A 60,948-nucleotide genomic window follows, 5' to 3' on the forward strand; every position below is an offset into this window, starting at 1 on the left:
CTTATGTAGGACGGGTACCAACAGCTAGCTTCTCTCCTGGCAATTTAAAACCTGGACACAGAGATTTAGAGCCTGGAGGTCTCGATGGAGCTGGCTCCCGGATTCTCTTGTTCAGGTCTCTCCTTGGAGTTTATGAGCTACTCGGTACTCTTCAAATAAGTCCCTTGGCTAATCTTTGTTCCCGTAATGTACAACTGAAATGAACTTTGACTAAAATAATGAAGGACTCCATCTTAATTGCCTGGACTGCTTCCTAGAACTCAGCTTCACAGAATCCTTCTTTTACAGATGACTACTAGCTAACCCGGGGCGTCCACCGTGGAGCTAGTGGTAAAGAACCTGCCTGCCAATACAGGAGACATAAGAGATGTGGGTTCAATCCCTGGATCAGGAGGATCCCCCGGAGTAGGAAATGGCAACCTGCACCAGTATTCCTGCCTGGAAAATCCCATGGATAAAGGAATCTGGCGGACTACAGTCCATGGGGTCACAAAGAGTTGGACACAATTGAGCACAGATGGATAGATGATTGGCTAACCCAGGGCATCCTTGGAACCAAAAATCAGCATTGATGTTGGCATAAGTGATAAATGAAAGTCGCTCAGTTGTGTCCAACTCTTTGCTACTGCATGGACTAAACAGTCCATGGAATTCTCCAGGCCAGAATACTGGAGTGGGTAGCCTTTCCCTTCTCCAGGGGATCTTCCCAACCCAGAGATCGAACCCAGGTCTCCTGAATTGCGGGCGGATTCTTTACCAGCTGAGCCATAAGGGAAGCCTGATGTTGGCATACTTGGGCAATTTAATAGTCATTTTGTCCCCTCTGACTGATACACACACACGCTCCTGAAGTCTCTCCAGGTCCTCTTTCTCCAGCATCCTTGAGGATAAACTCTGTTCTGTTTTGATGTTTGCTCACAGCTCATCTCCTCTCTGCACTGCATGTTTGTACATGTACATGAAAGGGCCTTGTGCAAACACAGCAATAAATCCAAACTCTGAGAAGGAAATCTCTCTCTTCTAGGAGGAATTTACTTCCCTTGCCTTTCCTGAGTTAATCTTCTTTCTAGTTCATTTTCCCTAGTAGTTACATTTTCATCACCAAGACAGTGAGCTTCTCTTGGAGTGAGCACACTCCCTACAAGCACACACAATCTTGCATGCAAGAAAAAGCTATTGGATTCTTGATTGAGAATCACTTCACTAGAAACAGGACTTCTGTGACCTCCTACAACCCCATACACACACACACACACACACACACACACACACACACACACACACCACTAATTCTCCCCTTTCTACCAATGACTCATCCATGCCTCTGCTGTCAAAGATACTGATAAATTAAATGTGGTTCCTCCCTTCTAGGGTTTATTCTGCTGGTGGAAAAAAAAAAAAAAAAACCACCCAAAGCATCCTTAACAATTATAGGCAGTTAAATTTATGAGTCATCAGAAGCTTCCCCCATTAGAACACTTCCCCAGGACAAACATTTAAAAATTACAGTTCATCTCACACAAGCTACATTTTAAATGCTTTCCTTCACAGGGAAGCACTCTTGGACTCTGACTGAGGTTAGGAAAACAGACAAGTTTCATCAGTAGCGCACTTATCAAGAGTTTCTTAGGTGGGTTATTTCCTGGGTAGATTATCGCAGTAATTAATCTCGTCCATTTTTCATTGTCAGTTTCAGAAGGTGACATTTTTGGCCCTGTTCCCAGATTCTAGAGATGTTGTCAGTTTGGAACCTGAGGCTTCCCATATACTGACTCTGCCTTCTGATTAGAGCTTAGAAAAAAATGGTGTTTTCTGGATTGCCTTCTACAAGCTAAATCAGAGTCTGCTAGGGGTCTGCCCTGGTGGCTCAGAGGTTAAAACGTCTGCCCACAATGCGGGAAACCTGGGTTCGATCCCTGGGTCCGGAAGATCCCCTGGAGAAGGAAATGGCAACCCACTCCAGTGTTCTTGCCTGGAGAGTCCCATAGACGAAGGAGTGTGGTGGGCTCCGGGAGCCCACAGGGTCGCAAAGAGTCAGACACAACTGAGCGACGAAAGACTGGATGAATGCATTAGAGAAAGAACGGAAAAACCAGAGGCTGATCAGATGAGTCTTTTTTTTTTTTTCTTATAAAAGCCAGTGGCTCCTGATTGGCCTCAAGCCCCTAAGGTGCCTCTTCACCCAGTTAGCCTCCCCGGTAGATGCGTTTACTTTGTATGATTATTCGTTCTTGAATAGAGTCAACATGGTGTAGAGTGGGGTTTCTCAACCTCTGCTCTGCTGACATCTGGGGCCAGAAAGTCTGTTGTCAGCGCTGTCCTGTGCGTTGTGGGAGGTTTAGCTGCGTTCCTGATCTGTACCCTCTAGATGCCAGTAGCAAGTCCTAGTTGTGGCCACTAAAAATGTCCCAAGAGTGGGGAGCAAAATCACCCCTGGCTGAGAATCACTCAACAGAGGAAAGTTGCAGATTCAGGTTTAGGTTCCAATTCTAGCTCCATCCTTTACATCCTTAAAAAACAAACAAACAAAATAATATTTACTTGAGCTTCTTTTCTTTCTTTTTAAAAAAATTCACTTATTTGTCTGCACCGGGTCTTAGTTGCAGAACGCGGGGTCTTTAGAAGTGAAATGTGGGGTCTCGTTCCCTGACTAGGGATTGAACTAGGGCCCCCTGCATTGGGAGCACAGAGCCTTAGCCAGCGGTCCACCAGGGAAGTCCCTGAGCCTGTTTTCAGGTCAGCAAGTGCTTATCTCAAAAGCTGTTTTGAGAATGAAATGAAATGTGTGAAAAGCATATATTATCATTATCATTAACACTGAGCTCCCAACAGGTGTTTAGTAAGCATTTGTTCCCTCCCCATTCCAGCTTCATTTATTTAACAAATGTTTATTGAGAACGTATGCTGTATGCTAAGGATACGAGGAGAGAACAATCCCTGTCCTCCAGGAGGTAACCCACTCTGAAAGGAGATAATACTGCAGGTTTCTATGTGTACATGAAAGGGCATATGGACATATATTATAGTAGTATAATACTACACTTGACCAAGTGCAGGAATAATGTTTACCAAATCTTACAACTGTGCTCCTATTTTTCTTTCTTTTCTTACTAATTAATGTCTCTGTCTAAACTCACTTTGCATGCCTCCTAGTAGACAAAGGGGCCTGTGAGTTGGGTCTTAAAAAATGAGTGACAGTTCCTCTGAAGAACAGGAGCAGCACATGCGGCCGAGAAAGAGAGCGAGCCAGGGCAAAGGCTTCATAGTGTGGTGATTTCAGAAAACCCGGCATCATTCAGCAGGTAGAGAGAGGCTGAGCAGGAGAAATTGGCCCAAGACGGAGGAGGCCACAGAATTTAGACCTCCTCTTGCCGGTCATGCACGGAGTCCTCTAGGATGCTTTTATCGGGATGGTGACAGGATCAGTCTGCTTTGGAAAGCATGCTCTGGCAGCGGTCGGGAGGATAAACGAGAGGCGCAGTGGAGGGCGGGAGAGATGGGATCTGCGAGGACCAGTCAGGAGCCATCGATTCCGGATGAGAGATAATGAGGACCTGAACTGCAGAATCGGCAGTGACAACAGCGAGATGCCAGCAGGCTCCAGGGACATTGAAAGGTGGAGCTGACAGGATTCAGTGACTGATTAGATGGGAAGGCAGGCAGCAAGCGAAGAAGAAGGAATAGGAGGTGATTATAAGATTCTAGGTTAGAAAATTAGGTGGGTAGACGGCATTTAGAAATGACAGGCACCCAGAAACTGCTCCCTTTCTTTTCTCAGCTGCCACCATTGACACTGGGCAAAGAAGCTCACTATCCCTGGTTCCCACTTGACAGATTCATGTACAACTTAACTCAACAAACCCAGGAGAGTATGTGGCACACACAACAGCTCGGCGACATGTGTTACTGCTGTTTGGCTCTTCTTGGTCCCGGGAACACCCAAGGAAAATAACATCAGTAACTAAGAAATAATCACTGTCCCGGGGGAACTCAGTCTGGGTAGCTCAGACACACAAGTGGGAAGTTACTGCACAATGCTATCTGCACTGTATAATAGGGGCACTGAATCAGAGAACGGTTCATGAAGGTCGTTGTTAAACTGAACAGGGGCTGGTGAGAGAGACAAAGGGATGAGTAGAACGTTTTGGCCAAAGAAATGGCAGATGAAGAGGCGTGAAGAGGTGGTGTGGTTTGGTATGACTGCAGGGTGGGTTGAGGCCCAAGAGGAAGCTGGAGTCATAGGCCAGGGCCACATCATAAAAGGTCTTGTGAGCCTAAGCTAAGGATAATCCAAAGTGTACTTAATCACTGAGTGACTTAAGCAAGGGAATTTCAAAGACAGCCCCCAATATTTACTCAGTATGGAAGGAAAACAGGTAAGTAACAAACATCTCAGAACCTAGTGCTAAAAGATAAACTTGCGCAATTAATTTTTTTAAGCTTATATAAGCAAAAATTGTTTCAAATTGGGCAGATCAACCTGGAAGTGGTTAAGAGCAGTCTACCTACAGGAACTAGGGGAAAGACTTTTACAGGGAAGAAGCAGAAGCAGAGCAAGGAAATTATGTGATTGGCTATAGCTCAAGGTGTTGCGTTATTTGGAAAAAACTTACTTAGCTGTCCATAATTAGCTTTCCTTAGGTTTCGGTTTGAGAGGTTAAGGCCTTCTTAACCTTTACAGGCTTAGGTTTTAGTTTGCTCATGCAGGCTGCTAAGGTTTTAGAACCACCTTAGTTAAATAGTCTCCTTATTTAACGAGTTTAACACTAATACGCACCATGTTCTGTGCTGGCTTTGTCCAATGGGTGGATTAGTGAAGCGCTTCCAGTTACTTTATGTGTGTTTGCTCTTGCCATTGTCACACTGAATCATAATCACCTTTCCATTTGTGTCCTCTGTGAGACACTGTGAGCTCCTTGAAGCGAGGAAAGTTGTCATAACCATCCTCACACCCCCAGCCTAGCTGAGTGCATGGAACAAGACCAAAGCATGGAACAAAACAAATTCAGGAAAAATTTACTAAATGAGTGAATGCTCTATTGGACAACTTTCCCCCAAACTTCTGCCTTCTAGAGTCCACATGTAAATGATAAGAGTAACACAGAGAGAGGAATGGTAACTTCGGCTCTGGAAGATGTGGGTTCTGGTCCTATCTTATGTACTAACTCTGACCTTGGGCACATATTCTGAGCCTTGGGGTTCTCATCTGTGACAAAAGATTCAAGAAAATCCTCATATCTCAAAATAACACGTGAAAGTACTTTGTAACCCTGCTCAGATTAGTTTTTATATATATATATTATTTTCCTTACAAATTAACATGTGATCAAAAGTAAGGAAAAACAGAGCTCCAAGTTATTCTATTACAGGCCAATAAAAAATACTAATGTTAATTGTATTTCTCAACTAGCATTCATCTTCTACTGGATACTGTGCATGCAATTCTGGTTCATCCTCACACACTCCCATCCATTATACCGTCCTTCCTGGTGTTCTTTAAGCCTGCCAAGCTCTTTCCTGTCTCAGTGGCCTCCACTCAGCAAGGTACACTCTTCTTCAGGGAGCTTCACGAGTGCTAGGGCTTCGCTCCCTTCAGGTCTCTGCTCAAATGCCACCTCAAGATGCCGTCTGCAACCACTTTATCTAAAATAGCACCCCTACTTCTTACTGCCGTCACTCTTTACTTTCTTAGCTTGCTTAATTTTTCTTCGTGACAGTCGCCACAATCGTGTATTTGCTTACTCTTTGCTTCCCATGAAACTGTAAGCTCCGTGAAGACAGTCTTTGCCTCACTCACTCAGAGACGCATCTACGTTGCTTAGAACGATGTCTGGCACATAAAAGATACCTGGGGCCTTTTGTTATATGAACAGCAGTTGGTAAATAAGTGAAGTTTCTCACTGTAATCACCTGTCACCTTACGGAATTAAGGACTTGCAAAATACAGAATTAGAATCAGAACACCTACTCTTTTCACTAACAAGCCGTTTGGTCTTGGAAAGTCACATGCTTCTTAGCCTCTATTTTCTTATCTGTAAAATGGAAATAGTAGAATACTTTCTACTGCCTCATTTTAAGAATCACAAATTGTTGTGGAACTTAATGAGGTCTCCTATAGAATTTATTATATTAATGTTTGTCTTTACTGTTAACTCTTCAAGAGTATGGACCCTGTCTTACTCATCTATTATTAGACTTGGCATAGGCCTGGATCTATAAATAATCACCAAAAGGATGGAGAGCAAAGGTTAAAACTCCCTTTGTGAAATCACTGAGCTTCAAATATTCACACTACAAATTATCTTTAAATAGTCACTATGTCATTTCATCTTATATAGCAGATATAACAATTAGCAAAGTGTCTGAGCAGCTAGAAATATTCCCATTTTGTCTGGTTTTTGTTCAGGGTAATGAATATGAATGCTTGTTTTGACTAAATGAATGGTTCTCCTGGATCAGCACTGAATAAATGCTTGCGCTATTATTCTGATGATTCTCAGCTAGACAGAGGACATGTGCTTCCATCAACATAACGCCAACCCTTGAATGACCCCTCAACACAATGGAGAAAAGAAGTGCTGTGTAACTTAGGGGCTAAAGCCAAATCGCCAATGTGTAGTGTCAGCCAAGGTATGACACGAATGCACAAATACAAAACTGTCAGGTCAGAAACAGAAATCTGAAAAATCTGTGCATACATTCTCACACATAACTACTATCTTCTCAGAGAACCAGATCAAAATTAGAAGGAATATAGCTTATATTAACAGATAGATTCATTGGAACAGACTCTGATGCTGGGAGGGATTGGAGGCAGGAGGAGAAGGGGACAACAGAGGATGAGATGGCTGAATGGCATCACTGACTCGATGGACGTGAGTCTGAGTGAACCCCGGGAGTTGGTGATGGACAGGGAGGCCTGGCATGCTGCAATTCATGGGGTCACAAAGAGTCGGAAACGACTGAGCAACTGAACTGAACTGAAAACAATTATTTAATACAAATCCAGGTTCTTTTCCTATATTCTAGTAAATTGGGAGAAAAAGACAAGTCTAGATTCTAAAAAGAGTTCCTTCTTTAAAGGCTTGTAAACAGATGTGAAACCTGGGGAGGTGATGGGGAACAGCTTGTCCTAGGCAGGCATAAGCACTTTGGGTATATTAACTCATTTAATTCTTACAAACAATTCTATGAAGATTATATTATCATCCCCAATTCACAGATGGAAAACTAATTTATCTAGATAGAAGAAATCTGTCCAAAGTTACACACTGGGATTTGAACCTAAACTATATAAATCTGTGTTTTCTTTTGTTATACTTTTAGTATAGGACATGAGTTTTAACCATATGAATGCACTCTGCAGAAGGCACATTGTAGGACAAGAGGAATTTAACAATAATTTGGAAATCTTTGATTTATAAATAGAAGGCTAACATGTGGCTCAGCAAATCAACTTCTTAGACCAGGCTATGGAGGGAAAGGACATTACAAAGTCAGCAGTACCAAAGAAATTATACAATTTGGTGAGAGGGTTTGGATGTGGGAAGGGGTTATTAGATGTCTGGAACTACTAAAGTTGGGGAATGACATAAACTTTTGCCCAACTGCAAGAGAACTGCCCCTCAAGCAAATAAAAGAGTAAGGACAAATTGATTGGCAAGGCAATTGTTGCGAGTAGTGCTGAGTTTCATTTATTTTGCCAGAATCTCCACCTGTTGCATCCAGACACTTTGGAAAATCCCAAAGCCTAATATAGTGGAAAGGTTATGACATGTAGTCTGGCAAAATGTGCTTCAAATTCTAGCCCTGTAATTTATTTCTAGGCCATTTAATCTTTGAGCTTCTTCATTCATCTATAAGATGGAAGCACAAATATCAATTCTAAAGTGTTGCTGTGAAAATTAAATGAAACCACATATGGCAGCATAGGTACCCCGAATCATTTAGCCATGAAAAGCCAGAACTTATCATCAAGATATAAAATCAGTTAATCACTTGTTGGAAGAGAGAAGTAGATATCAAGAATCTACACACGGGGAATTCCTGGCGGCCTAGTGGTTAGGATTCTGGCTTTCACTGTCGTGATCCAGGTGCAATCTCTGATCAGGGAACTGAGATCCCTCAAGGCTCATGGCCCAGCCAAAAAAATCTAAACATGTAATCTTTTATTTGGAAAACTTATTAGGGATGATTACTGTCCTGCATTTTCTTAGGAGGAAGACAGAAAGATTTGCACAAAAGAATTGTTCGGTCGACTTTGATAGAAGGTAAATCCCTTAGTTCTCACTTTGCTTTCAAGAACAGGGAAAGATCCAAACTTCCTAATTATGGATTATTTATCATCTCTTTCAGGGAATCTTTGAGATCCAAGAATGTCTATTCTTTAAAATTAAACACAAAATAATTGGAGAAACTTGAAAATGGACAGGATGCAAAATTATATTAGATAACAATATAATAGTTTTACAGGAAGAGTATTTTTACGCAATGCATGCTGATGTACTTACCGGTAAAATTCAATGATGTTTTCAACTTTGTGTGGTTCAGGAAAAAATTGTATGTAAATAAAGCAAGCATGGGAAAATGTCAGTTGTTGAATTTAAATATGGTAGGCATATGAATAATATTTAAAACTGTTCATGGTAAAGCACTGGGTATGAGGAGGGGGGAAACAAACAAGAAATTGCTTTTAAGGCCTGTCCCACATGAAGGTTTCCATCTTTTCCATTTCTACTCATTGCACAGATGGTTGAGGTAAGGGTGGTACAACAGAAAACAGCTGGAGAAGTAATATATTCAGTAATATATTCAACAAGTGAATTAACTAAAAGACAAGTACTGCAAAGCTTTTGAAACCATGTTATGTCACTCAGAGTCACTCAGCAAGGTGATGAGAAGTCAGTAACTGAAGAATATGGTTTTAAGAAAGAGGTCCTTTCAAATGGACCTAATTCAGGGACTTTATCTAGGGATATTTAGGGACCACATTTTGAAGACATTAAGGCAAACACAGAAGAAAATAAGTCATGCAGTCCCTCTGTTTAGAACACACACCATCTTGAGAAGCATCCTTCATGTTAATAATTAATATTTATCTATAAATGGGTATATTGATCTTAAAGGGTGGCATAAGAACAAAAAGTATTATATAGGAAAAAATCCAAAGTGCTATTCAATTTTAAAGTGTTATAATAGGATTAATAATGAAACCAAAGGACTTCATATGAAAAGAAGACAAGAAATTTTACAAAACCAAAAAACAAAAACAAATGAAAAAAATTTAAAAGCCCAAGAGATCAAATAAGATCTTTTCTTGAGTTAATTTACTAAATGACTTGTAGCATAAGAGAACACTTTCAGCATCTTCTAAGAAATGCCTGTAGTTCTTTGGTAGAGAATTTCTTATAAGGCAGGATTTGCTGATGAAATTCCCTCCAAAATCCCAACAGAACCCCACTGATTTCTAAGAATGTTAAGGTAATTTAAAATGTGGAAAATGTTTACTCTTATGATGCATTTATAATGTGAACATTCATATGATAGAGTATTATTTAGCAATTTCAATGTAAGAGTAAGGCACAACAAAGAATGTTAAAGTAAAAAAGAAATGAATAAGTAAATACACTTGTGACTATTAAACATACCAAAAAACCAATTATATTGAGATGTTGGAAATCTATTTCTGATTCCCTTTCCCTCCCAGTTCTACCAGGAAAAAAAATTTTTTTTAATTATTATTATAAAAGGATGAAGAAAAAAAAAAGTAAGACTGCTATGGCTGGAAGGCCACTATTGAACAGTCATATACAAACGTTAATGTTGCATATGAGACTGTTACAAGAAAGGTCTCTGTCCTCAACAATTAATTCTCTCCACTACTTTCATCCAAACAGCAGCTCATGCAAAGTCACCCATTCTCCCCTTCTTCTTCTTCTTTTTTAAAATATTTATTTGGCTCCATTCTGCCAGGTCTTAGTTTTAGCACATGGGACCTTTAGTTGTGGCATGTGGGATCTAGCTCCCTGGCCAGGGATTGAACTCAGGCCCCCTGCATTTGAAGCACAGAGTCTTATCCACTGAACCACCAGAGAAGTACTCTTTCTTTTAAATGGTGGGTTGTAAAAGGTATCCATTTAAGAAGTGCTGCCAGTAATAGCATTCTTAATTATGACCTGTCTACAGACATCTTATTTTCAGACATTTTTAGGCTTGAACTGACATGAAATATACTACTTCCTCTGCAGTTTTTTTGGTTTTAGTGAAAGAACAATGTTGTCACATTACTCATCTTTTACTATCAAAATCATAAAACCAAACTCACTCATTGCTAATACATTTAGAGTGTTAGGGAGTCCCCAGTCTAGATGGGTTGGTTTTTTTTAGCTTGCTTGTTTGAAACTCACAAAGCATTTTTTTCCTAGAAAATTAAGAGTAATAAGGAAAGTGCATCTGGCTAAAGCCCATTTTCACAATCTCTCCGTCAATTTCCTGGTCTAAAAGACTAATGGCTATTAGAATGCTTCTTACACTTTTTAGGAGCCTCCTATGCAGGTCTTCATTTCTATCATAAAATTTTCATAAGTGAGGTATTTTTAAGCTGGTAAATGCCTATTAATGATTTTTTATCACCTAAAATCTCTAATCATTTTAACACTGATAATACTTGATTAACTTATATTCTGTATCAAAAGTCTTTTCTAGTGATTAGAAAATTAAAAACAGAGACAAAAGAGAGTTCTAAAATGTCATAACAGTATGTGACCTCAAACATCAAAAGCAAGATGCTATTTTAAAACGTTGGGAAGTTTAAAGATGAATGAATTTATCTTTTTAAAAATATATATTTATTTATATTTATTTGGCTGCACTGGGTCTTATTTGCAGCATGCGAGATCTTCATTCTTTTGTTGTGGCACATGGGCTTAATTGCTCCGTGGCATGTGGGATCTCAGTTCCTTAACCAGGGATCAAACCCAAGTCCCCTGCATTGCAAAGTGGATTCTTTACCACTAGACTACCAGGGAAGTCCCAAGACAGATGAATTTAAATTTAATCCTTTTTGGATAAAACCAAACAGTAAATTAATACCACTAGAATTAAGTGCTGAAAAACTAAGTTATAAAATACATGAAACATAACTATAATTTAAATTCTATGGATTCTTTATCTTCTAAGCCCCCAATTTTAATACAGAATTAACTTTCCCAACTTCAGTAGTATTACTTAAGACTTTATATCTAAAAGCTATACTTTAGGAACATTTTGAGTTTTCAGTTACCAGGAAAGCCTTAGAACAAAAAAGTGGGGGATAAAAGACAGTTTCAGACAGTACCACCGTATAACTGTAACAAATACTGGCTTAGATTTCATATCTTGACTGCGTTCCTCTATCCTTTCTACAAAAACCTTTTAGTATCTGATTATTTCATTAGCCCTTCCATTTTCAAACAAGAGGACTGCAAGGAGATCCAACCAGTCCATTCTAAAGGAGGTCAGTCCTGGGTGTTCTTTAGAAGGACTGATGCTGAAGCTGAAACTCCAATACTTTGGCCACCTCATGCGAAGAACTGACTCATTGGAAAAGACCCTGATGCTGGGAGGGATTGGGGGCAGGAGGAGAAGGGGACGACAGAGGATGAGATGGTTGGATGACATCACAGACTCAATGGACATGAGTTTGGGTGAATTTTGGTGATGTACAGGAAAGCCTGGTGTGCTGCAATTCATGGGGTCGCAAAGAGTTGGACACGACTGAGCGACTGAACTGAACTGAACTGAACCTTTACTTCCCATCACGTCCCGGATGAATGAGTCCTGAGATTTCCCAAAGGATGAAACTCAATTATTGAGCCCTCTATAAGTAAGCAAACATTCATTAAAATTTGTTGGAATAGTTTTATGCTCCAAACTGAACTTTCACTAGAGTGCTTAGGATGTTCAAAAAAAATTTCTCCAAAGCTCTCTCTGATCCATTCAGAACAATCAGAATCCAAGTCGCAGAAGGATTGGAGCATATCAGTCATATTTGGTTCTGTCTGTCAGGGGTTCCTCCTTGTAATGGGAAATTATTTGAATGAGGATGGAACAGTTGATAAGGAGGAAGAACAAACTGGCTAACCAGATAAACAGAAAGGTGTTCTTTCCTTGAAACTCAAGAACATAAGCAGGAGCCAGCCACAAGGCCTGCCCAATGAACCATAACATCAGGAGAGCCACAGCTCTTCTCCAAGGTATTCTCACTAGTGGCATCACAAGAGGCAGGAGGCAGAGGTACCAAAGAAAGTACTGGGAGGTGCAGACTTTGTTAAATGTCACAAAAATTGACGTATGAAGAAAACAGCAAAAGACAAGGTCTCTGTAATAGGCGAAAGACACTGCTGAAAGTAAGATGAACTGCGGCAGGAATGCGGCAATTCCCAAGGAAAAACTCCACTTGCTCTCTGCGGTCAAATACAGCATGTAGAAGTACGGAGAGAAGTTGTGTCGGATATCCCGCCTGGTCAGGTGATAAAGGTAGGCGTGCTCCAAAAACTCCCAACCATATCTGTAATAAAAACCGAAGCTCAGGGCAAAAAACGTGAGTCCAGCAACTGCTATGAAGAGCAGCACAGCCCGATGACACAACCTTTTCAGGAATTCGTACAAACGAGCCTGGAAAGAATATCGGGATTGACGGAGACCTTCGTCACTGTCGCGTTCCGGAAGCAAGTGGAGGGCAATGGGAAGGATATAGGTCACCGGATACATCTTCAGGTGCACTGCGAAACCATAGGATACAGCGGCACACGCGACGAGTCTTTTTTCTATTAGGTACAGGGTCATAAGCACCAGGGAGGCGACAATCGAGTCCGCATTGCCTCGGCTGGACACCGCCATAGGTAAGGGATTAAGAAGCCAAAAGACACAGTACCCGCAAGCCTGGCGGCGACCCAGCCCCTTAAGAAGCAGTAGCCGGTATAGGAGGAAGGCGGTGAGGAGGTCGAAGCTGATGAAGAGAAACTTTCCAAACAGTTCATTGAGATAGATGTTGGGAGTGAGTAGCCACCCCAACAGGGGAGTGTATCGGTATGTCGCCCTGAGATAGGGGGAGCGCCCTTCCGTGACGAAACGCGCGGCGTCCGTGAAAACCTGGTAGTCGATGTCTGTATACCTCACTAGCAGGGTCCGGTCCTGGAAGACCCCGTAGAAAATCAGGGCCACTCGGGCAAGGAAGGCCACAACAAATACCCCAGCGGGGGGAACCCGCAGATTCAGGAACTTATCTCCCCAGTGTGTCGTCGGGCTCATGATCTGACGGCACCACAGCAGCTCAGTTGCCAGCGCTCAAACTGCCCCGGAATGTTTAATCCTCGCTTTGGTTCCTCGCTTCAGAATGCCTGCACGTCTATCAGCTAGGCGGCCAATCGAAAACAACTTCCGGCAGGAAGATCCGCCCCCGTCCTGCTTCCGGCCACATACCAGGGGCTGGATTCTCAGCGGCCCCTGCGGCAGAACTACCTTCTGCACTGGCTGTCTCGCTTCCGGTCCTTCTCCGGCGAAGGCGGGATTTCCGGTCTTTGGGATAGGCGACTTCCGCTTGCCGGGCCGGCTGGCTCAGGGTGTACTTCTGCAGAGCTGGAAGTGTGTTATTTGTCGGTGGCCGTGTACTTCCCCCGCCTCTACTCCAGTTGGGGAGACTGACTCCTAGAGCGGAGCAAACTTCTAGCCACATCCCTCTGGCCTGGGCGGGAGACCCGAGAGTGAAAAAAATAGGAGTGAAGGAAAAATAAACCTGTGATGATTTCTCACGCTTTACGTCTCCTGCTCGAGGGTAATTCGGGGGCCGGGGGCGGAAATGAGGTGGGTTGTGGGCTACCAGAGAGCCGAGCTGGGATGAATTGAAAGGAGGCCCAACGTGTGTGCAATATTTGGGACATACTTATATTTTGAAAGTATTGTTTATCTAAATTTGAATTGAACTGGTCAGCCTGTATATTATCCGACAACGCTTGGTGGAGGAACGGGAAGGGAGAACGGGAAGCTTCGTAGGGTTCCTAAAATATGTCATGCCCTCGCACTTCGGAGTCATTGTATTTGCTGTTCTTTCTGTCAACGTTGCCGTCTCCTCTTCAGTCACTACGTAACCCTTCACGCTTCGGCTCACCTGTTAACTCCTGAAAGCATATCCTGGCTCTCAGCTCACTTTTTCATCAGGCACTGTGATTTAGATGCCATTCCGCTAAGGGACTTCCCTGGTGGCTCAGACGGTTAAGCGTCTGTCTACAATGTGGGAGACCCGGGTTCGATCCCTGGGTCGGGAAGATCCCCTGGAGAAGGAAATGGCAATCCACTCCATTACTATTGCCTGGAAAATCCCATGGACTGAGAAGCCTGGTAGGCTACAGTCCATGGGGTCGCAAAGAGTCGGACACGACTGAGTGCCTTCACTTTCACCTTTCTTTCTTTTCGCTGAGGATGTACAGACAGAGGCCAAGGGCCTCTAAGTTCTAGAAAATCATTCCCACAGAAGCTCCTGTGTCCAGTGCCTGCTGTCCCGTTGCTCTAAAATTCCCTTTTGGAATCACTATCCCTGTAATATACCATTTGTCAGTGATAACTGTTTTTTGGTTTCATTTTCCTAGTTTTCTGTCAGGACACTTTGAGTTCTTTGCGAATAGAGATGATCTTGTTCTTCTCTGTACCTCAGCGAATATCGCATTACCAGACTTATGGCATTCGGTTCACGTTGAATTGATTTTCCAGGTTACTCATAGCAGAACCTCTGGAGTGTCATCTTTGGGGATGCTTCCAACTCCCAGTCCTTTTGTCTTTGAAATATCCGTTATTTCAAGTTCTACCCCGTTTACTCATCCCACTCCAAAACCCTGTTCCCATGAATTTCTCACCAAGGACTCTAACCCATGATCTCTTGCCCTTCTGTGGGCACTTATTGAACTTATAGTCTGCACTTTGGAATTTCATCATTTATTTTATATTGTATTCATAACCCTTTCAATGAGATTGTAGGGTTTTTGAGGCCAGGGGTTATATCTTATCCTTATTTTTTTTTAATTACTTGTAACTTATTACAGTCTTAGGCACATGGTACATGTTCAGTAAATGCTGACTTTCTTGACTTTACAGACTGATCCTACTTCCTAGGGGAAGTCTTCTATACTAGCATAAGGAAAGTAAATGACTCCATCTCGTCTGAACATGCAGCTCCCAGGACTACCCTCCATGCATCCCTCATACAATTTACATTTATTCTTTGGATGAACTGTCTTAATCTCACACAGCCTGTATTCATATTCTGATATTACTTTGTCATTATCTGTGCCTTGCTGCTGTGCTGCTAAGTCACATCAGTCGTGTCCGACTCTGTGCGACCCCATGGACGGCAGCCCACCAGGCTCCCCTGTCCCTGGGATTCTCCAGGCAAGAACACTGGAGTGGGTTGCCATTTCCTTCTCCAATGCATGAAAGTGAAAAGTTAAAGGGAAGCCTCTCAGTCGTGTCCGAGTCTTTGCGACCCCATGGACTGCAGCCTATCAGGCTCCTCTGTCCATGGGAGTTTCCAGGCAAGAGTACTGGAGTTGGGTGCCATTGCCTTCTCCAATCTGTCCCTTAGTATAAATATATACCTTATATTAATAGTTCAGTTTTTTTGGCTGTGCTGGGTCTTCGTTGCTGCGGGAGCTTTTCTCCAGTTGTGGAGAGCAGCAGCTACTCTCTAGTTGCAGTGTGCAGGCTTCTCATTGTGATGGCTTCTCTTGTTGCAGAGCGCAGGCTCTAGGGCACATGAACTTCATTCAGTATTTGCGGGATCTTCCCAGATCAGGGATGGAACCTGTGTCTTCTGTGTTGGTAGGCAGATTGTTTGCCACTGAGCCACCAGGGAAGTCCCAATAATTACTTTTAACCTTTTTTTTTTTCCTTGCAGTTAAGTTTCTTGCATCATTCAAATGATGATGATGATGATGATTTCTAATAGCCAGCTTTGCTGACAACTTATTTGCAGTATGTCCATCGTCACGCTAAATGCTTAACCATGTAAGATAGTCCCACATTCACAAATGAAGAAAAATCAAGGCTTATGGAGGTTAAGTAATGTTGCTCAGTCACATAGTCAGCTAGTGGCAGAGCTGGAACTCAAAAGCAGATGGCCCAGAGTATTCTTAACTACTGTATGGCTAACCTGCAAATAGAATGTTGATTATGACATCTAATTTCCCCCTCTCCCTCCCTTCATCGATCTCTTGTTCGAATCTTTCTGATATTTTCTCTCACTGTGATTTATCTCTGATATTCTTTTCCTCTGCTAGTGATAGATAAGTGAGGGCTGGTCCCAGAAGGTAGAGGATATGGGAGGTAGATGTCTTGAGTATTAACTTAGTTAATCCCCCAGAGGGAGAAAGGGGTTCCTTTGGGTGGATTGGTTTAGATACTGTGGCAGAAAAGCCTCAACCAGTTTGTCCCTATAGAGCTTAACCTAGTAAACATAAAACACATCAAATTTGGGAAATTAAGGAAACAGTAAACAGCTAATCAAAAGAAACAAGTTTGGCTCAAAGCGAGATGTAGATAGTGTTTGTGGGACTTAAGAAGGGAGTAGATTAGGGAAGGTAATTCTAGGCAACATTCCTATTTCTAGGTGAGACAGAAGTATCACGGCACTGAGGACCCCATATTGAGCTTTTTGCATTGGGCATAGGAGTTATGTCTTCTCACTTCTCCCTGAAAAAGCTACATTTTTTCAAATGCTCCACTGTTCGTTACCTCTTGAACTATTACTTAAAATTCTTCCTAATTCTCCCTCTCATTGTCTGTCTCTTGCTTTCCAGTTTTTTAGAACGAGTGGCTAGGGAAAACACACAGACACGCATACCTAAGCCCCGGCATCGTTAGTGAGGACCTTGGCCTTGGTTACTGCGCTGTGTGTGCCCTCATTTGCTTTTTAGGTCCACTATGTCTATTCGTCCCTGTTCTTTCAGCATCACACAGTTTCCCTGGCCCCCTGGTTTCTCATTAGAATAGGCCAGTGGCAGGCATTAGCAGAACTTTGGCAGTGGCATGAGTTCCTCTACCTAAGGCCAAGGCTCCTGCTGAAATTATAGCCCTCTCCCTTGGCTACAACTCTCACCAGGTTTCAATGACAGTCCCTTCAGATTTAAGGCTAGTAAAGCTTCCTTAGAGAAGGGCATGGCAACACATTCCAGTATTCTTGCCTAGAGAATGCCATGGACAGAGAAGCCTGGCGGGGTACAGTCCATAGGGTCACAAAGAGACATAACTGAAGCGACTTAGCAGGCACACACACGAAGTCTTCCTACTGTTCCAAGTCCCTGGGTGCTTCACCAGCCCTGAGCCTCCCCATACCTCTGCAGATAATCTCTTCATTAAATCATGTCCAGTTAGCCCTTTGAGTGTGAGCATCTGCTTCCTGCTGATGCCTTAATTCAATCCCCTTCTTTTTTTGTCTGGATCTTGCTTATATTTCTTGCTTTGTAATTTCTTTTGAGTCTGTCCCTAGTTCTTTTTGTGCTCAGCATCCTGCACCTTAGTCCAGACTTCAACAGCTCAATTTGATAACAGTATTGATACTTGTATTACACTAGGATCTGTGGCAGTTGCCTTTCCCCTAAGGTTTTGCCAGTCTCGAACTGGTTCAGTGTCTCCTGGTTCTCAATTCTGCAGCCAGATTGTTATTCATAAACAGTATTTTAATTAGATGCTTTCTTTTCTCAAACATCTTCAATAGCTCCCAAGCCTGTAGAAAAAGTAAACTATTTAACCTGATATTAAATCCTTCCATTATCTTGTGTTTTAAACTTATTCACCGAGAAAGCCCTCTATTCTAGGGTGTTTTTTATAATATAATTTTTATTTTATATTGGGGTACAGTTAATTTACAGTGTTGTGGTAGTTCCAAGTGTACAGCAAAGTGGTTCATTTATACACACATATATTTTTTTTCATTCTTTTTCAGATTCTTTTTCCATGTAAGTTATTTCAGAATATTGAGTGTAGTTCCTTGTGCTATACAGTAGGTCCTTGTTGATTATATCTTAGGTTTATTAACCATTCCTTAAATATACCTTTTGCCTTTTTAACTGTGATACTTTTTTTCATGCTGTCCTACCTACAAAGGCTCCTGTTTCTCCTCACTTATTTATCTATTACTTGTCTTTCAGTACAAGAACAGACTTGTCTCCCTCTTTTCTTTCCATCCTTCGTTCTCCAGTTCTGAGCATCGCACCTGCAGGTGGGCTTCCCAGGTGGCACTAGTGGTGAAGAACCCACCTGGCAGTGCAGGAGATGCAGGAGACGTGAGTTCAATCTCTGGGTCAGGAAGATCCCCTGGAAAAGGAATGCAGCCCCCTCCAGGATTCCTGCCTGGAGAACCCCAGGGACAGAGGCGCCTAGAGGGCTACGGTCCACGGGGTCGCACAGAGTTGGACATGACTCAGGCAACTTGGCACGCGTGCCTGCTGGTGCACGCTAGATGCCCAGCTGTACTGGCGACCCAGCACTGACAAGAATCGCACTTAAAGTCACACAGCACTTGACGTCTAGTGAGTGAGGCAGATCTTAGTCAGATAACGGACAAGCAGCAAAATTGCAGCTGTGACAAGTGTAATGCAAGGAGTACATGATGCAGTCACAGCTTTTCACAGGGTTCTGTCTACTGAGAGTTAACATGGAAGTTTGCAAGCAGTACAGAGAGTTCTCCAGAAGGAATAGCAGGTATAAAGTCAGAAAAAACTGTATGCACCTTGATGGTATGTTTCGTGTCTTGTTTGTCTCTTGAATGGTACATTTCTTGTAATAGGAACTCAGTTTTTGCTGATTTTTCTTGAATCCTATGTCAGATGTGCTCTAACCACACCTCTTAGATTGATACCATCCCTTGCCTAGTGCCCATCCTTGGGGAACGTTTCCCACAGAGATCTCACTGTTTAGAATATACTGTTAATGGTGTATCTGGCCCTAGTGTATGCTACATTTATTTTATCTTTTTTTTCTTCACAGGTTGACAAGTTTCTTCAAATGTTATAGGTCTGTATATTTCATATATAAGATATATGAAAACCTGTTTTATGTGTGCATGCATGAAATCACTTCAGTTGTGTCTGACTCTTTGTGACCCTGTGGACCATAGCCCACCAGACTGCTCTGTCCATGGGATTCTCCAGAAAAAAATACTGGAGTGAGTTGCCATGCCCTCCTCCAGGGGATCTTCCCAACCCCAGGGATCAAATCAGTCTCCTACGTCCCCTGCACTGGAGGCGGGTTCTTTACTTCTAGTACCACCTGGGAAGCCCCATGTCCCATGACTCATCCCTAAAACCTAGTGTTTCCCAAATGTTGTAGATAAGTATTGATTGATGATGGTAAGAGACCCAGTCTTCTCCCTCTGTCCTTCCTTTTCTGGGGAACAAGAGTCAGTAACCATGGGGGTCTGTTTTTTCAATTCAGGACTGGATATTAACAACCAAGCCTTTTTCAGGCTATTGATAGATAAGCATAGAAGAGAAACCCACTTCTTTGAGAATTGGGGCAAGAAATACCTAATGATTAAATGCATAGGCATATAGAGCCTTGAGGACATATAAGGAACTACTCCATAGTAGCGTGGGAGGGAAGTTGCATTCGTGATCACTGGCTAAAAGGGGCAATGCCTGGTTTCCACAGCAACTTGACTTTCCTGGATTAAGCTGAGACAGTTTTCAGATTTCTCATTCTTAACTTTTTTGTAATCCTTTTAAAACTGAGTGTAAAAGGTATTTGCTAGAGGGTCCTAAAGTTAATGAGGGGAGGTGTGGGAAAGGAGTTGGGGGACTGATGATAACACTGAAGGAGAAAGACCTGACCATGTTGTCAGCGGCTCCTCTAGCACAGCCCGGTTCCACCCTCCTTTCCCAAAGGAAGGCCAGTGAGTTTAGGCCTTAATAACAGGATTGGTTTTGAGTTCTAAAAGAAGCTGGAGCGAAGAACAGAGATTTAGCCATTTTATTAAGTAACTTGTTCTGAACAGACAAAAATAAACAACAACAAAAAAAACAACCCCACATATTTTTCCTAGGTACGTTTGACCTGGTTTAGTCTTTAATGCAGTGAATGGAAAAACCATCCCTAGATATTTCTGCTTTCAATAGAGTTGGCCATGACTGCGCCCAGGCTAACTTTACAGCAAAGATAGTGTGTTGTTATGTTACAAATAAGCTAGGTTAACTAGCAAGGGTAAAGGACCAGGGTAGCAGCCTTGGGAGGGGGCAGTGTCCTTGACTAGTAGCAGTAGTATAACCGGCTTCTTTTCTCTGCTCAGGTCTCAGAGAGAAATCCCTGATGGTCTTACTAGCTGACGCTGGGTTAGGGGGTTAGGCGGGTAGGCGGGTAATGAGGTAAAGCACAGAGTGGGGATTTCAGAAGCCTCTCCTATCAAAGCTAAAGCACCATGCCCTGCCCCATGCCCAGGTGCTGGAATTGGGACTCTTCCAGCACAGAAGGCATTCTCTTTGGGCTGCTTGCAGCCACACAGAAAGCTGGGCCTCTGCCTTGAGAATATCTTGGGTCCAGCAGCTCTTTAGTCCTGGCATTTAGATTCTAGGCTTGAGGCTTCCCTTTAGTACCTCTGACACACCAAAGTGCTCAGCTTCTCAGTTTAATAGCCATCACCTCCTGGGGCTGGAGCTGCAGTTGCCCCACCCCATGACAGCAGGGAAATAGAGAGGGGAATAGGATTCTTAAGTCCCACAGGGACAGGACATTGGGTGTGCAAGCACGCTGGCTACGTGGTAGGCCGTCCTAGATTTCCATGGATGGAGTGTCTCCCCTCCTCCTGGTCCTGTCAGCAGCACAGGGTTTATCAGAAGCCTCAGTGGACACCTCTTTATTCTGAAGAGCAACTTCCACCCCTCCCTTTCCCATCATCAAACCTGAAAGCCTTTGTCAGGCTTTGCATGTTGACATCAGGATCACTGGCTGTAAGTTCTGGGAACCTGGGAGTCCTACCTCCCAAACGAGAGCAGGATACCTGCCCCCATGCTGAGCTCTCTGAATACTTTCTTTCTGTACACTCTGTATATTTGGTCCTATGTACATCTATATTACATCTCTCTCTATATATGTGTGTGTGTGTATGTATATATATATATATATTATCTCTGTTTCTTTCTTAGATAAACCTTTCATTTATTTATCATAGCTTAATTCCCCGAGCCTCCAGCTACTTCTTGTCTGCTAGCCCAAGTAAGACTCAAGGGTTTCATCGATTTCACTAGGTCCCCCCAGTACCACCCTTTCTCATCTTTGCACCCTGAGTATCCTCCCATATGAGTCATGTTGCCCATCCTCTGAAATCTCCTCCCTTAAGATCTGTGCCCAGTGCTCTCCGGACAGTCCAGGTCCATCGTTGGTGTGGTCAGGGATCCCATTGCTCACCAGACCTCGCTGCTTCTAAAGCTTGCCTGATAGCCGGAAAGATGATTTCAGCTCAGAAGAGATGGGGGCTTTAGGCTAGAAAACCACTTAGGGTTGAGGGCAAGGGAGTGTTGTTCTCTGATGGGGCTTATAAGCCAGGTTGTATCAAAAGGATGGTATGATTTAAAGTGCAATTTAGAGCAAAGTCAGGGATTGTGCAGGAGAATGAAAAAGGGTAAGTCAGAAAGTGTTCATTTTGTTATCCAAGAATCTGAGGAGTCTGGAGGCTTGGAATAGACAGCGAGGGAATGGGAAGAGCATTTCTCTCAGGAGGGAAGCAACTGTGCAGAAGAAACTAGATGGAGGATAATTTGCAAATAGATAAGAAGATACACACATATACACACACAACGCAATGCTCTTTGCCCTTACACATTGAAAGAAATCAGGTGAGTCAAACATTGAATAAAGGGTAGAGCCCAGAAGGTGACTCTTTGCCTTGTTTTCTGTCTCAGATTTTCAAGTTGTTCTGGTTCTTGTTTGCTTGAGACCTAGGGAGTAACAGCGGGGTTTACAGTAAGTGGAGAATGAAGGGTTAGTTGAGTTCAAGGAGAGATCAATATAAGAGGATCTTGGGCAGTTGTAGTAAATGATAACCATGGGTCCACTCTCCAGATTTTGTGGATTTCTCTGTAAGGCTTATCTTTACACAGATGCAAATACACATTCTGTATAAGTGTGTAACTTATAACGATTGTGTGTGTGTGTGTGTGTGTGTGCGCGCATGTGTGTGTGCATTAGTTGCTATAGCCCACCAGGCTCCTCTGTCCATGGGATTCTTCAGGCAGGAATACTAGAGTGGGTTGTCAGTTCCTTCTCTAGCTCTTCCTGACCCAGGGATCAAACCTGGGTCTCCCAGATTGCAGGCAGATTCTTTACCATCTAGGCCACCAGGGAAACCCATAATAATTGGCTGGTCTACCTTAAATAATCTGCCACTTGATTCATACATTGACTCTATGCGAACCCATCTGGGGTGGGGGAGAGTGTTCCTTGGTACCTAAATGAGAACAGGGAGCATTCTTGGGATTTGGAGCTTTAGAGAAAGTTCTGGCATCCATACACCCTTCATGACCTCATACCACAGTCCCCATCAGGGAACAAGGAACGGCCTGAGTCTGATCTTGTAAAATATGCCTTTTAACTTGCCTGAAACTGGCTTCATGGCAGAGGAGAGACGAGAGAAGACTGATACTCGTTTTATAATGTCTTGGGAATGGCTGAGGGAGACCATAGTTCTTTGAACAGGAGGTGTAATTTCCTCCCCTCCCAGCACTGCCTAACAGAATAGCTGGCACTTTTCAGAAGGGCACTGGGAGGGGTAACAGTGAATAGTGTCTACCAGCCACAGAGTTCTGCCTCTGCTGAAACCTTAAAGCCATGCCGATTCCCAGAAGCTGTATACAGCAGTCTGGAAATCTGAGAATGTACTCCTCGCATTTGGTGGGTTGGTTTAACTTTCCTGCGACTCTGTGCCCTGTGAGTCTAGTTTTAGTCAAGCATCAGTGTTAAGAGAGGAAGGCCGTTGCATTTTCCATCCCTTCCTTCAGAGCTGGGGTTAAGAGGAGAGTGGGCTAGGAAGGAAAGAATCAGGGAAGCCAGGGGCAGAGTAATCAGGAACACTATTTCCAGACCTTTCTCTGGGGCCTGGGCATTGGACTTTTTATAGGGGAATGAATTGGGGAGGGTCATCACTTTATGGGACACAGGGAAACAGGGCTACCTGGAGGACAGGTTCAAGGTTTGAAACAGTAGCTCTGCGTTAGTCACCTCACAGTGAAGAATTCAGTATTCAGGCTGGGTACAGGTGTGGTGGTTGTGTCTTTATGCTTTATATTCCTTGGGAGTAGAGGACATCTGTGTAGGAGCTGGGTATCCAAAGAGAGAGTCCAGTTTAGAAACTAGAAAGGAGAACAGTGGGGACCAAGATCCTAGGTTAGAGTCAGGAGTTGCCAACAGAAAGTAAACTACACCATGAAAAACCCTGGCTTCTCTCCACAGGTTTCGGTGGGGAAACATTATTCTGCAGACTATATTTCTGAGGGCATATACCCCATCAGAGAGAGTCTTGCCTTAGGTAACATGGTAAGTGGGAAGATAGAGAGGGAGGGGGCTCCAGCCTCAAAGTATCAGACATTGGTGGTAGTGGGAGGTGGGGGGGAGTCTATTCATCCAGCCACATGGTCCTTCTAATGGGAGTCTCCAAGCATGGCTGAGGCCTTCTAAGCCACTTCAGCCTAATCTTCCCTCTCCTTCCCGCATCCTGGCTTAAGGGAGTTGTGCATCTTGGGCCCAAAGTGGGGTGAGGTGAAGGGAGAAAAACGTGGACTCCAGGTGGCCTCTGGGTTAAAGAAGAAGAAGTGGAGAAGGATGTTCCTGGGGCTCCCCAGTAAGCCTGGGTAACAAACATCCCTCACCCAGGAGCCACAAGAAGAAGAGAAACCAGAGGGATGGGGAGGTGGGACTGCAAGCCGTCAGACATTGCTGATGCGCACGCTAACAGCACTGCCCTCCTTCTCAGCCTGCTCCCTTAATGACTCCTCCAATTTGAGCTTTTCGGGGTCTCCATAGCGTACAGTGCTGTCACGGAGGCCGCTTGGAGAGGCTACTTTCACCACTTGGTCAAAAAGGCTGAAGTCTGCTATGTATTTGCCGCTGGCTGACAGCGAGATGGCAGGTATGAACTCATAGCCCCAAAGGATCTCCTCCGGCAGGTAGGAAGTGCGCACCTGGCAGGTGGCACTGGTGGACTCCACTGTCCCACTTAGGATAAGCACCAGCTCGAAGTCGCCCTCACCACTGCGGAGGGGGAGGTCTTTCAAGGGACTGGTCTCATCTACCACGTGGTAGAAAGTAAGGGGGAGGATGAGGAAGGGGCTGTCAGAGGCCGTATCCACTTGGAAAGTCACATTGACCTGGTTGAGGCGGATGTTCTCCCCCTCCTTGGTCTGGTGGGTCTGAAGCAGTTTGCCTGTCACCTGGCAGCCAATGAGGAGGCTCTTCCGCATGTTGGCCACTCGGATCATAAGGCAGGGCTTCCCATTGTGGGCGGCTACGACTGCGTGCTGGCTGAAACGGATGGTCTCCGCCCGCTTCTTGGGCCGGGCAATCTTTGCCAGGAAGGTACCTGTGATGAAGATTTCCAGGATGGTGGTGAGCACCAGCTGGGCAATAAGAAGCACAATGGCCAGTGGGCACTCCTCACTGATGTAGCGGAAGCCATAGCCAATGGTGGTCTGGGACTCGAGGGAGAAGAGGAAGGCCCCGGTGAGCGTGTGCACCTGGACCACGCAGGGGGTGTGGTTGGCCGGGGGCCCCAGCTCCAGCAGGTCCCCATGGGCCACGGCCACCAGATACCACACCACACCAAAGAGGAACCAGGTGCCTGCGAAGGTGGCGGAGAAGAGCAGGAGCTTGTAGCGCCACTGCATGTCAATGAAGGTGGTCCACAGGTCCTTGAGGTAGAGGAAGCGCTTGTCAGCGATGTGCTCCATTCTCACGTTGCTTCGGCCATCTTTAGTGAGGACTCTCCTCCTCCGGATCCCTGGGCCCATTAGGGGCCGGCTTTCCGTCTGAGTGGTCTGGCTGTAATACACCTTGGCAACCGAAGTCATCTGCAGAGAGCAAGACAGCATAATGAGAGTTACTGCTGAAATCCAGCCAACTCCCAGCCACCCCCTTCCCAACGGGAAGGAAGAAGTATTCATTTCAGTGCCACTGATCTGTGTTCTCTTATTAGCAAATGTTTACTGAGCACTTGCAACATGCCAGGCCCTGTAGTGCAAGATGCTGGAAAGTCAAAAATGAATCTGACAGCTGACAGCAACCTTGCTCTCCAAGAATTCACAGCCTAGTGAGAAAGATACTTGTTCAGCAAAGCAAACAATTGCAATGAAGTCTGATATTTTTAATTATTAGGAAAAGCAGAGAAGAAAAAGTAATACGTTCCCAGTTCCTTGAAGGTGGCAGTGGGACTAAAGAGGGCTCTGCTGGTCTCCTTTCACCACAAAACTGGTTCTGTGAAGATCCCTAATTCTGAAATAGGATCCCTCCCTACCGTCTTGAATGACACTGGCAAGGAATACTATCCTGTTGTTATCCTTCCAAGTCAGTCCCCCTGAACACACATATGCCCTTAATTTCTCCATTCTGTCCTCAACCTCCACATCAGTGCTCACTGGTGATACTAAGATACTCTTGTAGCTGAGAAGATAGCAGAAACTACCCATTCTTCTACCCCTCAAGATGTTCTCTAAGCACCCAGCCCATTTCACTATTTATTATTGTCATTATCATTATTATCATCATCTTTTTTCATTATCTAGGTTGGGGTCTGGAGTGGTGTCAGAAAGAGCATAGACAGAACTGAGTAAAAGAAAACAAGCAATGGTGTAGGAAAAACATCAAACTGAAGCCTCCTGGCAGCACTGGGCCATTTTCCCAAGGACTGGGAGAGATGCCAGATTGTAGTGGCAAAATTGTCTTGACTGAGTGAAGTAGAGAGTGGGGAGAGTATATTAGCTTGTGCCTATGTGTGCTCAAGTTCAGATTCAGGAATGCTCTTTGTCCTGATAGTAGAAAGTGGGACAAGTCTCTGAAATAGGAGACAACTCATTTAATACAAGGTGCTTGGCACCTCTGCCCAAGGAATAACTTGTTTTTTTCCTGCAGAGAAAGAATTATAATAAATTGAGCCCTTGGACTTGAGATCTGCCAGCCAGACCTTCTGGGAAGGAGCAGGTGATCTCTGGGGAGTTTGTTTCTTCTTGGAGAACACGGAGAGGCTCATCACATTCTCCATTCTCAGAAGTCTGTCCCATTGCATTTTATCTTTCTGCACATTGCCCCTTAGCCTGTGTTTCCATGGCCTTATTGCTAGAAAACTCTAAATTATCTAGGTCCATTCATATATTCACCCGGTCAGTCAGTTCAGTTGCTCCATTGTGTCCAACTCTGCGACCCCATGGACTACAGCACACCAGGCTTCCCTGTCCATTACCAAACTCGAGTTTGAGTCAGTGATGCCATCCAACCATTTCATCCTCTGTCATCCCCTTGTCCTCCTACTTTCAGTCTTTCCCAGCATCAGAGTCTTTTCCAATGAGTCAGTTCTTTGCATCAGGTGGCCAAAGCATTGGAACTTCACCCAAGTAGACACAAAATTGGAGATCACCAACAGACAAGAATCCAAGAATATTCAGAGACAATCGGCAGCGCATTTTACACTGCCCACTTGGAACTCATCCACATGAGACTCCTCAGCCAGACATGGCTATTTTGGAGAAGGAGACCCTATAATTCTGAAGTTTGAAAAAATCTTACTTAGGGCCCAAGTAAAGCCCCACTCAGTACTCAGTAGTAATATTAATAAAAGAAACAATCACCAGAAAACTTGCCTCTGTGTGCCATTCACAGTTTACGTGTTAGCATGCTTCTCATTTGACCCTGAAACTCTTGAAAGAAGTGAAACTTCTATAGAAATTTTGAAGAACAGGGGAATCTAAAACAGGCATGCTAGAAAGTTGTGGATGAGTGAGCATGATTTTAATTTTCAAAAAGAAAATGTAAGTGCATTTCACAAATTACAAAGAGGGAGACCATAGACAAGACTCTAGAATGGAACGTTAAGATAGTGAATACTTGGACAGGGTTGGGGAAAGGCAGTTATTAGTAGGACCCAGCATGGCGTTACTAAGAACAAGTCAAATGACACTAACCTGATTTTCTTCTTTGACAAGGTTACTAATTTGGCACATCAGAGAAATGCAATAGAGAAAGTGCATCTAAGCAAGATTTTTTTTTTATAAGATCTCTCATTATGTCCTTGGGGATAGAGACAAATGAACAAAATGCGTCTCTAATTGGTGGCTTAAAAATAAAAAATCAGTGTTACTGGTGAGTGGATCATGAGAGCCTGAAATAAGCTTTCTAATGATGTGCCAGAGAGCTTTATCTTTGGTCTTGCCCTCAGTCAATGTTCTTAAGACTAATTTTACTCAAAAATATAGAACACATGGCCATCGATTATGCAGATGACACAGAGCTGGGACAGATCAAAAAGAAGTCAGATGAGTGGGCCAAATATAACAAAAAGGATAAACATTGGATTACATATTTGGGTCTAAAAATTACCTGAGCAAGTTCTGCAATTGGAAAGATGTGATTTCATAAGCAGAACCATGAAAGTAAATGTAAGCATTTTAGCAGAAAGTAATCCAATGTGAGTTACTTATGTGTTTTGGTTGCCAAAAAAGCAGTGCAATTTTAAGTTCCTTGAGTTGAACTAAAGTATCTAAGGATTCAGTTGAGTCTGCTCTGTTCATCTCACACCTGCAGTACTGAGTCTAAAGGAACAATTAGGACGTGAGGGTCTTCGGAACCAAATCACGTGAGAAGTGGTTGAAGGTAATGGAGAAGTTTACTTGAATGCACTGCCATGTGAACAGAAGTTTGAATTTGAGCTCCAAGAAGAACAATCGGGACAACTGAGTTTAAACCATCAAGAAAAAGATTCCAGATTGATATGAAGAACACTGTAACAAATGTAAAAAGAGCATGTCAAAAGGTAGAGAGTACCCTGTCCCTGGAAGTGTTCAATGCCGGGTAGGATGAGAATTTTACAGAGATTCTATAGAGGAGACTAGAGCTTTGGATGGGAGATTTAAAGACTGTCTTTAAGTTTCTGACTACATTCATAGAAGATCAAGATGCCTGCCTCCTCCCCGTCTCTATCCCCTCACTTTATACCCTGACACCCAGAGATCCTGCACTGAAGTCCTAACTTTGTGCTGAGGAGAGACGCTGTCTGGGGAAATGGAAGCTCTTGGGGCTCAAGGAAAGTCTTGCTTATCGTTCCCAACGTAATAGCCTATGATTATATGTCATTTGGGGGCTTCCCTAGTGGCTTAGTTGGTAAATAATCCGCCTGCATTGTGGGAGACCTGGGTTCGATCTCTGGGTTGGGAAGATCCCCTGGAGAAGGGAAAGGCTACCCACTCCAGTATTCTGGCCTAAAGAATTCCAAGGACTGTATAGTGCACAGGGTTGCAAAGAGTCAGACACAACTGAATAACTTTCACTTTACTTCACTTCATATATCATTTTACAGTTTATGAGACATATAATTTGACCCCCACACCATGAGGTAAGTAGGAAACGCATCATTAAAAACTAAGGTTCAGAGACGTTTACTCCAAGTGGATTTGGAGCCAGAACCCGTCTTATGGCTCCAGGACTTTTAAATTATAGCAGCTGCTTCCGTATATCCCAAGTTCATTCTCACCATCTCGTTCTCAGGAGGCACCTCTGTAGTCTCCTGTATAGAGAAGCACAGCCGAGACAGAGAAGACGGGGCCCAGAGCTTCTAGAGGCCAGTGTTAAGGCTACAGTTTCTTGGGCAGTGGAGGTTTTGGCTACTGGCTAGTGGTGACTGCCGCCTCCAACTGTGGGCCTGCTGCTGCCAGCCTTTGTATCTGCCTGCTCCAGCTGTTATATGCTGCTCCCAGCTATTGCGCTACCTCCCACCGCCAGGCAGCTTTGTTCTCCACAGTAGTGAGAATCAGAAGCCTATAAACAAATCTGCTACACTCCACCCCCAGGGCTGGCTGGGCCCCGAGAAGGGGGCAGCATGGAGTTCTGGAAATGATTTGTTGCTGCCCCACCTGAAACATACATAACTATCTCCTCTAGAGGGTGCTGTTTCCCCAGACCAGTCCCAGCCAGATACCAGGGACAGTAGCTGAAGAATTCTGAAAACAAAAGCAGCCTCTCAGCAATCAGACACAATCACCTTCTTTCTACTCCAAAAATTAAGCTAATGAGTCCCTAAAACAAAGGCCAGTCACACCTACAGTGCTGTCCGGCACGTTCCCTTAGCAAACAGCTCTCCCTCCTGATTCACACCTGCAGATGGATCTAAGCTTTATTTTTTTATCTAAGAGCTCATGAGTCATTTACCCTCTAGAATGGATTTATCAGAGCCTTTCTTGAGTACCAGATTGCTCTGCAGTATGCACACTCCTCCTGTGATTAAAACTGATTCCTGGCTCCCCACTGCTCTGAGCACAACATTCAAGGCTCTTCGTGATCTGGTCCTTGCCTCCTCCTTGGCTTTGGTCTGGCCACATTTCTACTCATATCCTAGACTCCAGCTCCATAAAGCCCCTCACTCTACCTTTACCTCTGGATCTGCTTTTGCTCTGCCCCGCTCCTTGCCCACCAGGATGATGACCTTCAGCTTATCTTTCAAAATTCACTCAAGTGTTATTTGCACCCTTGGAAGCCTGCCTGACCATTGAAGAAAGAGTTCATCTCCACCCCCCCACCCCCCACCCCCGCCTCCAGCAAGAGTTTACTAAGCATAGTTTGTACACATTCCTATTTTCAAACATCATGGTGTTTTGCAACGGTTTGTTTACAATTGTTTGCCATCTGTGAGTTCTGAATTTAAGGCCACAGACTGTGCACATCACCTGTTTCACTAGTACTGAGTGCAGTTTGTTAAAGTCTGAGTAAAAGGAAGACTAGAACCCTGATTTGGACAAACAGAGGCCAGGTCTACCTCACAAGGACCCAAGTTTACACGTGCACAGATGTTTACAAATTCTTTTTTCAAAAGGTGGGATAGAGCAAGCCCCAGGCACAGTTCCCAGCTCCCTCTGCAGTTCCCTTTCCAAGACGATGAAGGAGGAGAATATGCCTATACACAGCTGCGGGCATTGGGGCGGATTTTGCCAAACGGCATGACCAGAAAGGATGCTTCGGCCCCCTCCCTGAGGCAGTGGAGGAGGGGCAGGTTAGAGCTGTGTGCCTGTCAGGCTGGAAGTGGGGTGGGCAGGGAAGCAGCCCTGAGCAAAGAGCTTTATCTGTCCTCTCTGGCAAGAGCAAGCCAAATGAAGAAGCTTTGGGATACGAATCCTAAATGCATCCATTTCCACGTGTGAATGAATTCTCTTCTACTTCTGCCCCTCTTTCGTTTCCTAAATAGTTAACAGTGCCAGGACTTCCCTGGTGGTCCAGTGGTTAAGACTTCATGCTCCAGTAAAGGAAACCCTCAGAATGGGAGAAAATCATTGCAGATGAAACAACTGACAAAGGATTAATCTCCAAAATATACAAGCAGCTTATGTAGCTCAATACCAGGAAAACAAACAACCAAAAAAAAAAAAAAAAATGGGTGGAAGACCTAAACAGACATTTCTCCAAAGTAGACATACAGATGGCTAACAAACACATGAAAAGATGCTCAACATCACTCATTATTAGAGAGATGCAAATACGAGCTACAATAAGGTATCACCTCATGCCAATCAGAATGGCCATCATTTAAAAATCTACAAACAAATGCTGGAGAGGATGTGGAGGAAAGGAAACCTTCTTGCATGGTTGGTGGGAAAGTAAATTGATATGGCCGCTAAGGAACAACATGAAGATTCCTTAAAAAAAAAAAAAAGGAATGGAACTACCATATGACCCAGCAATCCCTCTACTGGCCATATATCCTATGGAAATCGTAGCTGAATGGGGTACGTGTATCCCAATGTTCGCTGCACACTTTTTTACAGTAGCTAGGACATGGAAGCAGCCTAGATGTCAATCAACAGATGAATGAATACAGAAATTGTGGTACATATATACAACGGAATGTTACTCAGCTTTTAAAAAGTATGCATTTGAGTCAGTCCTAATAGGTGGATGAACCTATAGCCTATTGTACAGACTGAAGTAAGTCAGAAAGACAAATACTGTATATTAAGCATATATATGGAATCTATAAAGATGGTACTGATGGACCTATTTGCAGGGCATCAGTGGAGATGCAGATATAGGGACCAGACTTGTGGACACGGTGTGGGAGAGAGAGGATGAGACGAATTGAGAGAGTAGCATGGAAACACACATTACCACATGTAAACTAGATACCCAGTGGGAATTGGCTGTGTGACACAGGGAGCTCAACCCAGTGCTCCATGACAATCGAGAAGGGCTGGCTGCAGAGGGAGCTGGCAGGGAGGTCCAGAGGGAGAGGACGTATGTATACTTGTGGCTGACTCATGTTGATGTATGGCAGAAACCAGCACAATATTGTAAAGCAAATACCTTGCAATGAAAAATTTTTTTAAAAAGACTCTGTACTCCCAATGTAAGTGGCACAGGTTTGATCCCTGGTCAGGGAATTAAGATCCTGCATGAATGGTGCAGCCAAATATTCTTTAAATAGTTAACAGTGCCATGACCTCCAAGTTAACTGCATTGAAAATGTTTGATAACATCTCAAACTCTGCTCCCTCCTCATCCCAATATTCATCAGGCGCCACACGCTGTGGATTTGTTACTTATGTCTCTTCCCCCTCATTTCATTGTCTGAGTTCAGGTCCTTAATACCTTTTGGCTGAATCATCAACCTCCTACTCATCGCCTGTCTCTACTCTTTCTCTCCCCAAATGCTTCCTACACTGCTGCTGGATCGCTCTTCCTAAGCTGCGCCTCTGATCACGAACCAGTGCACCCGCATCAGTACTTCACATAGCACGTCTGCTCTCATGGCATTCCTGTGAGGTATGGAGGTTACCGTCCTTACTTTATGAATGAGGAAACTGAAGCTAAGGGAGAGGATGTGATCGGTAAATCGAGGTCTTTGGCCTCCCGAACCTTTCTGCCTCCAAACTCCATTTGTCATTGTCCTGTAACTATCTCAGATCCTTCCCCAGCTCAATGCCTTCTACTCTTGGTGTAGGTTTGACAGATGATGTGTCCACTATGTATCAGAGAGAGGCCACACTCAGTCTGGAGCATTAGCAGAGTCTGCTTCTGTACCTTCTTTCCAGCCTTATTTCCTGCCTCTTCTGTCCTTGGCAAACTTCAGACAAACCAGCAGTCCCCTGCTCCCTATTGCACAAACCCAGGTTTTCCTGCCTTCAAAGGACTGTCCATGCTCTTGTATCTTTCTGCTCTCCCTTTCTCCTTGTCTTCGTATAGCCAAGATACCTTTCAGAGCCCATTTCAAATGATTCCTCTTCCATGAGGACTTCTCTGACCCCCACAGCCTTACGTAAAGCCTCTGAAAAAAAATATATATATGTGTGTATTTTTATATTCCATCTATATCTTCTATTGCACATCTACTTGGTATAACATGTATCTTCTACTTCCAAGAAGCTTATTGAAATAAGGATCCAGGTACAGCACATTTCGATTAGCCTGACATATGATTAACACAATGTTTGACACACAGTAGGTACTCAAGAAGTAGTTTCATTCAGTTCAGTCACTCAGTCGTGTCCGACTCTTTGTGACCCCATGAATCACAGCACACCAGGCCTCCCTGTCCATCACCAACTCCCGGAGTTCACTCAAATTCATGTCCATTGAGTCGGTGATGCCATCCAGCCATCTCATCCTCTGTCATCCCCTTCTCCTCCTGCCCCCAATCCCTCCCATCATCAGGGTCTTCTCCAATGAGTCAACTCTTCACATGACGTGGCCAAAATATTGGAGTTTCAGCATCAGTCCCTCCAATGAACACCCGGAACTGATCTCCTTTAGGATGGACTGGTTGGATCTCCTTGCAGGCCAAGGGACTCTCAAGAGTCTTCTCCAACACCACAGTTCAAAGCATCAATTCTTCAGTGCTCAGCTTTCTTCACAGTCCAACTCTCACATCCATACATGACTACTGGAAAAACCATAGCCTTGACTAGACAGATCTTTGTTGGCAAAGTAATATCTCTGCTTTTCAATATGCTATCTAGGTTGGTCATAACTTTCCTTCCAAGGAGTAAGCGTCTTTTAATTTCATGGCTGCAATCACCATCTACATTGATTTTGGAGCCCCCCAAAAATAAATTCTGACACTGTTTCCACTGTTTCCCCATCTATCTGCCATGAAGTAATGGGACCAGATGCCATGATCTTATTTTTCTGAATGTTGAGCTTTAAGCCAACTTTTCCACTCTCCTCTTTCACTTTCATCAAGAGGCTTTTTAGCTCCTCTTCACTTTCTGCCATAACGGTGGTGCCATCTGCGTATCCGAGGTTATTGATATTTTTCCTGGCAATCTTGATTCCAACTTGTGCTTCTTCCAGCCCAGCATTTCTCATGATGTACTCTGCATATAAATTAAATAATCAGGGTGACAATATACAGCCTTGATGTACTCCTTCCTATTTGGAACCAGTCTGTTGTTCCATGTCCAGTTCTAACTGTTGCTTCCTGACCTGCATATAGGTTTCTCAAGAGGCAGGTCAGGTGGTCTGGTATTCCCATCTCTTTCAGAATTTTCCACAGTTTATTGTGATCCACATAGTCAAAGGCTTTGGCACAGTCAATAAAACAGAAATAGATGTTTTTCTGGAACTCTCTTGATTTTTTGATGATCTAGCGGATGTTGGCAATTTGATCTCTGGTTCCTCTGCCTTTTCTAAATCCAGCTTGACCATCTGAAAGTTCACGATTCACATACTGCTGAAGCCTGGCTTGGAGAATTTTGAGCATTGCTTTACTAGCATGTGAGATGAGTGCAATTGTGCCGTAGTTTGAGCCTTCTTTGGCATTGCCTTTCTTAGGGATTGGAATGAAAAGTGACCTTTTCCAGTCCTGTGGCCACTGCTGAATTTCCCAAATTTGCTGGCATATTGAGTGCAGCACTTTCACAGCATCATCTTTCAGGATTTGAAATAGCTCAACTGGAATTCCATCACCTCCACTCGCTTTGTTCATAGTGATGCCTTCTAAGGCCCACTTGACTTCACATTCCAGGATGTCTGGCTCTAGGTGAGTGATCACACCATCATGATTATCTGGGTTGTGAAGATCTTTTTTGTACAGTTCTTCTGTGTATTCTTGCCACCTTTTCTTAATATCTTCTGCTTCTGTTAGGTCCATACCATTTCTGTCCTTTATTAAGCCCATCTTTACATGAAATATTCCCTTGGTATCTCTAATTTTCTTGAAGAGATCGCTAGTCTTTCCCATTCTGTCCATACCATTTCTGTCATTTATTAAGCCCATCTTTATATGAAATGTTCCCTTGGTATCTCTAATTTTCTTGAAGAGATCTCTAGTCTTTCCCATCCTGTTGTTTTCCTCTATTTCTTTGCATTGATCGCTGAGGAAGTCTTTCTTATCTCTCCTTGCTATTCTTTGGAACTCTGCATTCAGATGCTTATATCTTTCCTTTTCTCCTTTGCTTTTTGCATCTCTTCTTTTCACAGCTATTTGTAAGGCCTCCTCAGACAGCCGTTTTGCTTTTTTGCATTTCTTTTCCATGGGGATGGTCTTGATCCCTGTCTCCTGTACAATGTCACGAACCTCTGTCCATAGTTCATCAGGCACTCTGTCTATCAGATCTAGTCCCTTAAATCTATTTCTCACTTCCACTGTATAATCATAAGGGATTTGATTTAGGTCATACCTGAATGGTCTAGTGGTTTTCACCACTTTCTTCAATTTAAGTCTGAATTCGGCAATAAGGAGTTCATGATCTGAGCTACAGTCAGCTCCCGGTCTCATTTTTCCTGACTGTATAGAGCTTCTCCATTTTTGGCTGCAAAGAATACAATCAATCTGATTTCGGTGTTGACCATCTAGTGATGTCCATGTGTAGAGTCTTCTTTATCAAGAAGTAGTTTATGAGTGAATAAATGAGGAGGAGGGTACTCCCAAGTCACTCCAGCCACAGGGGCCAATGTAAGCATATTGAGAATCCTCCTCCATGAGGACTGAGGGCATATGGAAGCTCTTGGCCTGGGGACAACAGATAGAACTTCACTCTGGTTCAGGATCTCTCTTCTTCTGGGGCCTTCCCACTCCCCATTCTCGTTTGTATCTTCTTTTGATTTTTTCTTATGATGATTTTTCTCTTTCCTATATCCACTGAAATGCCAGTAACTAATTATCAGCACTATTAGATAGGCAAACAAACCAAACGTCCTCATCTGTAATGATGCACCCGCTGCATAGGCATATTTATGCAGTCTCAGGTGTGTGTTCGTGCATTTATACAATGAACATTTACTAGGTGCCAGATTCTGAACAGGACACTGAAATTATGGAGGTAAGTTGGATATAGACTCTAGCCTTGAGGACCTTACAATCAAAGGAGGCAACCACAAAGCAGGCAAGCTGTGATAAGTGCCACGGGGTGGGGGGAAGATCCCTGAAGTCCTGGGGGACTTTGCAAAGGGAAAGGTGACATCTAGCTCAAGGTGACGGGGCTGGAAAGACAACCAATATGTATTGATGGAGCACCTATTAAGTGCTAGGCACTGGGCTAAGTTGTGGGGGATATTTTAATGTTATGCAAGTGCTATTATCCTAATTTTTTTTACCGGGAAACATAATCAGTAAGTAACAAGCAAGAGTTGAGATTTTTCTCCACACCTGACTGTTTCACCCAGGGGAGATTATGTTAGAGAAAGGTGGCACTGGGACTGAGCCTGAAGGCAAGATTTGGACCCTTAGAGATTGGAGTTTTGGGGTGGGGTCAAAGAGAAGGCCCCTCAGGGAAGGGAGCAGTAGGAACAAAAAGTATAGCGTTGAGGCAATCCAGGGCCAGCAGGGGAGAGGAGCCAGTCATTTTGGGAGAAGCGTTGAGAGCACATGAGACTTAATGGGACAAATGGGAAAACAACGATGGGCTCTGATCCCATAACACCCTCCTGCCTTGGGGTCAGCTTCATGGACTTAAAGGTTGGGCTGTTAGAATGAGGGGCAAGAGCCACATGGCCTGGGTATGGAGCCCAGCGCCTCCCACAGGGATCAGATGCAGGGACGTGGTCCCCTCCCTGTAGTGCACACCCACTCAGAGCCCCCCAGGGGAGTCTTCTTCAGGGAAACAGAAGGAGAGAGAATGAGGGCCACTATCATTTCCTGAATGCCTCCTTTAGGCCAGCACATCACATTTCATCCTCGCAGCAATTTGGGAACAGAGTTTTGTTTTTTTCTTTTTTTTTTTTAAGGGTTTTTTTTGTTTTTTTTTTTGATGTGGACCATTTTTAAAGTCTTTATTGAATTTGTAACAATATTGCTTCTGTTTTATGTCTTGGTTTTTTGGCCACAAAGCATGTAGAATCTAAACTCCCCAACCAGGGATCAAACACACACTGCCTGAGTTGGAAGGCGAAATCTTAACCACTGGACTGCCCAGGATGTCCCAGGCAGAATTTCCATTCTTCAGTTCCTTATGGAACTGGGGTTCAAGGAGCCCCAGTATATAAGTAGCAGAGCTGAGATTAGTATCTAGTTCCGGCTGCATTACAAAGTTCTCTCCACTATAGCTTCAGGTTAATATTACAGTGACCTTGCCTTTGCTGAGCAGATTTCACACTCAACAACCAGAGAAGATGGGCACCTGGAGCAGGATGGCGGCTCGCAGGAGCCAGCCAGGTGTGAAGAATGCGCAGCAATCACCCAGGGTGCGTCTGAGGGTTGGTGGTCATGCTCTCTGTTGTGTGACCGCTCCGCCCTAGTGTTCCTTCTAGGTTCGCGTGACAGGTCTTTATCCTCCCCATTCCTTCCCTTGCACTCTGCTCCCAACTCTCTTCTCATCTCTTCTATCATCTGCACTGCCCTGCTCATATTTCATACTGGCTGTTTCACCAAAATGTGTCTCCCCTTATCTGTCCTCCTTTTCACTTTCCTCTCTGTCTTTTCACTCCCCCTACATCTGTCTGGCCCATCCCTTCTTCTCTTCCACCTTTCTTCTGCCTCCTGTCTTGCAACCTGGACATGTGATTTTGGAAGATGGTGATATGGAGGAATACTGTGTGTGTGTGTGAGTCGCTCAGTCGTGTCCCACTCTTTGCCACCCCATGGACTATAGCCCACCAGGCTTCTCTGTCCATGGGATTCTCCAGGCAAGAGTACTGGAGTGGTTAGCCATTCCCTTAACCAGGGGATCTTCCTGACCCAGAGATCAAACCCAGGTCTCCTGCATTGCAGGTGGATTCTTTACTGTCTGAGCCACCAGGGAAGCCCGAAGGAATACTGTGCTGTCCATCAAATCACAGCTCTGACCTCCAAAATCTGTCACACTATATCCCCACCCACATCCGCAAGCCAAGGTGCCCATGTTAGTAGAGGCATTCTAAGCCCCACAAACTCCCGTTCACCCTGTTTCTTCCCTCCAGAGATGGCTTCTTGATGCAGGGATTTGGAAGTGGGGTCAGAAAGGGAGGCAGTTTCTAGGAAGATAGGAAGAGTTCCCACTATCCAATTATTCTACATTTGAAGGTACAGGAATACCTGAACCAATCACAGTGGGGTATAGATAAGTGAATGGGGGGCTAGAAACAGGAAGTCATAGTGCCAGCTCACTCTGTCCCAACAACTGCCCATCATGCTCAGGTGCTGTGTGCTGGGAGAGCCCTGTACACAAACAGTGGGGTTGTGAGCATGATCGGGCTCAGAGCTGGGGGCTGGGGGGGGTCTCCAAGCCCATACACATCTTAGACAGCTGAGTTAGGTGTGTGTCTGAGCCTATGTCCTGGAGACGGAGCCAGGGTATCAGGAACTCATAGGTAGGCAGTGGGCTGGACTGGGAATAAGAGCTTTCAGTACCTGCCTCAACTCTGCCTCTGACTAACAGTGATCTTGAGTAAGTATTTAAACTTCTTCGGCCATTATTTCCTTAATTGTGGAAAAAAGGGCATCAGATTACCTCCATACTTCTCAAACTAGGGTGCCAGGAGGTGCTCAAAGCCACAGGGTTAAATTTAAAATACCTTCCTAAGATATCAATTTCACTCAAGGATTCTGAGGGGAAATCTTATTTTACCATTAAACATAGTTAATATTACAGTTAAGTGTTAGTCACTCAGTCGTGTCCAACTCTCCAACCCATCGACTTTAGTCCGCCAGCCTCCTCTGTCCATGGGATTCTCCAGGCAAGAATACCGGAGAAGGTCCCTTCTCCAGGGGATTTTCCCAACCCAGGGATCGAAGCCAGGTCTCCTGAATTACAGGCAGATTCTTTACTGTCTGAGCCACCAGGGAAGCCCCAGTATTCAACAAATGATGTAAAACGGAGTGAAAATTTTATGGAATTTAAAAGACAAAACAGATTTCAAGGATATCCAGGGTGTGGGAGCTTATGACCCACCCCTGTATCTTCTGGGATAAAATTCCTTCTGCCTTTTAGAACCTGTTGCTGGGTCAATTTGGGATGCACTGTGCTTGAGAGTTATCAAGGTCACGTCCTGCTTTAAAAGTCCATGTCTAGCCTGAGCCCCTCCCCGTGCAGATGGGTCCCATCCCTCCCACTGGCCTTGGTGGAGACAGGAGACTACTACTTAGCCTCCTCTCACCAACCGTATTATCTCTGTTTTGGATACCAGCTCCAACTTGAATAGTGACCTTGGAGGCCTCCAGGAGGAGATCAGCTGCACAGTGGGGACTGAAAAGAAGCATTTCTAGGCTTCCAAGTGTTCCAAATGCGAGTGAGGGGAAGAGAAGAGAAAGGAGACGGTGTCAAGGAAGGCCTGGAAGAAAAGCACTGCAGGATTATGTAAGCCCTCGAGGTTGGGAGAGGAATGGAGCTGGGTTTGGGGTTCTTTTGAAAGTTGACATCTTTGTTCATTTATCTTCCTCCTGTCCTGCCCCAAAGAAAATAAACAAATAGAAACCCAGCCAGATGCACACAAATCTTGAGGTGGGGAAAAAAGGGCCGTGTGTGTGTCCGGGGCCTGCCTTGCCAGCTGAGTCACCGCAGGCTCTGCCTCCCACCCTCCTGTCTCCTTCCCCTTCCCTCCCATCCTCTAGCCTCGGCCTGACACAAGGCCCTGGCCCAAGGAAGAATAGGCTTTTCTTCCCTTGTGTCAACGTTTGGAAAGTTCTCATAGTCTGATCAAAAGAAAGGATAAAAGCCTTCAAAGCATTTCCTGGGAGCCTGTGACCTCCATCTGGCCCTTCTGACCCTCTTGTGCTTTCCGGTCAGAAGAGGGAGGAACACAGGGGTGGATCCCTGTCAGATGTTCTCCTCTGTCCAGACGCCACCCCAGTCAGTGTGGGCTGATTAGGACCACAGCCCCTTCCTCCACCCCAATTCCCTGGCAGTGACTTCTGTCCCATACGAGAAGAGAGCAGCGTTCCTGCAAAGAACTACTGGGGCGGGGGGAGGGGGGTGCTTCCTCGGGGACCTCCTTCCCCCAGCTGGAGAGGGAGAAGACTTCCTGGCACGTGCAGCTGGTGACGACTGCCTCTTTGATGCACCTGCCTCCCCTTGCCCCCGGCGTACGCTCCCTCTGTGAGTTACCACCCGGCCACAGCGTCTGCCCCTGCCCATTGTGTGGGGCCGCAGGGCTGCGCATCCTGGTGCTGTGTGAGGAGCTTGGCACCATCCAGAGTTCAGCTGAGGACAAAGGACCGCCAGTGCCTCCTCAGCCCCAGCTCCAGCCATCCCGGGAGCCTCCTGGCCTGGGTCCTCACCTCAGAAGAACGTCTCAGAGATACTAACCCACCCCTCCTCACCTCGACTGAAGAACCGGGAAAAGCAGGTGCTAAGACACAGCTGAGGCGCTGAGAAGCAATAGCATTAATATAGATAATTGTCATTGTTATTCTGTTGTCTTCGGTAAGATCTGAGACACCGAAGAGGTCGCCACGGACACTGGGGGAGGTTTCAGAGGAGCTGGGCTGGCGATGACCAATGGGTTGGTTCAAGACCTCATGTTCATGTGTCAGCCTGCCCGGACTCTTTAATCAGGCACCACCTGGCCTGGGTTCCTGAGATTGTCCATAGAACCCAACTGATCCCCAGTGGTACTAGTTGAGAGGATCACCGTAGTTTGGAAGTTAGAAGTATTCTTCCAGACAGAGCCCCGCTGGGAGAGTTCACCCCCATGCCCAGCTGCACTTAGCATAGAGGGTGCTGGCAAGATTACAGATAGCTGGAGGGGCAGAAGAGAGGACTCCACAAATTCAAGCTTCACCAGGTTACCTGCCCCCCACACCCTGCCCCCTGGTCTGTGCTGAAGCTCACCTTCCCACCACCAGGGGGCAGAGCACCCCAGCCCCAGGAGCCCGCCTGTGCCCAGGGCAGCTGGAGTCTCCCCATTCAGTGCCCTAGCCGCCCTACCTCCACCCCAGCCCCTTCCTTTTACTATTAGGTTAAAGCATACAAAATTACCCATTTTTTTAAATGTCAGCAATCTCAAGTGGTCCACGCCATTAATATTTAATAACAATAAAAACAAGAGAACCAGTCTCCTTCAAACTACCAGGGTCTGCGTTCTGCAAAGCATGTTAGAAGCAATTTCACTTGATTCTCATAGCCAGCTGGGTGGCAGCTAGAGCTCCAAGAAGCTCTCTCCAAGGTCACAGCTGAACTTCCAGTCATCACATCCAAGGGCGTTTTGTCAGCCCTTGACCCCAGCCGTCTCTCTGCATCATGTGAGACTGATGACCAGGCTGTCCGTTCTGGACACTCTCTCCTTTGACTGCCCTTTGACTCTTAACTGATCTGGAGACCTTGATTAGCTCTTAGTAGCTCTGCCACGTCTAGGCTTTGGGATTTGGGAAAAATCACTTAAACTCTGAGTTTCCTTTTCCTTTATCTGCAAAAAAAGAAGGGTCTAATGATGCCTACCTCACCAGGGTGTTGGGAGAGTTAGATAAGCACACAGATGTGCCAAGAGCACTGGGTGGGCCAGTACAGACGGTGTGGAGGGTCTCAGCATCACTCTCTGAGTTGCTCCTCCAGGCTTTCTCCTCCCTCTCTCTTTTCTTTTTTTTTTTAAATTTTTTGGCCGCACAATACAGCTTGCGGCATCTTAGTTCCCCGACCAGGGATTAAACCTGCATGCCCTGCATTGGAAGCGCAGAGTCTTAACCACTGGACCACCAGGGAAATCCCATCTCCCTGTCTCTTTACATTTGGCCCATCTCTCTTGCTGTGGCCTCTCGCTGACGCTGGATTACTGATGATTCTCAGGGATCCTCCTTGGCTCTCATCTCTAACCTCTCTGCTCTCACTTCCTCAGCTGTTTCAGCCACTCCCACGGATCTCCCCTCACCTCTGCCCCCTAGGTCCAACCCTTACAGGCTCCCTCTAACTGGAGGTAACAGTTTTACCATGTTCAGACTCACGCGCTATCCTCAAAAGGGAGTCTTCTGTGCTTCCCCTCTTGTACGCAGAATCACCCCCCCATTCAGCGCCCAAGCTGCAACCTTAGAGTCACCCTCCGTTTCTCTCTTGCCCCTCATCCAGTGGCTCACTAGGTCTTATCAATTCTGCCTTTGTGGGCTTCTCTCCGTCTCCTTTGAGGCTGCCCAAGTTCTCTTTCACCTGAAACCCTGCAGTGATCTTCTGTTTCCCTGCCCCCAGCCTCGCCTCCCTCACCTCCACCTCCTCAGCCGCAGCAGTGCCTTTCAACAACACAGTTACATCCCGTCACTCTGGCTTTCCATCCTCAGGAGTTCCACAGCTTCTGCAATAAAACCCAAACATCTAGACACAGCATTCTGAATCCTTCCCCATCTGATGCCACCCTGATTTTCACAGCCTCTCCCTCTGGTTCTTTTCCCCTTCGGGCCTCATATTCTAGCCATACAGAACTGCCATTGGCTCTTCAAATGCAGCCTGCACCCCCACTTGCATGGTCCCCAAGCTTTATCAAGCAGGCCCCTCCACCTAGAATGCCCTCTAGATGCCCTCTACATTCCAGGGACGTTTTACCACGTCATCAGTTTAGCACTCCTCTGTCCTTGAGAGATGGTGAGCTCTTTGAAGGCAGAGGCTATATCTTAGTTCTCTTTTAAGCAGGTGCCTTTGAACCTAACCTAATTGATTAGTATAGGGAAAGGACTTAGACATGAAGTCCTGGTCTGACTCCTGGCTGGGGATGCCAACCATACTGCAGGTGGGCCGCCACTTACTCCACTTCCCACCCTTCAAAGATACCACCAGTTCATTATAGTCCTTTTTTTTTTCTTACTGAGCCTGAATCTTTCTCAACATGGTGATACAGAGAGCCATTTTCCAATGCAGTTAGCCTTACACAGGAAACCTGTTTATTATCTTGGCAGGTCTGAGTCACAGCCAGAGGTCCCTATCTATTCTTTTCCACTATTTGCCATCCTGGTCTGTGCCATTTACCAGGCACGGGAACTCCAATCAATCTCTTCATCTCTCTAGGGCTCCATTTCCTCACCTAAGGAGGCAATAAAACCTTCCATTGTATGGTTGGGATTACAGAAGTTTAAGTTTGTGAAATCTCTATGGCCCTTATGTAAATATAAGGTATTATTATTAGCCTACTTTGCAGATGAAAGAAAAATATCTACCAAATTAGAAAAACCAAGGCTCCGAGAGGTAACGTAACGTGCTAACGTTTATATAATGGCAAAGCTGGACCCTCTGTTCTCCAAGCCCAGTGGATCTTTACTCGTGGTGCCTCTGCACACCTCCTCGGGCTTGACGGTGCTCCAGCTCCCGTCTTATTTTTCCTTTCTCCAGGGTAACAGTGCTTCATGAAGTAAGACTTACTATAGCCCTGGAATTGGAGGAGGCTTTCAGCCCACCTCCTTCATCCTACTTCCCTATAATTCCCAAGGCGAAGCTCCCTCCAAACCATTCACCCTACCAAACGGTAGGAAAGGTGTTCAGTGAGGGATGCCCAATAGAATCCAGTTCCTCCATTATGCCCTGCAGCCCTTTGCCCTCCTGCTCCCCCCACCCCACACCTTGATGGCTCCAGGCAGCGGGCAAGCTGTTCAAAGCCCAGGATGAGGGGTAAAGCACAGAGCTGTTTCAAAATGCATCTCTAAAGAGAGCACACTGGATTTCAGTTAAGTTCCTTATGTCTTCACCTGAAATTGCTACCTTCTCACAGGGGCAAATGAAATACCAGGCTCTACCAAAACCTATAAGGACTACAAAGTGTGGCTGGGGGAAGTCTAGATAGGAACTGAGAATTCTCCTGGTGTGCAGGCTACAGATGAGCAGGAAGTTGTCAAGAAGGGTGTGCAGATCCTTGTGATTGGCCAGGGGGTGACTGAGGCCTGGAAGGTACCCCCATTAACCGTGGAGCACCTCAGGAAACAAGGCACTGATGTGCGGGTCCAAAGGACGAAAATGCCTTGCTTACCCAAGGTGTCAGGGCGGAAGCGGTCTTCCATTCCCCCTCCTGATGGAGCCCTAAAAGAATAAATCACTAAGCAATGATCAAACAAATTTTGTTTAAAACTGTACGGAGCCCAGGATGCCAGGCCCCAGGAGATAAGGTTTCTGGGGTGGAGGCCAGGGAGCCACTGAGCTATCACCAGGTCTGCCACCAGAACCTGGGAGACCAGAGAGAGGCCAGGTTGATGGGACTGGCTCCTTAGGGTCCTGGGGCCAGTGTGACTTCCCACCTGAGAGAGAACAGGGAGACTGACTACCTCCTGGCTGAGGGGCCCCTTCTCTATCCCCTTTCTCGTCTGGGGCCTTAGACATTGTGTGGCTAGTCGGTGGAGGCTCCAAGAGGCAATGTAGGCAGCGGAGGAGGCATAAGCGTTACCCCCAGTGTTGAAGCACCCTCAGAAGCTGCCAGAGGGGGCCTTTTATCTGTTCCAGTTCTTCCAGGAAGGATCATGCAACCCTTCCCAAGCAGGAGGATCGTTTCTTTTATCTTAAATTATTTATTTATTTGGAGCTCTGGGTCTTAGCTGCAGCAGGTGGAATCTAGTTCCAGACAAAGGATGGAACCCGGGCCTCCCTGCACTGGGAGCGTGGAGTCTGAGCCACTAGACCATCAGGAAAACCCCAGGAGAATCATTTCTGAACTGCTTCCTGACCAGTGCGGTGTTCATCTTTGTAACCTCCTCAGTGCCTAGTACAGAGCTTTCGCTAAGTAGTTTTTGGCTTTAAAAGAACCCATAGGATTGATATTGTACATCTCTTTTCCCTCCCTCAGGCCCCCTTTCTGGCGTGTGACCTGCTTCATCCTTGGGAAGCCCTTCCTCCGAGTTTCCCATGACAGCGCCAGCCTTTGAACAGCGGAGGGCGCTGACTCGGTCTCCCCATCACCCTTTACTCCAGGCTGAAGACCTGTCTTCCTCTAGTTTCCCTCCGTGCTCACTCCACACTGCCCTCAGCCCACTTCCACCAACACTCTCACGCCTCTATATCATGAGGGGGCAGTGCGGCAGCCAGGGTCCACAGTGGGTACACAGGGAGCCTCAATGCCAGAAATCCAGAGTCTTCAGCAGAAAGCAATCTTTCTTTAATGGTGGGAAAGGGGAGAGGCAGAAAACTCCAGACCTGGACCCCAGACTGGGCCCAAGTCAGACGACTGGGGCCCAGAGCTCCTCCCGGGACCACCCAGGTCCTCTTGGGGAGCCCAGTGCTTCCCTGTACCCACATGACCAAAGGCAAGGGGACCAAGCTTGGGGAAAAGAGAAGTAGGAAAAGGAAGATGCAGTAGAAGTGGAGGCGCCCAGCTCTCAAGCTCCTAGGGTTACAGGCAGCACAGACTGTGCAACAAGCTGCCCTCCGCTGCCCTCTCCAGCATCAATGTTCTCGGCCCTCCACGTGCCCCTCACACACGGCCTCCGTCCTCCAGCCACACGAAGCTGTCCCCAGCGCCTGAACGGGCCATGCTTTCTCTCACCAACAGTTCTCGGCAAACAGCGGGGCCTCTTCCGTGAAGCTCCCTTCCTCTCCCCACTCTCCTAGGTCGATCTCTACCCCTCCTTCAAGCCTCAGTGTGGATGTCAGTTTCTCTGGGAAGCCCTTCTGGATGCCCACAGCCTCGTGGTGAGCTGCTGCCCCTCCTCCGTGTCCCCGTGTGCCGTGGACTTCCCTGCCCCGGTCCTTACAATGAGCCAGGCCGAGTGCTGCGTGTTCACACACTGCATCATCCTGTATCCTCCCTGGGAGCTAGGTGATGCCATTGCCCTCATATGAATGGGGGGAACCACCCTCGCCCAGCAGGACCACTAGTGAGGAGGAGGTGACTGCAAGGTGAACCCAGGCCCGCTGAAACCGAGGTCGGTGCTTTTCCTCTGACCGCCCTATCGTCATGGCGCGTCGGCACTGGGAGGCCCCCATGGTCATCTTGTCCAATCCCCTCATCCCACCGAAGGGGAAGCCAAGTCCCAAAAAAGCTGAGTAACTTTCCCACAGTCACAGAGCTGGCTTGTAGCACCAGAATCAGAGAATGACCCTGGCTTGCTTCTTCATCCCAGCCTCTCTCTTCCTACAAGATCCTGTCTTGATCCTCGGGTGCTGAAGGGCCAACCTGAGAGCATTCGCCACTGAGGTCTTCCCCTCCAACTACAGCCCCAGCCCAGGGTGTGCAGTGTGCCCCGCCCATCAGCAGGCCTCAGGAATCTAACCCAAACCCTAACCCGCCCTCCCACAACAGCAGCTGGCCCAGAGATAGACCCAGAGGAGCTGGAAGGAACAGCAGATAGGGGGCCCATTAGGAGAGGGCAGATACAATGACACTCTCTGTGGGTTTTGTGAAGCTGATCAGGAGAGTTTCTCTGAGACAGCTGGAAATCATGTGGCCCACAGGGGCTCTGAGCCCCTTTGAAACTGTCTCCTAGATGACCACCCCCCCCCCCCGCCACCTCTGTTCAATAGGAGACTTAACCAGGCCTCTCTTTCTCCTCAAGGGGAGTGGGTTGCTCACCTCTCTCCATCCTTCCCCTTTGCCTGGTAATCCCTTACACCCAGGAAGTGCTTCCCGTTAAGACAAAATCGACGTGCTGCTGCCTAAGTGATTTCCTCTTATTTTTACCCTCGATGGAGATGGAAACCCATAGGTACCCTGTGCTTCTGATGTGTATTCAGGACACTGATCCACCTTCCCTGACGCGTGTCCTCGTCACTCCCTTTCCTTCTCAGGTTTCACGCATGAGAAACAATCCCTGACCCTCATACAGAGAAACCCAGGGAAGGCCTCCTGTCGCCCTGGGAGGGAATCTCTCCGTCCTTCCCCAGCTATCCACTTATTCCTCATCCACAGTCCTTGTTTGAGTAGAAGTTTGGGGGCAGGGTGGCATGAAGATACTGACTAGATGCAGAACTAGATTCAGAGGTGGCTTCCCCCTATCCCTCCTCTGAGCCAGAGTGCTGCTGGAGGGGCTGAAGATTTTGGCCAGGCCCCCTTCTCCAACGGGGAGCACTGGAAGGGGCACTTGGAGACGGAAGAACCAGAGAATAAAGACGGGGCAGAGGGTTCATGCATGGAGGAAGACGGATGAATCATGCAGCTGAAGCTGAATCTGGTAGCGAGCCGGGGAGCATCCAAGAGGAGCAGTGGCGTAAGCAATAGAAGGGGCCTACTGGTAAAGATTTCGCCAGCAATGCAGGAGACCTGGGTATGGTCCCAGGTCTGAGCCACCAGGGAAGCCCATGAATACTGGAGTGGGTAGACAATCCCTTCTCCAGGGGATTTTCCTGACCCAGGAATCAAACCGGGGTCTCCTGCATTGCAGGCAAATTCTCTACCAGCTGAGCTACCAGGAAAGCCCATAGATCCTTATACAGACATAGGATATTAACAGGGAAGGTCAGAATCAGGTGTCATGGACTTAAAATCAATACAGATCTCAATCCCTAAACCCTAGCCCAGAAGGCCATGTGGCTTCTCTCTCCAGTGATCCCGTCAGCAGCGGGGAGTGGGGCTCATGGGAAGGCAGGAAATGAAAGGAGGTAGACTCACTCTGCCCAGAGGCAGTCAGAGGTCAAGGTGACCTTTCAAAGTTCTTTCTAGACTGAGAATCCCATTTAGGCTTTTTTCCCCCCTCTACCACCCATCCCAATATGCCCTGACTCTTCCCAACAAAGATGGGCAAAAGATAGCTCTGATAAAATTCCACATGGAGTAGGTCATCTGAGGAAGTCAAGAGGCAGAGACTGGGCGTGTGTGTGTGTGTGTGTGTGTGTGTGTGTGTGTACTCAGCCCCATCAGTCATTTCCGACTCTGCGACCCTATGGACTGTAGCCTGCCAGACTCCTCAGTCCATGGGATTTTCCAAGCAAGAATACTGGAGTGGGTTACCATGCCCTCCTCCAGGGAATCTTCCTGCCGCAGGGATAGAACCCGAGTCTCCTGGGTCTCCTGCATTGCAGGTGGATTCTTTACCACCAAGCCAACCAGAAAGCCCCTAGGCAGATAGTGACCAACACCCCCGGCCGCCCACCGAAAAAAAAACCAACAGAAAAACATCAAGCAGCGAGAAACCCCCATTCCAGAATAGAGTCCAGTCTTGCCAACTGGATATATCATGTCAGCTGGTCAGAGCCTTCCGGTAAAATGGGAACATAGTAACGCTGCCGTCTACCTCACAGGGTTGTAAGAGGCTGTGACCTGGAGTGCACTGGGCGGGTGCAGAGGTGGTCGCCCTGGGGCTGGGCTGGGGCAGGCTTGGGGTTCATCTTCCCCACACTCTCCATTCAGTATCTGGCTGAGCCCTGGGGCCGGGGGTCCTGGGCCCACAACACCTCTCTGTGGGCGGTGAGACGGGGCGGGGGGGCGGGGGGGGTGGCGGCGAGGGGGAGCCTGGTCAGAGTTCCGCGGAGGCGGTGTCTGTGGTTAACAGGTAAGCAGGAGCGGTCTGGAGCAGTGGGACATTTCCCGCCTCAGGGCTACATTCTTGAAGTCACAAGTGCAAACTTGTTATAACCTGTGTTGGAGCAGCAGGGGGCAGCGAGGGCATGGTGGGGGGCGGGGGCACCGGCGCTGAGCTGCCCGAGGCTGGTGGAAGGGGCGCAAAGGGGGTGGAGGGCAGGTGTGCAGGTGCATATATGCAAGTGAGGGGTGGGTCGGTGCGCCTGAGTCGGCCTGCTGGGTCCAGGCGCCTCCTGCGCTCAGACGTGCGGACGAGAGCGTGTGTGGGGCCGCATACAAGAGCGTGCGCCTGTGTGTCTCTGCATATATGAGCCTTGTGGTGGGAGGGGGAGGAGAGGCGGGCAGCCACCAGCCGCGGTGGCTGAGCCTGTGGAGCCAAGGAGTGGGCAGGCTGCGTGCCCCTTCCCCTGGCCGGCCTCATGGAACCTGAATTCCAAGTCCGTCCACAGACTGCCCGGCCCCGCCCCACTGGGAGCCGGGGCCACTCCCTGCCGGGTGCCCATCTCCCCAGCCTGCCCAGAGAAGGGGGGGTCGCCTCCTGCCCATCACCCTGGCCTTGGGCTCATTCCCCCGCCCTCACTGGGCCCTCTGGACACTGGGGTGGGTGGGGGTGGTGGGGGGGAGGCTCTGAAAGCAGGTGACTGTTTGGGGGAACTCGGGGACAGAGCCCCCATTGTGCCCGCCCCGGAGCCGCCTCAATGGAGCTCCCGGGCACAAAGGGGCTTTGACAATGGGCAGGACATTAGTATGCAGGGCCAGCCCCTCGGCCCTCTCCCTGTCCCACAGCCCAGGGGAGGCAGGGGGAGGAGGGGCGCTGCTGCCAGCCTCGTGGGTGGAGGCAGGGGATGGGGCAGGGCTGAGGCTGTAGAGATCTTAGCCCCCAAGGGCTCCCCTGGGGGCACTGCCCAGGAGACAGGGAAGGAGACTAGACCAGGGCCCCCAAACCTGCCACTTGTCAGGGCTCTCCAAGTGGAAAAAGCCAGGGGGACTGGGAGGAGGAGGGGCAGTGCTGTGGGAGACCAGGCTCCTTCCTCCCAGGCTGGACTCCTAAAGAAGCACGTGGGCTGTCTGAGCCCACCCACTTTTTGGCCTCAGTTTTCCCATCTATTCAAGGGAACTGTGTGGGTGGGAGAGGCAAAACCAAGCAATAGGGACCAAGGTCTCAAACCTCAGCCTGCCATGTCTCAGAGTCGCCAGGCTGCATGTGGGTCCTGACCGTCCAGAATCCTTCTGCTCAGGGTGTGTGCCTGGAGTTCGGGGTGTTTAGGCTTCAGACAAGGTAGTGCCTGCGGCTCAGCCCAGGGGGATTTGGCTGATAGACGAAGAGCCGGAACTAGCTCCCCTCCACCCCTGCCCCCCCCCCACCATATGTTTGTGTGTCTCCCCCATCGGCCTCATCCCCTTCCCCAGGCTGTGGGAAGAGGCTTCTCCTCCTGGCCAGGGACCCCCACCCCCATCCCTCCACCTCAACCAGCACCTTCAGGACCACCCCTGGCTTCCCAAGGTGCACTGCCTGTAGCACCACAGGACAAAGGGCAGGGTTGGAGCAACGCGGAAAGGCACCCCAGGGCTGGGAGACTGAGAGGGAGTGATGCTCGAGAAAGGGCTGCAGGCAGACAGCAGGGAAGGGACAGGAAAGCGACCACGGAGAAGCAGTGTCACTGGTTACAGACATCCTCTGCCCTGGGTCAGGAACCCACAGGAGAGAGGGTTGGGCCCACTTTACAGAAGTGCCTCCCGCAAGGAACAATGGAAAACCTGGGCTGAGGAATGTCTTCTCCTGGCTTGCTTTCTCCTTTTGCAGTTGCTGTTGATGTCAGGAGGTCCTCCCTGCTACCCGCCTTCTGCTCTGCCCTTAGCCATGGATGGCACACTTGGGATTGCTGGGGGAAAGGTAAGGTCTGCTCCCCTCTCTGAGCATCTTGAGTTTTCTCCCTCCACTGAAACAGTCTGATGGGGAGCGTGCAGGACTAAGAATTAGGACTCCTGGGTTCAGGCCCAACAACCCTGTTAACTTTTTCTAGGACCTCACACAAATCACTTTTTCTGTCTGGTTCAAGAAGCCCATATCTGCAACATGGGAAAGGCCAATTCTGCATCACCCTGCCTTCTGGGCCCATGGGCGGGGGATTCAGGGACAAGGCTCTGGGATTTACTAAGAGCTCATATTATTCAGCATTATGTTAGGCCCTTTTCTAGCCTTACATCATCTAATTCTCAACAATTCTAAAAACTAGACACTATTTAAAAGTTCCATTTTATAGACGAGACAACTGAAGCCCAGAGATGTTAATAATTTGCCCAGGCTTGTACAACTAGCGAGTGGTAGAACTGAGATTCAAGCTCAAGCAGGTAGTCTGTCTCCAGAGCCCACATGATGAATCACTACCCCATGCAGCCTCCCTAGTGAAAATATTCAGAAGACCATGGGCAGCTGGGAGCAATCAGCCAGGATATTCAGATCACTGAGGGCTTTTCCAAACCTATCTTCATAATAATACTAATATGTCATTTGCTTTTTATTTTTTCACTTTCATTTTCTCCTGGGAGTTCAGTAGAATTTGCCAGAATCAATGTGATATTGTAACATATTGAATGCAGAAGCAGATATGAGATACCAACTATCTTCTGTTAAGCCAGATATCACACAGATTTGAGAGAGTGAGACAGTGCCACTTAATAAATTTTGTTTGTTTTTAAATATAGCTATCTTTCATTAAAAATATGTCATTAAAGTTGACATCCAAAACAGGTTGATTGTTATTTTTGAATGAATTAATACATATTTTAAGTTTGCTTTCCTTTCTAACCTATCAGCAGATGTAATCCACGTGAACAAAACTCAATAAATTTCAAGATGTGAAGGGAGTCCTGAAATCAACAAGTGTGAGGGCCACCGTTTTAGACTCAGACATCCTTACCTTCTCTTGCTGTTGCCTGTGTTTTGTTTTTTTTTTTTAAGCAGATCAACTAGGGAGATTTGGATGTGGGGAAAAGGTCTTGGGGTTGGAACTAGGATGAGGGCTGAAGCTGAGTATATAATGCTAAAAGGTCAGGCCTACCCCCACTTGAGAACTATCTCCAATGTCTCCTAGCCTGCAAGCTCCCGCCCAGAAGTATGCTCAAGACCACGGGCCTGTCTCAGGCTGGACTCTGGTCTCCGCCCCTTTCACAATCCAGATACCCACTGACAAGTCCAGCATCAGGCAGGGGCAGACCTTCCTGGTGAGGAGAGAAAATTTCTGTGGATACCCGTGTGGATTTTTGTGTTTGGGCCAGCAATGCTTAATCTGCTTCCTGTAATCTTAGGATGAAACTGTCTCCACAGAATGGGGAGCTTGGTAGGAGATAAATGTCTCTGGCAGTTCCCAGGAGAATTGGATAATAGGGCCTTATGTATACCCTAGTCTGGGCTTCCCAGGTGGCACTAATGGATAGAACCTGCCTGCCAATGCAGGAGATATAAGAAATGCAGGTTCGATCCCTAGGTCAGGAAGATCTCCTGGAGGAGGGCATGGCAACCCACTCTAGTATTCTTGACAGAGTTGGACATGACTGAAGTGACTTAGCATGCACGAATGTGCACCCTAGTCTAGGACACTCCTAAGTTTCTAAAGCCTTAAAAGTCAAGATCCTCCCCCAGAATTAGCAACCAGAAAGACTTTTTCCCTAGAATCGAGCTGGTCAGTAGGCACTCTGTGCCCTGGGGTAGAGGGATTCAGGGAGGGAAAAGATGTGCTTGCTTCAGGGAGTCCACAGTCTGACAGGGGTGTAGGCCCCTTCCTAGAAGAGCTCCCATTATTGAAGGAGACAGGATGTCCCCTCCAATATTACCACTGCCCAGGTTGTCCTGGGCAAAGTCACAGACACAAAGGACAAGGGACAGGCAGGATGCTGACAAGAAGGGGTACAAGATGATAGAGCAGATAGGGAAATAGGAGGATGGAGATTTGCAGGAGGGGCAAGGTTAAGATCCATAGGCCTGTGTGAGGGCCCAGGGTAGAAGGGTGTGGCTCAGGGATTGCCGTGGGATATGCTCCCCCAGTACAAAGTCTGAATAGATTGGGGTCCCTAAAGAGGGGGTGCTGGAGGGGATAGGAGAAAGGCTTATATAAAGCAGCTTGAAGACTGTGATTGGGAACTTTAGTCTGAAAACCGATAGAGATGTCTGGGTAGGAAAGGGGCAAGGTAAAACTGATGCTTCATGATGACAATTCCAGTGCTGAGTCCATGAAGTAAAGGGAGAGAATCAAGGAGAAAGAAAGGCGGGAGTCAGGACAGTCCTAAGGAGGCTGCTATGGGCACCCAGGCTAACGGGATGGACAGGCTGATCGGGGGGCAGGGAAGAGGCTGGCTCACACACCTGAAAGGAGTTGTGGGGGGTGGGGGGAAATGGGCAGGGAGGGGACAGGCAGGGCCATGGAGGGACCAGGGTGAGATGAGGGGACAGAAAGAAGCTGCCATCTTTGGCTGGAAGAAATAAGTTGCCCAGAATGGGGAAAGACACTCTTTTAGGGAAGCTCACCAGCTCAGTTACATTTGTCATATCTGAGCTGAACACAAGACATCTGCTAGGTGGAAACTTATGGAGTGAAAGGGCCAGGAACATGGAGACCCAGGCTCTGGCTGTGGCCAGACTGTTGGAATGAAGACAGGAAGCTTATCTTAAACAACTTGATAATTCTCCCACCCTTCCAAAGTCTAGAAGGGTGGAGAGCTAGAGACCCAGGACAGACCTCAGAAAAAGCCCCAGGGAAGGGCTGTGGCAGGCCCAGGAGCCAGGCAAGATGATGGAGCAGAGAGTCACGTATCGGGGGGAACCAGGACAGCCAACAATGCACTTTTTAGTTTCACTTGCTGAGCACCATTCCAAGCCCTTTACAAATACTGACTCTGTTAATCCATAACTATAGCTTTTAGCCCCATTGTAAGGATGAGGGAATGTGCAGCTACGAAGCGGCAGAAGATAGACTGTAAACCCAGGAAGTCCGACGCCAAGGCTGTGTTCCTAACTGCTATGCCTCTGCCTCTCAGGCAACAGAAATGCACCCTGGGATGCACTGCGGGTCGCACCTTCCTTCCAGAAGAGGCCTCTTGACCTGTTACAGTAATCCGTGCATTTCTCTTGAGTTTCCCAGCTCCCCTCACAAGCCTTAATGATGGGCTTTTTTTGTTTGTTTCGGAGCTTTTTTTGTTTTTGCTAGAGTCCACAGGGTGATCTCCCCCTCTTTTCCAAACTCCATTTCAGATCTCTTTCCTTCTATGGACATGCTTCCTGAAATCTAGCCTAAGTCCTTCAAGTTGCAGCCCCAACCCTTTCCCCAGGTCTTCTGCCATTGGCCACATCCACTCCTTCAATACTACACCTTTTCAGGGACGTGAAGTGCTAATTAAGCCCTCTCAAGCCCATGCTTCTGCAGGCTCCTTCTCCAGGCCACCATTTCAGTTCTCACTTCCCTCCTGCATTCCACAGCCAACCCCTCCCTTCTCCCCACCACCTCAAATCCAGCTTCCAGCTGGCTGACACCCACGGGAGGGTTTTTCCCATAATCCCTTTCTCTCTGCCCTTTCAAGGTTCTGATGGGAGGAGGGGATGAAGAGGGACCACGCAGATCCACAGTCTCCATGAAAATGGAGGCAACACCTATTATAAGCTTGGATGAAGGGACAAAAGCATTGAACTCAGCCTGTGGAAGAGAAGGGGTGATGTGATAAACTCAGAAAGCTCTGATTCCCAAGAGGTGCCCCTTCCAACCACCTTCACTGGGTGCTAAACAGTTGGATTCCAGATCTCCCATCTTTCTAATCTTTCTGCAGTTTCATCTTAACAGTGTGCCTTGGACTCTCCCTTCTCTCTGCCCCTTCCAGGGCCTCACCACCATCCTGGACAACTTGGCCTCAACCCGGACCGTAGCACTGACCAGTCAGGCAAAAGAAGAATCTAGGTTGGCTGGGGAGGGGATTGAGAGTGGAAGTTTCTTCATTCTGTCCTAAATAACCCTTGGCAGGAAAGCTGAGGGGCTCTATGGCCCAACATCTCTTTCCCTCCCCACCAATGCCAGGGGGTTCACCCTACCTTCCATCTTGTGTGCAGAAACCAAACATTTTACTAAAAGGTGCAAGAGGCCATTTCTCCTTTTTGTAGAAGTGGGTCTTTCTGCCTGACTCACTCCCCCACCCAGAGCCCTAAACCCCTTATTCCATCAATCCCAGCATGGCCCCAGAGGACTTCATTTAAGCTCACCCAGATCCAAGTGTCCTGGCCTTTCTGGTCCCTAGGGAGGACTGGGGAAGGAGGCCCCTGGGTCTTATGCCATGCCCTTCCCTTCTAGCCCAAACCAGTGTGCACAGAGGTACAGGTGCAGAGATGGGGCACCCACCATCCAGTGGGGCACAGAGACGAGGTGGGAGATGCCAAGGGCCTGACAACTAACCCTCCCACACAAGCAGACATGTCCACAGACTGCATGTGGGGCAATGTTGGGGAGAAAGATTTTTTCCCCCAGAGTAGGGGGCAGCAGTGGGATTTCGCATTGAACCACACAAGGGATGAGACCATAACCCTGCCCCCCAACCCCCCCTGTCATTGCCATTTGATATCCACTGAGACAAGTTGGCTGCTCTGCTCAGGGTGGAGGGTGGGGGGATGACTCAGAAAACAGCAGCTCCTTTCAGGACCTAGGTTGGCAAGGGCTTTGGGAGGCTGGACTGGCCCAGATCACCCCCAACACCCCCTCTCTCCCTCCCGCGCCACCACCACCAAAGGACTGGAGGGCGGTGAAAAGGAGTTGGCACTGCCTGGGCCATGCCTATTGCCTCTGTGGACCAGCCCTGGCCCCCCTCCTTGGCATGATGCCTTCCCTCCCCTCCTCCCTCATTTCCTCCTCCCTGAAGAACTAACTATAAACCAGGACACCTGGTTCCTTCTACACTTGGTCCCTAGTACCCAGCTTTTACTATGAGGAATTAATAAGCCTGCTCCTCAGCACAGGATGGTGCCCACCATCATGGCAGGAACATAGAACAGAAATCCTTGGAGATTAGGGAGACAGTTTCAAGATGAAACTAAATGGAACTCAGTGGCAGCTGCTGGTCTCTCCTCAAACCGGTTTCCTGATAGCCACCCCAAGCCCCCCACCTTATTCCTAAACAAGCGTCACTCCTCACAGGACACCAAATCTCTCACCATCTCCTTCCCACCCAGAAATGCCTAAAGCAGTCCTGGTGGGGAAAAAAAATTCAAGCACCACAACCAAGGCAGACAGGCTAAAAATCTTTAGCCAGAATGTGTATCGATAAGCAAAGCATCAGGCTTTAAGTCTAGGCCTCCTTGGGGTCCAAATTTGTATTGGCTTCTTCACCACCCCACTTTCCCAACTGTCTCACCTTGCAGTGGGGAGGGGGTTATTAACGGGGAGGCATGTCTTGAAATGGGAGGCAAGTTGGAGTGGAGGGAAGAAATTAAGTGGGCAGGGGGTCCCAGTTATACCAAGCTACTACATCTCCCTAATCTGAGCTGAATAATACGAGCAGTAGTTACACATACAGCTTTCTTCCCCTGTGTGAATTATGTGTGGGTGTCACTATGTGTCACAGCATGGGGAGGGGGAAAGGGGCTGGGCATGGGAGTGGGAGTAACCTGATGATCCTGGGAAAAGGGGGCGCTGTCTGGAGTGCCTGTGGTGCGTGCATGGTTATCTGCGGTAGTTACTGCATTAGTTGGAAAGCTGTGATGCAACTGCAGGTCTGCCCAATAGGAAGGAGTATTAGGAAAGCCCCTTCCTGGGCTGAAAGCGCTGAGGTGACCAGCTTAGGTAAATTTCCCTTCTTGGAGAGCCCTTCCCAGACGCCCAAGGTGGAAGGCTAAGGAATCGGACCGTACCACTGAGGGACCCAGGGACTGGGGGCCCCGGTATCTCTGAAGAGTGAGGTAAACAGGACCCCGGCCTAGGCGGCAGCACTCTTTCATTAGGGCCAGGGTCTTACCTTGGGTCCAGGGTGGAGTGGCCCCTCGGATGGGCAGCGGGACAGACGGACGGATGGGGCGGGCAGGCGTGAGGAACGGAGCTGTGCGACCGGCAGGGCCAGGACTCTTAAACCCGGAGCTGGGATCAGATAAGGGCTGGTCCAGGGGCCGGGGCTGGGGTCGGGCCGGCCGGGGGCAGAGCTGGGCCGGGCCGGGCCGCCCCCTCCCTCCGCAGCGCAGAGCCAAACTTTGCGTGAATGGAGGGACCTGGAGGGGCCGGGCGGGCGGGGGCGGGGGGCTCCGGACAGGCCAATGGGAACGTGGAGCGCCAGGCCCGAGCCGCCGGGATTGGAGGGGCCTGGGCAGGGGGCGGGGCGTGTGGAGCAACGAAGCGGAGCCCCAGACAGCTGCAGGAACAGGGCAGAGAGCAACACCCAAAGACAGAGACCCAGACAGACTCAGGAGAAAGAGATGGAGAGACGATAGGCGAAGCGATGGAAGCCGAGCTGGCAAGGTGACAGAGGAAAAGAGAAGGAAGAAAAAGGAGGCGGTCGTGTCAGGGATGGGGAACAGAAGCGGGAGCTGGCGGGGGCGGGCCTGGGGCCGAGTTAATGAGGTGGAAATGAATTCAGCACCCGCCCAGTGGCCCGACAGGCAGCGCCGAAGGGGCGGGCTCCGGGGGCTCCGGGGTTATATCCCTCGCCACCATCTCCACGCTGTTTGCCGTTTTCTAAGCGCTGAGTGAGGTCCTGCGAACTGCGCAGACATCATTCCCACCTGCAGTGGCTTGGTCTAAGAGGGGGCAGAACACGCAGCCCTAGTGCCTGGGAGGTGCTAGAGGCTGCAGAAAGGGAAAGAGCACTCTACTTAGGAGGTCTTAGGTGGGAGGACAGACTTCCGATAAGGTCCCTAAAGAATGCAGAGGATTCAGGTACTAGGAGATGATGGGGAGGGAATTTAAGGCAGAGAAAACTGCATTCAACAGTTCTGGGAGGACAGGAAAATGCCAGTAGGCTTGGGAAAGAAACAGCAGCAAAGTGGTCCATTGGACTGGAATATAGAGTGGTGGTTCTCAACCTTATCATCACAAGGGACTTACTTGATTATCTGAATCCATGTTTTGAGAGGTTTTTCTCCACAATCTACCATTCTAGGCATGTATTAAGTAAGAGAACATTTACTTCCCCGTTTCTATACATCATAGATATTTAACTGCTACTGCTACTGCTGCTAAGTCGCTTCAGTCGTGTCCGACTCTGTGTGACCCCATAGACGGAAGCCCACTAGGTTCCTCTGTCTCTGGGATTATCCAGGCAAGAATACTGGAGTGGGGTGCCATTGCCTTCTCCAATGCATGAAAGTGAAAAGTGAAAGTGAAGTCGCTCAATCGTGCCGATTCTTAGCGACCCCATGGACTGCAGCCTACCAGGCTCCTCCGTCCATGGGAGTTTCCAGGCAAGAGTACTGGAGTGGGGTGCCATTGCCTTCTCCGAGATATTTAACTACTAATCAGTAAACCGTATTATCATATTGAGTTGATAAACATCTTGGGGGGAGAAAAGGAAAGAAACTTGAAATTTTAGCTTAGTTCAACTGCTAAACGCCCTATGATGGATAAATGTCCATTCAAACATTTGGGCATGGGGGCAGAGGGGGTTGTACTGGGCTGAAGGTTAGCGCCACAGGTACAGTGATTGTGGTGGGGGAAGACCTGGACCAAATATAGAGCTGTGCCCATTCACGGTCAGCTCTGAAGGCGATGGAGAGCTATGAAGGTGTCTTGAGCAGGGGGCAGACAAAGCTAGAGCAGAATTTTAGGGAGGTTAATCTGGACGTGAGCAGAATGGTGATTCAAGAGGGAATCTGGCAGCAATCCTAGACTCTTCCTGAGCAAAAAGGTGGGTCAGGAGGGAAGCTGGCAACAATTCTAGGCTTTTCCTGAACAAAAAGGTGACTCAAGATGAAACCTGGCAGCAATCCTAGACTCTTTCTTCGCCTCCCTTATCTAAGCACTGCATCTATTTTCTAAATCCCCTAAATCCCGCTCCCTTCCTCCCTAGCGCATCATCCTGCCAGTGGTCCAGGACCCCATCACATCTCACAGGATTACTGCAGCAGCCTTCCAACACCTACCTTTAGTCATTCTCCACTCTAATAATCCTTCGAATCATGAAGTCTTTCTTTTAAAAAGAAACACCAGTGCCTCTGAAACACAAATCTGACTGTTTCACTTCCCAATTTGTTTTCAATGACTGCCCATTGTCTACAAATCAAGTCCAAATTCATAACCATGGAACAGAAGGCCTCTGGTGACCTGGACCACTCCAGTCTCATCTTCTTCCGCTGCCCCTACATCCCAACCTACAGTTTCCTCCTCCGACACTCAAGGTTTAATCTTATGTTCTCTTTCCCTGTCCTGCCACTGGAGCTTTCATGGCGTACATGGCTTAAATGTTTCCTGAGTTATACCCAGATCTCTGTCTTCAGTCTTAGGCTGTCTTTAGAGGGTTACCTCCACAATTCCAGTTCCTTGCTGGGGATTTCCAGTCTTAACTGGACAGGCACCAAATTAAACACATCATCTTCCACCCCAAGTGTGACACTCCTCATGACTTCCGTGACTTCTCATGGCTTACTCTGTGTTTCTCCTGGTCAATCAGATTAAAAAGTTAGAAGTCATCTTCATTCTCACCCTTACCCTGTGCTCCATCCATCGGCATGTCAACTAAATTCTGTCATGTCTCCCTTTGGCCTATTTCTCTAGGATATTCTTTTTCATTCCATGGCCACTTTTAGGGTCAGGATGGTCCCTAGCAGCCCAGGACCTTGACCCGCCCTTCACCTTTCCCTCCAGTCTCAAAGGAAGAGGCATGTATTCACCATGTCACTCCTTGTGTCCTTGGATCAAAACCCCAAACTGGTGGCCCTTGCTAACAGGTCACAACCCAAAGTCGCTAGCTTGACGCTTAGAGTACTCCTCTGAGGGGTTAGGGGAGGAAGAGTCAAAGGGCAGAAGCAGAAAGAGATACCTAGTGGTGAAGAAGTCTCTGGAGAAGTTCCTTACAAAAGGTCTTCACTTCTGTGTAATTCAGAAAAGTCATTCACGGAAACTCAAGGTGTGGCAGGACAGGACAGTTAGAAGCACTTAGATGTTCTAGAAGAGCAGGTGTGTGGAGACTGTAGAAAGTGCACAGATAACCTGAATGGCATTGTTAAGTTTTCCATTTTAAAATAGCGATTTAAATAAAAGTTTTGTTCTTTCTATGTTTTATACAATTATAGAGATATATATTATGTATATTGCTTTTGCATAGTCAGTTTTTAATTTTTGTCTTGTTACAAAAGAGAAGTCTCAAAACAGTCACTAGGAGACCAATATGGAATCAATAGTACAGGCATAGGAAATTCATATGTGTGAGTGTTCACTATGCAAGATACACATATTACTTGAGATGGGAAAACGGAGAGGTTCGGCAGCTCACCTATGGTAACAGAGCAGAAAGTGTTAGATTTGGAGTTTGAATCCACGTATGTTGGACTCCAAAGTTTGTCTCAAGGTAATACTAGAGTGAATTTGCGTGGTTGAAACATAAACTCGTCATTATGAGCACACGTTGGCATGAAAAATTTGCCAGGGTTGCAATGTCCAGTGTTTCCCAATTTGGGGAACCGCCATCCTTTGAGGACCTCCCCCCCCACCCCATTCTTCACTTTAGCAAATTCTATCTTTCTTATTTTCAATGACTCCTTTCCGACTCACTCCTTCCAGCTTTGGCTTCATCTCTTCCTTTATCTCATCCGTAGTAGAGCAGGGGCTTCCTCAGAGCACAGAGGGCAGCAGAGATGAGAAACCTGTTTGGGGAGGAGAGTCCACAAGTGGGCAGCAGTATAAGGGGCTCCTGCTGGGAAAGGCCAGTGGAGAGAGGACAGGGAACCTTTGGGTTGGGAGGCATGAGGAGGCTCAGAGCAGACAACACTTCACAGTCAGGGGTGCCACCTAGAAATAGCAGAGACATTGACAATGCTCACCACAGGATGCCAAGGGGCACTTTAGTGTTCAGGCCCCATAAGGCTGAACAATTTCCATTAGTAGCAGGGTGCCTACTAGCTGGATAATTCAGACCACAGAGGAGAAAGCCAAGAGAGGGACTGAGCCTTCCCCCTGCCCCCCGCAGTCACTAATGGATCCATTATTTAGATATACCACTTCCTTTCAGTAAATGAGATATCCACAAACTCACACTTACAAGTTACGGGATGCTTAATCACACTACCGAAGTGTTCGTCCCAGAATTTCTGTAACTAGGCGGTTCCTCTTGTGTGGCTCAGTCGTTGAGTTGTGTCTCTACTATGCGGCACCGTGGACTGCAGCACTCCAGGCTCCTCTGTCCTCCGCTGGCTCCTGGAATGTACTCAAACTCCTGTCCATTGAGTCAGTGATGCTATCTAGCCGTCTCATCCTCTGCCACTCCCCTCTCCTTTTGCCTTCAATCTTTCCTAACATCAGGGTCTTTTCCAACGAGTTGGCTCTTCACATCAGGTGGCCAAAGTATTGGAGCTTTGACTTCAGCATCAGTCCTTCCAATGAATATTCAGGATTGATTTCCTTTAGGAATGACTGGATTGATCTCCTTGTTGTCCAGGGGACTCTCAAGAGTCCTCTACAGCACCACAGTTTGAAAGCATGAAGTCTTCAACACTCTGCCTTCTTTATGGTCCAACTCACATCCATACATAACTACTGGAAAAACCATAGCTTTGACTATACAGACCTTTGTTGGCAAAGTGATGTCTCTACTTTTTAATACACTGTCTAGGTTTGTTGTAGCTTTCCTACTAAGGAGCGAGAGTCTTTTAATTTCATGGATGCAATCACCATTCACAATGGAAACAGTAGAAGACTTATTTGGTTGGGCTCCAAAATCACTGCAGATGGTGACTGCAGCCATGAAATTAAAAGA

At 47.1% G+C, this 60,948-nt stretch overlaps 2 protein-coding genes across 2 annotated transcripts; both read right to left on the reverse strand.

The window, feature by feature from the left end:
* Window positions 9,947-13,801, reverse strand: PIGM (phosphatidylinositol glycan anchor biosynthesis class M). Its single transcript, XM_005677235.3, has one exon. The coding sequence runs from the start codon at window positions 13,288-13,290 to the stop codon at window positions 12,019-12,021; it is 1,272 nt and encodes a 423-aa protein (XP_005677292.2). The 5' UTR covers window positions 13,291-13,801; the 3' UTR covers window positions 9,947-12,018.
* On the reverse strand, window positions 19,983-56,233 carry KCNJ10 (potassium voltage-gated channel subfamily J member 10). Its single transcript, XM_005677234.3, has 2 exons — window positions 56,008-56,233; window positions 19,983-25,079 (listed from the first exon to the last, which is right to left on the reverse strand). Exon 2 carries the CDS (start codon window positions 25,077-25,079, stop codon window positions 23,940-23,942), a length of 1,140 nt encoding a protein of 379 aa, XP_005677291.1. The 5' UTR covers window positions 56,008-56,233; the 3' UTR covers window positions 19,983-23,939.

The sequence above is a fragment of the Capra hircus genome, chromosome 3, assembly GCF_001704415.2.
Source record: "Capra hircus breed San Clemente chromosome 3, ASM170441v1, whole genome shotgun sequence".
Taxonomy (NCBI): domain Eukaryota; kingdom Metazoa; phylum Chordata; class Mammalia; order Artiodactyla; family Bovidae; genus Capra; species Capra hircus.

What these genes read in the sequence shown, in the direction of transcription:
- PIGM (XM_005677235.3), bottom strand. Translation starts at nt 13,290, where the DNA reads ATGAGCCCGACGACACACTGGGGAGATAAGTTCCTGAATCTGCGGGTT.
- KCNJ10 (XM_005677234.3), bottom strand. Translation starts at nt 25,079, where the DNA reads ATGACTTCGGTTGCCAAGGTGTATTACAGCCAGACCACTCAGACGGAA.